The 71,336-nt window shown below is 43.5% G+C and overlaps 4 protein-coding genes and 2 pseudogenes across 4 annotated transcripts; 1 reads left to right on the top strand and 5 right to left on the bottom strand.

Moving 5' to 3' along the window:
- Positions 1–4,360: 4,360 nt before the first annotated feature.
- LOC133916965 (ankyrin repeat domain-containing protein, chloroplastic-like) lies at positions 4,361–7,615 on the bottom strand (annotated as a pseudogene).
- A 3,601-nt stretch (positions 7,616–11,216) lies between these two features.
- On the bottom strand, positions 11,217–13,044 carry LOC133916964 (transcription factor BHLH3-like). The gene is made up of 4 exons (XM_062360875.1): positions 12,268–13,044; positions 12,006–12,179; positions 11,714–11,884; positions 11,217–11,580 (listed from the first exon to the last, which is right to left on the bottom strand). The coding sequence occupies exons 1-4, from the start codon at positions 12,856–12,858 to the stop codon at positions 11,494–11,496; spliced, it is 1,023 nt and encodes a 340-aa protein (XP_062216859.1). The 5' UTR covers positions 12,859–13,044; the 3' UTR covers positions 11,217–11,493.
- A 19,647-nt stretch (positions 13,045–32,691) lies between these two features.
- On the top strand, positions 32,692–34,358 carry LOC133916963 (24-methylenesterol C-methyltransferase 2). The gene has a single exon (XM_062360874.1). The coding sequence runs from the start codon at positions 32,907–32,909 to the stop codon at positions 33,999–34,001; it is 1,095 nt and encodes a 364-aa protein (XP_062216858.1). The 5' UTR covers positions 32,692–32,906; the 3' UTR covers positions 34,002–34,358.
- Positions 34,359–39,635: 5,277 nt separating this feature from the next.
- Positions 39,636–42,397, bottom strand: LOC133916962 (pentatricopeptide repeat-containing protein At4g35130, chloroplastic-like). The gene has a single exon (XM_062360873.1). It carries the CDS (start codon positions 42,355–42,357, stop codon positions 39,988–39,990), a length of 2,370 nt encoding a protein of 789 aa, XP_062216857.1. The 5' UTR covers positions 42,358–42,397; the 3' UTR covers positions 39,636–39,987.
- A 1,592-nt stretch (positions 42,398–43,989) lies between these two features.
- LOC133914890 (uncharacterized) lies at positions 43,990–46,625 on the bottom strand (annotated as a pseudogene).
- Positions 46,626–50,280: 3,655 nt separating this feature from the next.
- LOC133916961 (aconitate hydratase, cytoplasmic-like) lies at positions 50,281–57,393 on the bottom strand. Its single transcript, XM_062360872.1, has 20 exons — positions 57,066–57,393; positions 56,847–56,954; positions 56,243–56,403; positions 55,641–55,733; positions 54,856–55,041; positions 54,621–54,782; positions 54,263–54,407; positions 53,979–54,121; positions 53,849–53,905; positions 53,683–53,762; positions 53,528–53,603; positions 53,105–53,290; positions 52,766–52,833; positions 52,573–52,691; positions 52,381–52,502; positions 51,960–52,058; positions 51,364–51,840; positions 51,162–51,260; positions 50,823–51,065; positions 50,281–50,545 (listed from the first exon to the last, which is right to left on the bottom strand). Exons 1-20 carry the CDS (start codon positions 57,337–57,339, stop codon positions 50,477–50,479), a joined length of 2,967 nt encoding a protein of 988 aa, XP_062216856.1. The 5' UTR covers positions 57,340–57,393; the 3' UTR covers positions 50,281–50,476.
- Positions 57,394–71,336: the final 13,943 nt, after the last annotated feature.

Genomic DNA, 71,336 nt, shown 5'->3' with positions numbered 1-71,336 from the left:
TTTACTTACTTTCATCTAACTTGATTGTGTAGTTATATTACTATTTATCTAGGCTAAGATTGCTTACTTATTCTAGAGTTCGGTAGAAGTATTTTTAATTAGAGCTAAATGTACTCTCCTCTTGGGCCATTTGATCCCTTCAATTGGTTGAATAAACCGATACATGTATGAGTTAATGCAGGATCTGAGCATTTTGTGATGTTTGGTTTGTCGAATCGCATCATTCCGTTCAGGATGAGATGTTTCAGATTCTTAGAATATATCAAGAATATGTTATACCGAGCCGTGCAGCAAAATCGGCTGAACAACCCCATGCAGGTTCTATCAACTCCGCAATCACTTGTGATTAGTGATGATTAGTGATTATCAATGGTTTTTAAGGATTTTTAGTTCAAAATTAGTTACAATTAGATATTATTAACCATAGCTAAATATTATTGTGGGTATTTAGTGATGATTATGCCAACTCAAATTATAATTAATTAGAATTAGTAATGATTAGTACTAATTAGTATAGTCTGTTGATAATAACAAATATAAAAATTATTATTTCTATAAAATAATTAAGTAACTAAACATGTTCTCGTATCATCTAATATATCCAATCAAAAACATTCTCAGCTATCTCCAACGGACTCCGCATCTGTACTTTTTTTAAGTGCTACAGTAAAATACCGGATGGTGACGCTCGGTTTTCGGCTCCAACGGAATCCGTATCGGGTAAACAGTGTTGCGGATGAGAGGTGGGTGGCAGCATTTTTGCGGATGGATACGAGAGCCTTTATCACTGTTTGTAGAGTATGCACGTGGGTCCGAGTGGAGAAGTAGAGTAATAAAAGGTAAGAAATATGGTAGCTGTAATAGTGTTAGGGATGTTATAATAGTGTTATAAAAGATAAATTTTTAAAATATCTGTTAGAGATAGCATTATATCAATATATATATCTAACTCTTGTATCACCTTATACAATATCATTTCATCCATCAAAAAAGATAACACTTTCTTTAACCAACCAAACTCGTCAGTACTGCGGTGCAGCTTCCAAGTTATACAGATTGTAAATGCTCCAGCTTATCTCCCCCTCTGCCTCTTTTTCAATCATGTCTTCCTGCTGTACTCTCCATTATCGAAATCGAAATTAAGTATGCACGCGTAGTAAAAGAGCAAGAAACGGGAGAGAGAACTGCTGCAGCTACTACAGTGGATCATCACGAGGTTCAGCTTGCTCTAACGTTCTTATGCTCAGAACAAATACAATAATGGTCACACAGACAGCAGTATTGTCTTGCTCCCTAGACATTTTTTTTTTGAAAGATCGAAATTGATCCAACTTGGACTGTTATTTTATTGACAATATAAAAGCAAATCTCACGAACAAATACAATAATGGTCAAAGCTGAGAACTGACTTGTACTCCATACCGTAGTGGCATGGAGATTGGAGAACATTTGTGAAGAGTAATAGCGAAGGAGACAAGAGACGTACCAAATCAAATGCTACCAAACACAATTTACAAACCATGATAACACCGTGGTGACCGATCATCATATTGGCCTCATCCAATCCAACAGGCATAGACGCACAGATATACTAGAGCAAGAACAATGTAAGAGTAGACACTGGTACATGGTACCTTGGCCGCATTCGCTAACAGTAAAGTAGACAGCCGAGCTATGCATGGCTGATCTAGGGTCATTTGTGACGAAGCCAAGCCAATTATGACTATCATTTTGCTCGTCTCGATTTTGCTCACGTTTTGGCTTGCAAGCAAGAGGTCTTGTCATGACCAAATTTTGGCATCAGAAATCAAGCCATACAAATTCCATAGGCATTATTGCCAAATTTTAGCTTGGCACGGTAACTAGTTCGTTACCTGCGTCATGCTACTTGCTTTCTTGCTCCGATATATATAATCAGAGAATTGACCGAAACAAATTCATCAGGTCTGCTCCGACCTACTTCCAACTACCACTGGCATTCTTCAGTAGGATGTTTCTTTTTTAAAAAAAAAAATATCAGTAGGATGGTTTTCTGAGAGATAGATGATGTCATTAGCTCGATCTTTTCCACGGGAACAATAACGATTAGCCGGTACTCCAGCGCAGGTCAACATAAATCAAGAGAGTAAAGTTCCCATGGGTAGTTGGGACTTGCAAAGGAGTAACTAGGGGAGTAATGAGACGAACATGAATGAGATGGCAGAGGAAAGCATCAAAGGAGACAACAGGTAGAGAATATGGGGCATTCACACGCATAGCATAGATGAGATGGAGGATGCACGGCGCCCAGACCCTCCATAGCGTCAGACAAAGATTCCCTCATTCACTTCTCCAATCGCCGCTCAGCCCAGCCCCATGCCATGCCATGCTATGCTAGCGCTGCCTTCCTGCCCTCGCTGTCACCTTCCTGCCCTCGTTATCACCAATTCACCATCACCCCGCGCGCCTTCTGTTCCCAGTGTTCTTCTCTTCCACCCTCCCAGTCCAGTTACCCACGCCAATTCAATATGCTCGAGCAGAGAGACAAGCGCCACTCCGCCACATGCATGGGGCGGGTGTTGCTGCTTGCTAGTCTGGTCGCCTTGCTGTGATTTGATCTGCCGCCGATTTCAGCTCGACAATTACCACGCAAATGTTGGAGAGCCCTGAGGCTGGAAAAGGCATGTCACCTGCATGGGCTGGTTTCAGCTTAAACGAGCTGCAGGTGTGTTGCTAGCATGCTTAAACGTGCTGCTACTACAAAGTCCGTACCCTGGGAATGTTGCAAGTGAAGTGCACCAGGAAAATCGCAGAAATATGTAGTAGCCGACACTCCGATTGCTGATATGTGGAGTGCCGACTAGTTCCTTGTCGACAACCAAATAACCAACATATAATTCTATCGACGATATATACAAATTTCTATCTATCGACGATATATACAATTTTTTTGCTAAACACTTTTCTATTTGAATCTGTTTATATGCCCAAAAGGGTTATAAGTTTTAGATATGAAAACAACTGGAATTTCTAGCCACTTTTTTGCATCAAAACTACATATTCAAATGGAAAAGTGTTAACATGAAAGTTGTAGATATCATTGATATATACAATTTTCATATAAAGATCATCATCATCTAAGATCATATAAAAAAATTATGATTTTTTTTAATATCATCTACGGGAACATAATATGTCAACAATTAGAGTGTCGAAAGGCCTCCACGTGTGTACCAAATGGGATGTCAACACTCTGATTGTCGATAGGTAGCTAGTTGGCAATTGAAGTGCCGACTGATATTTATTTTTACAAATTTCCAATTTTAATTTTTTTTTTTTTTGCAATTTTCTAATAAAATAATATTATTTCAAAAAAACCCGCCGATTAGGACTATGCAGTGTGGAGAAGGCAAAGGATGAGGGAAGGTTGTTGCAGGTACAGCAGTAAGGTCCTGGACATTGGTTGCTTAGAAGATCTGTACAAATGGAATTTAATCGATGCATGTAATTGCCCATAAAGGTTGAGATGGGTACACCCAGGGACCAAAAAACGGTCCAGGCACTCTTAAAAGATAACAGAACTGGCGTGGCTCTGTTTGCCAGATCTGATGGCAAAGAAGTTGCACCAGGCATATGAACATGAGTCCATGAAATCCATATCCTTGTTCTTTTGTGATCAAGGTTTGCAAACATATCTGAGCTGAGTCAGCTGATAAATATCAGGAAACATGCATTTCTGGAGGTATCTGAGGTGAAACTGTCAGCAACTAATAAATTAGTGGAATGAAACACATATGTATTTGTCTATGCTCCTCTACAAGCCCAGGGACGGTCGGTTGAACAGGCCCTGTTTCCAGGTGACAACTGACAAGTACCAAAAAACAACAATCTGCAAAACAGGAATAATACCTGAACGGTAAACAAAATCAAACAAAGAATGCCAACCACGAAACCAATGGATCCAATATTTGATAATAGAATTCCGTAATGCCTCATAGCAAATTATATATATAAAAAAGGATAAGTACACCTCTTGTTTCTTTGCATATCTGTGTAAGTAGTGAATAAATGTACTAAGAATCTGCACCTAAAGGAGAAAAACATGGAAAGCAACATGGCTTTCCCATGATATAATCATCTAAGATGCAGAATGTCACCTAACATTAATTCAATGGGCCAAAAAGAGAGAGAGTGCCATTCTAAAAACAAATGCGGATCTCATAACAATTATTTGGCATTCATCATCTTGAATTCGTCACAGTTTAGTACTGACCTAGGGAAAGGTTTAAAGTATGCTCGTCCCATTCTCATGGTTCAACTGCAAACTGGCTTCCTCAATGCTTCCAGTGTAAACTATCCTGCAACAAATTGGTACCAGTCAGAGCCAAAGAAATAGCATAAATGTTTTTAAAACAATGTAATTGACCTGTACCTGTCTACAACTCAAACCAATCCATGATGCACCAAAAAAGGTGGCCTCCCAGCAAGCCAATCTCTGCCATAAATTTCAGTGACTTTGACAGGGTCATACACCCTCCAAGTGCTGAACTAAGTCAAGCTGTTTTTGTCCTCCGAAGCTTTTTAAGTAGTTTGATAAGCTCATATGCCCGCACATGATGACCCAATCGGAGGCACAACTCCAAAGGGGTCAATCCATCCTGAAGTGAGTTCACAGACAAAATTGTTCCTCATTTAGCCGAGTCATTGTTTCAGAAGAATGCAGGAATTGCATCCGAAACTACTATGGAAAAATACAATGACAGGACTGAGGTGACAACATATGATATCATGCAAGGATTGAAGGAGTAGGCAATCCATGTAAACAACCATTAAGTAAATCATAAATGTGTTCTTACTGGATCATTTGAGAAATGTTAGAATATTCACTTTACTTACTTGGGTTTTCAAAGTTCTATCAGCACCCTTTATTAACAGTAGCTTCACAATGTCGGTTCTCTGTGTTTGTACAGCAAGATGCAAAGGTGTCCATCCATACTGCAAATTGCCCGAGCTGCACGGTTAGTCCAACCAACTGAAGAGAGTATAAAGCAAGGCACTTCCGGAACTTAACATACATCATCTGGACGATTGATGTCAACATTGTACAGCAAAAGAGTCTTTATGGTCTGACTGCATGCTGTTTGGACAGCATAATGCATTAGGGTTGCGCCATCCTGTATCACAAAAATTGCAAAGTTGGTGACATGTCACAAAGAAAAACCCCACATGGAAAATAAATAGCATATATAAGACTGCATGGAACCAGAGGGAATCCAGGAGCATGACAGTTTGTCAAACTAATTATTAACAGAGGCAAATGTAATAAACTTTAACATAAAAAGAATAGCCAATGCAAATACTCAAAGAGCAACATTGAGACCTAGGCACCAAGGAACCTAAACTAATCAAGACCGATTAAAAAAACACTACTTGTAATAGGCTTCATATAAACTGTTTCCAGACATGCTAAACAAAACATGTACCCACTTTATCTTGGATGAATGGATTTGCTGAATTCCTTAATAGATAGTTGACAATAGCAGCCTTCTTCGAAAGAATTGCTTTATGAATTGCTGGGAAACCATCCTGAGGAAACCAGAAAAAGGTCCAATGAATCATGACCTCAAAACCATAGAAACCTTGTAGGCATATAACTATTTTAAGATGAGAGCATGAGACTGTTCAGAAATTACAGTAGCAATTACCTTATCAAGCGCATTTATGTCCATGTTATGTTTTAGAAGACTATCCAATAGATAGAAATCCCCTGATGCAGCAATTGAGTGAAGCGGAAGCCATTTACTCTACAAGAACAGGTACAAGGTCACATTACACAGGAAACTAAACTTGAACTAACACCGATCCTCATAAACAGGCTAGGAGGCAGAAGATGCACACATGTTAGGTGGTTGGAGTATAAAAATCTCCATGACTCCCATGTAAAGTAGCTGCTACAACATGTTAGTAATGACTCAACAACAACTGAGTCGTTGAACACAGATCGCTTACAGAAGTAGCGGCTTCCAGATCAGGCACTCGCTTATTCAGAAGAATCTTCTCCTCATTTGTGAATAGCTTGCGGCGACCTGAAGTAAAAAGAAAAGGAGGATCATTCATATGTATAACAAAAAAAAAAAAAAATGATGATGCAAAAAAGAAAAAATAATTCACCCTGGTCTGGTACTGAGTGATAAGTGTATGAAACCAAACCACTACTTCATCCAACTGCCAAACATTCATGGCAAAGATACAGATTTCTCACAGCAGGCGATGTATTGTTTCAGAAATGCGGCATCATCTAACACTCAGTCAGTCCTATATAGCAGGAGATACTAACATGATTATACCAAATTTACCAAGGCAACAAAATTTATACCGTAAGATTGATAATGTCCATTTGAGCATACATTGCTGTATGATATGAGCATTTGGAGATACTAACATGGCAATAGGAGTCAAAATACACATATTCCACATTTCATTCTCACCGAGCGACCCATGATATCGGTGTTACATTCACCATAAGTTCATGAACTACTCTAATCTCTACCTATTGTAGTGCCATTCGTGGGTAAAATGACTTGATATTTGTATGATTGGTTAAACTTGCTTCAGTTTGATGTAAAATTTAAATATAAAAATGCTGTAATCACTATCCGTGGCTCCCACCTCTCATATGGAGCAAATCTCCAACACACATACCGACATGAGCAAACACCACTTCCGAACCATTTGAACGATCAACTCTATACACAATTCTAATGCAAAAACATTTCAGTATCGTAAAACAAAATCTATCAAACTCACTTTTCGGGGTCTTGCCGTCGTCCATCTCGCCCGGCACATACTCCTGATTGCTAAAAAACTCCGCAATGTCCTCAAGGCTGCCAACATCCATCCCCATTCTCGGATTCCTCGGCGCCACGCGTGTCCCCGGCTCCGGTGGCAGAGGCTCCTCCACCTTCTCCAGCGGCCCCGAGTATACACTTCGAACGTGCCCAATCTCTGCCTCCAACCTCCCCTCCCGGTACGCTCGGAGCTCGTCAGGGGCGGCCACGGCTGGGGGCGCCCGCCGCTCGAGGCGGCTACCGAAGCGCAGCCCGTGCGCGATGCGTCGCTTCTCCTTCTTCGTCATGTTGATCTCCTCCTCGGCGTCCCTCCACCTCTCCGGCACTAGGCTCTCCCCGTCGCTGGCATCCGCCGCCTTCCGGCCGGGGCGGGAGGTGCTCGGCGGCGGTGGGGACGACAGGAGGTCGAGGTCGGTGGCCTCGAAGGCGTCGTCCTCGAACACGAGGCAGTCCCCAATGACGGCATCCTCGTCGCCGTCGACGGCGGCGACCGCGAAGGCGGAGGAGACGAGTGGTCGCGGGTGCAGGGACACGCCAAGGGGTCTGGGAGGCGGGTGGAGGCGAGGAGAGGAGGCAGCGAATGGGTTTAGGGCTTGGATTGGGGTAGGGAAGGGAAGGAGGAGGCGGTGGTGATGGTGGAGAGAGATGGAAAGCGGCGTCATGTCGTCGTTCCGCGCCGTGCGGTGAGGCCGTGCCGCGCCGGAAGCGGAGAGGATAGCCCGGTGTATGCAACCGTTTATGTCTGGGCCGGGTATTCGGACCACGCACTACGGTTCTACCTGGGACATGATTTAAGGGCTGTTTGACACGGCCCAGCTCCATTTGCTCCATAAATCTACATATTTACAGTAAAATAGATCTACCTGTAAACTAATTCGGTGGGCTGTTTATTTTTCACGAAGATGATTTTATATTTAGAGTAATATTTTAACCGTTCCATATAATTGTACAGGAATATAGGGAGATCTATGGTTCAAGATGCTCTATAAAATTATAGAGTCACCCCGTTTAATAGAGTTTTACTTGGATTTATCGTGGATTTCAGATCTAAAGCCCTGCGAAACATCCTCTGGTTAGGCCGAAAAGAATCCTAGTGTTTTTATGTTCAGGAAGCAGGCAGCCCAAAGAATGACAGTTGCGCTCGAAAGCATCAATATGAATGAAAAATCTTTTTTAAAAAAGAAATGAAAATATAGAGCTATGGAATTATTAGAGACAATAAGCTAGCCATCCTATATCTATGCTCTCTCTACCTTAGTTTAGCACCATAAATTTAAATTTCTCTGTAGCCCAGTTTATTATGGTTAAACCTAATAATGTTACAGTACACGCATATTGTTGTGACATGTGTACAGTAATTATTGTTTTCTAAGAAAACAACAGTACAACATTTCCTCTACAACTTAGTCACAACACGTAAAGAAAAGAAAAGGAAGGCTCAATCTGGTGAATGCTCACTAGATATATCTAATGAACACCGTCCAAACATTTTTAAGAACTTAGCAACAATGTCTAAAGCCTAGTTTAACAATTTCAAAAAACCGAGTTGAACAATGAAAACCTGGCAGCGATTTCTGAACCTAGATCAACAATTTCTAGAAAAACTACTTCAACAATTTATCAAAACCTTGCAATAATTTTCTAATGAGTCACTTGATGAACATTCATTAGTTATTTAGTTATCAATCTCCAAAAGAGATCTGCAGAACCATCTAAACTAGTAATAATGTACACATACATGTATTGTATTTTATGCCAGCCATGGCCCGGCAACCCTGGGCCACTGCCCGGCTCTACCTCGGCTTACCATGGAGAACGGGCTGCTGCAGCGCACACCCACCAGCAATCCCCCTCCCACCACAAGTTGGCCAACTAAGCCATCAGCCCAGTGCCGTCGACCCCCAATGAGCAGGCCTTAATTACTTAGGTCTTTTCTTTTTCTTCTATACCGTCACTACCTCATAACGAGTTATCATGAATAGATGTTAAACTCTATCATAGATGATTTTAGACTTCATCCCTGTAAAGGTACATGTGATATCGAACTTGTCATAAACAAGTAAAACTGTTTGTAACATAGCTATACATAGACGGGTTTTGTTAAAAAAAACGTTTGTGCGTATAAAGTATCACAGACAATTTTTATTAAGAAATCATCTGTGATACTATTTTTAGAAAAATAAGATTTTGGATATAGGAAAAATAAAAAATACTTTTCACACCCTGCCCACGTTGTCACAAGTCATGTGATTTTTCACACGTGTATGATTTGTGGGCATCCAACCTACGACCTCTAGCCTAGTGCGTAGTTTTTTAACATCTCACATGATTTAAGGGCTGTTTGACACGGCCAGCTCCATTTGTTCTAAATCTACATATTCATAGTAAATTAGATCTACCTGTGAACTAATTTGGTGGGCTGTTTATTTTTCACGAAGGTGATTTTACATTTAGAGTAATATTTTAACCGTTCTACATAATTGTACAGGAATATAGGGAGATTTATGGATCAAGATGCTCTAAAAATTATAAATTCACCCTGTTTAATAGAGTTTTAATTAGATTTATTGTGGATTTCAGATCTGAAGTCCTGCAAAACATCCTCTGGTTAGGCCGAAAAGAGTCCTGGTGTTCAGTAAGCAGGCAAGCCCAAAGAATGACAGCTGCGCTCGGAAGCATCAATACGGATGAAAAATCTTTTTTTTAAAAAAATAAATGAAAATATAGAGCACTAGACAATTATTTGGACATCTAAATTACTTCAAATAAAAAAGTTAATAAAAACTGTAAAGTTGTAAATCTCGTTGAGAGCTACAATTTTCATATAATTTTTTCTTCATTTTACAACATTTGAAAATTCATAAAATATTTACTCTACAAACACATGCGGTTTTTCTTAATGTTTGTATGTATCTTATATCACATCATAGATAATTTTTCTTAATATCCGTCTATTGTTTGTCACAGACAGTTTTTTTAATGTCTATTTGTATTTTATAACACATCACAGACAATTTTTATTAATGTTTGTATGTGTCTTATCACATGCAGTTTTATCGAAAACCTTATGTGTTCTGGCACACCGAGACAGTCAATCATGTTACAGACAGATTTGTTTTAGCAATCGTCACTGGGCACTTTATCAGCGATGTGTCATAGGAAACCGTTTGTGTCACTCTGTCTATTTTTACTGTTTGTATGGTAGTATGCCTACGAAGCTTTGTACTTTTAATTTTCCTTGTTCTTTTTTAGATTTCGTTTGTTTTTTGCGTTCATTTATGTGTCACTACTGTTACAACACTTTTTAGAATATTTTGAAGTTAATGTTCCACCAATTCAAACGTAATGTTCCACTAGTTCCATAATATTGTTCTACCAGTTCAAAGCTAATGATCCACTACTTCAAATCTAACTTATTGGCAGGTCGATAATATTGTCACTTTTTTCTTTTTTCAAAATTTTAATATTTGGATGACGCTTTATAAATTAGAGCATATTTTTAGTACTAAATTATTTATTTATAAGTTTGTCTAGGCTGCCAAATTTTCTGGCTGCCACTGTATGCCATATGTCAGCATGCAGGGACGAAACTAGGATTAGACTACACCTCAGACTGGATTAGTGTGTTTTAGGCTAGACTCTTCAATTAATTATTTGGAATTTTCGTAGGGTTGCAGCCCTAGCAAGTGTAAGATCCGCCTCGGCCAGGGTCTCGATCTGCAAAAAGATTGAAGGAGGTTAAAACTAAGAACTGGCTATAAACTTCCGTAGTTCCTAAATAGGACATGAAAACGTTCAAGTACCAATTAACACGTACATATTGAAGGAATAATATGTAAGAACATGCTTAGAATTTCTGCAGTCCCCAGAAGCAACAAAAAAAGTACCCAGGTGCATCCGTGCATGCATGCTAGCTAGTAGGAAATTAAGATGTTATTAGTACGTACCCTGCGATATATTGGGACTTTGATATGTATTTCCATCATAGAGACTTCGCTCTTGTATATAGTAGCTAAATTGTATGTGTTCTTATTGATGCATGTATGTACGATGTATGGCTTCTAGCATTTAAAATAGGCCATAAAATAACGAATCATTCCATGTGTGTAGCAGTGTACGTACTAAAATGCAGATGTACAACTGTTCTTGCATGTCACTGAACTAACAGGGAACAGGATCGCCTATCAAGAAATCAGCGTCTTCCTTGTTCTTTACCCAGTATGCTAGTACGTACGTCGAAGGGCTTTCGTCTCGCACAGTTGTTGGCCCGCGATTAAAGGGAATAAACTTATCATACTACTGTTTTCTCATATGAGCATATGGTAGCTCAAGTACAAGAACTATATGAACCGTTTCCTGCCAGGAAAAGAACAAAAATCACAGCTAAACTTACAGAATAAACAATTGGAGTCTTGGCATTAACCCAAATCATGTCGCGCGATACATCACAATATGGATCCACATACAACCCATGATACAAAAAACACAACAGATGAACTTACAATACCTAAGCAAATCTTTAATTTGCTGGGATTCAGATAACTTGGTACACTCATAGATGAACACTAGCTCTATATTAATTCATGGGGCAAGGCCATGGAAAGCATCGATCAACAACGATGATGATGATCATGCAACTTATATTTGCTGGACGGATTTCAAGCTGCTAGAGACACCTCCCTCCGTAGCCTGCACTCCTAAACAATGTCTGCTTTATCTCGTCGGTGCTTATTACTTGCCTCTTCCCGTCCTCCTACCATAAATTGATAGACCCATTCATAACAGAATTTAGCTAATCAAACAACAAATCCTTGTAAAGAAAGATTCAGGCAGAGATTAAGGGCATTAAACAATATTCAGAATTAAACCCTTTAATCATCACTTACTTGTAAGCAAGAGGCCTGCATGCCAAAGTCACTGAAGCAGCTCACCACGCACTGTTCGATCTCCAGCCCCAGAGCCTCCAGCGCGCTTACCGTCGACAGCAGCACCCCGGGGTTCGCGGGGCAGCAGATCTCGATCCTCGTGCTCCCGTTGCCCCGCTTCTCGACGTCGAACTGTGCCGACCCACATGGATCAATCAAAATCAGTTCAGGTGTGTAAGAGAACACAGTCAATATTGATGTGCCCTACAAGGCACAAGCTAGAGAGCGTATGTGAATGTGCGCGCGTGCATACCTTGGTGGAATTCCTCACCATCATCTCGTTGTTACTGTTGGACGAATCTTTCAAAGTATTGAGAAGGTTCAGGTCCTCCGGCGAGGCGCCGATCTCCTCCTCAAGAACTTTGATCCGCTCCGTCAACTCCTTCACATAGTCAATGGTGTCCCCAAGAATGGATGTCCGGTCCATCTGAGCCATGATCCGTGCAAGCTAGTTACATATATGCGTACATGATCAAAACTATCTTAGGCTAGCTACGCTGCAAGACATGTCTCACCTTACTGATCTTGGGAACGATGGACCGGAGCATTGAGAGGCGGTCGTTGAGCCGCTTCCTCCGCCGCCTCTCAGCCATGAGGTTCTTTGACGGCGCGCCGTGGAGCTTGCTCCTGTGGTGGGCTCCTCCGACAGCCCTGATATTGGCCATCTCCGAGCTCTCGCCTGCGCCTCCTCCGAAGACGAACGTCGGCGGAGACCCCCCACCTCCATAGAGCCCCTTATCACCGCTTATCTCCTCCTCCAGCATGGTGGCGTCATTGAGAGGAGTGAGCGTCTGGCCGCCGGTTGCCTCCCCTGGGAGGGCGACGCAGCTCTTGTAAGGATTGCACACCTCGCTTAAGCAGTCGAAATTGAAGTCCTCGTGCGGGTGCGGAGGCGCGGCTGGCGGCATGGGTGCCAGCTCCTGGAACGGCGGCAGGTCCATGCCGCTCCTCGCGTCGGCGCCCTCGCCGCCGTAGAAGAGAAGGTCGCTCATCATCATGCTGCCGACGCCGGGGTAAGCTTGCCACGGCGCTGACGCCTCCCGCCGCAGCGACATGAGCTCGTCCAAGAACGTCTCCTCGTCAAGCTCCATGCCCAGCTCACTCATGCTCTCTCAGATGCTTCTACAGTTTCAGGTTCCTTTCCTCTAATGTTCTCCTCCCTTGCACAAACCCTCACGCTTTATAACAAACTGACACCAACGCGGTCTGCTGGTAGCACCACATGCCCAACTTGCAGCGAACAGTGAGGAACCGGGTATGCACTGAGGCAACCTGCGAATGACAACGCGGTGGGCCTGGGTGAGGGTGCCCTCCTGGGCAACCTGAGCGACAATTATTCCTTCTCAAAGACTTCAGTTTGGTGCGTGTTAAGGTATATCTATCGCCTATAGGTCTGTATGGCAGGTGCGTGTTAAGGTACATCGATCGGTCTGTATGGCATGGCCACGGCGCGCTCACACACTCGATCGCCAGCAGAGCAGCTGGGGCGGGCGGTCACTCTAGAGTCTGGAAGTAGCAAAGCATGGCAACGTAAGAATGGAATAGAATCTTTGCATTTGTTTAATCCCTTGGCGACATTCGGTTTCAATTACCGGCCATGTCGTATCCGCCTGAAATCTGCAATCTCGCGGCCAAAGGCTTTTTAAATGCCTCTTGCTGCTGGCAGCGTTCGAGGTCTGACGACCGCCCCGGCCTCCTCTCGGTGCAAATAGAATTTCGGCGCGTAGGCTTTATAGTTTATACTAATCCAATTTGAACGCCATTGTCTAATGGCAGATTCCTTGGCCGCTTGACGGTTGGTGACGATATATGGCGGATGGCGCCCGGCCGCCCGGCTCGATCGGCCCACGGTGAGCTAATATGCCTTGGGAGTACGTGCGCGCCAGTCTCTGGGGATGTGGAGACGTCGCGTGCGCGCCCGGCCATGGCCCGGCCATGTGGAGCGCGGCCGCGTCGCTGTCGCCGAGTCAGATCTGATCGGGGTTCGCCGCGCGGACGTGGTGATGGGCTGGCGACGCAGCGAGCGATTGGTACGACGCATACGAGTGCGAGTAATCGTGCATGTCGCTTGATTAGTTGCGTGCTTTGCGAGTGGCTCCGCGTACTAGGATGTGCGTTGCGCGTCCGGGAAGAATTTGCTGCTGGATTAGGGTCCGTTTGCTTTTAATCGTGATTCTAACCATTTAAATTATGATTCTCATAATCTTAAATCTACATTATATAATCTAAAATAAGCCTATAAAATTATTATAATCTTCATTTTCTCTTCCTCCCTTATAGACTCGCTCTCTATATAATACTATATTGTCGACACTCCGCCAACTCTGACCGGGTCCGCCGCTTCCCCACCTTATATCCACCGCCAAAATCTAACATCCCGCCGTTGACACTCCTCTGACTCCGACCGAGTCCGTTACTTCTCCACCTTGACGAGCCCAAGTGCAACTCGGGTCAACGGGAGCTCGAACCGGCAGGAGCTTAGGCCGACGGGAGCTCAAATCGGCATCAAGAGGGAGAGAGCGAAGGGAGAGAAAAAAGAAATGTTATGTTTGTAATAACAATGATGAGTAAATATGTGTCACAATTCACAATTTAGAAGCAGTCTTTCTCTGGATTATAGATTATGACATAATCTACCTCCAAATTATGAAATCTGGATTATGAAATCGGTTTGTTTGATTTCAATTCTAATTTTAAAATCAGAATTCTAGAATCATAATAAAAAATAAACAAATCCTTAATCGTGGGGCTAGTTGGCCGGGAGATTTGAGCGGGATTAATCCTAGTTAGGGATGGAAAATTTACCCATTTTACCCGTGACTAAATATTCTAATAGGATTGGGTTTGTTCCTTATTTGTTACCCACGAGTATGTTCGTGGACACAAATCACTACCTAACGAATATACAGATCCATATATAGATAAGACATACTTATACCTGTGAAATTCGTTTACCCGTCAATATATATGACACGCGGGCCCTACTTTTCCTAACCCTAATTACCAACTCCAACTCCAACCCCAACCACCCCACCCCGTCGGCACTCAACCCGCCTCCCTGCTGCCCACCGCCTTTGTGCGTTACCACGCAGCTCATCCGCCATCGGACACCACCACGCCATCCAAGCGTCGCCCAACCTCGCCCCAAGTTGCTTCGCCACCACCCAACCCCTCCCCACCTCGCGCCGCACTATTATCGTCAGTCCCGCGCCTCACTGCCACCAGCTTGCCTTGCGCCGCTACCCAACCCCTCCCCGCCCCTTGCCACGCCGCCGCCACCCATCACCTCTCCTCCCCATCTTGCGTTGCTACTGCTACCACCCTCCCTGCCACCCATGGGTACGGTATGCCCACAAGCAACGGATACCTGCAGGCACTCACAGGTATACCCGTGAACGGAGAAAAACTGGTGAATATAAATATAGATGAGCACTAACTGTATCCGCTACATTGATTATCATCCTAATCCTGGTTCGGATGAGCTATCAGATCTGATGGATGTGTGGATAAGACTAAAACAATGCGCATGGAACAAAAGCTAGCGCAGTGGATTGTTTATCTTCGGAGCTTAACAATCAGAATGGCACCACTGGTACGTCTACGCTGTCATTGGTTAGAGTTCGTACTAACAACGCGCAACCAGTTGTAGTATAGCACTAGCATTATTGTTGTGGGGATGTCAGCAGTCCACTTGACTGAGACGCGGAGAATTTCTCTTGTCATACACTACACGCAATATATGTTTTCGTCATAATCCGGGCGTGTATATGTGTTCAATTTTTTTTTTGGGTTTGGGCACGTATTAGTTTAAGCGGATATTTTCAAGCATGTCTTCTTCTCCTTCAAAGAAAAAAAGCATGTCTTCTTCTCCTTCAAAGAAAAAAAGCATGTCTTCTTCATAATCGATAACGCCGCGGGCCGGGCCGTCAGGCGTTCCCTGCACGGCTGCACAAACTAGAACAGTGCCGTGCTGCTCACCACATGCCGTGGTGGCACTGCCCGTGCAGCATCAAACAAGGCTCGCTTACGAACATATGTGCACGCCTATGCACCTGCCCGCAATCCACCAACACCTCGTGCCACGCTATAGGTGCGTACATGCACAGCAGCTAGCAGCTCAGGTCACAAGGCGCGCGCGAAAACAAAGGAGGGCGGGCGGCCGGTCGGTTCACGGGCGCGCGGCCGCCATCCGCGCGCGACAGTTTGAGGTGACAGGGGCTGGTCCGTGCCTTTCGTTCGTACGCGCGGAGTCGGCGCACGGCGTCCAGTCCGCCCGCCCGCCCGTCGCCTCCGCAAGCGTGCTGCATCACATTGTGTTTTGGCTCATTTATAAAAATCGCTAAAAAATCAACCTCAAATTACATCAAATACAACCACAAAGTGTGTAATACGAGTAGGGTACTCATGAAATATACAACAAAATAAATTTTCCAATTTTGACAACATCCACAAAATGGTTCAAGATGCATTTTGGAGTCTTTTTGTTTTTACTGGATTTTGTCTGATTGTTCAGATTTGAGTTTCAATTTCATTCAAATATGAACCCTTTCCTCTCCCTAGAAATTCATAAAATCAGATCAAAATCCAAAACACCAATAGGTTGAATCTTTTTCCCTCCCTGCCTCTTTCCTCAGTCCAGCGCATGACGATGTCACATCTTCCTTTTCTTTTTCTTCTTCCTGAACTGTGGCCGGGCATAAATCTCATAATAAGTCCCAAAAAATTCATATTAAACTTCAATGAACCATGTCACCTCTCTTTGTTTTTTTCTTCTTCTTAGACCGTGACCGCTAGAATTAGCCCAGCACCCAGCCCACCAAACCACACTACCCGCTCTGCGCTGCCCAGCCCACGTCACTGGCATGCGGGGTCGCCGCCTTATCTCCTCTCTCTCTCTCTCTCTCTCTCTCTCTCTCTCTTCGAAATCCAAGGTGCCCCCTATTTGACCCCGAAAAGCAGCTAGCGCCACTCTTGTCGACTACCTCCTTACGACACGAGAGCCATATCCCTCTCTACTCCCACTCCCATCCTCCCTTTGCCTTGTAGCCACTTCTAACTGGCGCCGCACATGTACACGAGCCACTATAGCCATGCCGAGCTCGTGTCACCGGCTGCCATTAAAGTCGGCATGATTTCCTCACAGAACCGACGTAACGCGCCTATAAAAGGCACGTTCGGTCCCCTCTCTCCGCACCGCCGTGCCACCATCGCCCCTCTCTCCATCCCTCTTTTCTTCTTGATGCTCCATTAGAGGAGCAAGGCCACCACCGCCATAGATCTATTAGCTCTGACCTCCTTGAGTGGCTGGTAAGCTCCACCAGCCCCTTCTTTAACTCCCGATGCCTTCTCTCCCTCTCCTTCGAGATGCACGTGCACTGCACCATGCTATCTTTTCTGTTGCTGCCTCCATTCGTCACCAGTCATCTCTGCTTACCTTTGGACAACCTAGACGACATCGCAGGCAAAGTCACAGTGCCACTCAACAACTCTCCAGTGCATTGCCTTCACCTTGAGAGCTCCCCTTGCGCAACTCACCTTGTGTCACAATGTTGCGTAACAACTCTCCAGTGCATCGCTCAGGCTTGTTGTTGGTGAAACCGCCCCCACCCCAAGCTTCAATACCACGTGTAGACCACCGGTACATGCTTCTTGACGAGGTTCACCATAGTTTGACCATCATCAACGAAGAATCCGGTGAAGTGCCATCGTCTTCTCCACTGTGTCAGCATCCATCCACCTTTGTTCTCTCTTCACCCTCTCCTTGTTTGACTGATGAGTGGCCCCTACCCGTGTTGAGTCGGCTGAGGCCACTGCCATATCAATGCCACGCAGCACATGGGCCCCACGAAAGCCCAATCAACACTACCATCTCGGCACCTTATCCACAAACCTGCCATATCAGCCTATGGTCCATGGACACCGGCTCACCGTGGGCCACTCTTTGAAGCCCCTTTGGTCCACAACCCTATACACCATGTTCATCAAGGAGTGCCATCTTATTGACTTGGGCCCCGTGTGTTAGCCTCTCACAATTTTTTTGATTTTCCAAAAATATTTAATAAATCCAATAAATTCAAAGAATATTCTCTCCTTTTTCTTTTTCTAGAATTATTCCTTCAGCAAGTGTCCCGAAAGCCATTTCTTCTCCATTTCAACTCCGAATTCAAGGATTATTCCACCAAATTTCAAAAATTTAAAATCTATCCATCTATGTCAAATTCATGATTTCTAGAGCTCATTTGATTTTTTGTTTGAGTTTATATTATTTTAGGTGTATTTTGCCATAAAGTTTGAAATAATCATGTTTTAAGCTTAAATGTAAATTTTGGTAAGACCGAATAGTATCATAATTAGTGTAGCCAATAAGTAAATGCCTGGTGACTACATGCTAGACAACCCTAAATTTGGAAGAGTGACCATGGAACATGTAAAATACTTTGTATATATGTATACATACTCACACACATATAAACGGAAGTATCGCACCTATTGGCACACACACCTATAGAAAGACCTAGTAGTCGTTTCACAACTAGTTAACCTGTAGAGTCACATTAGGGCATACAATTATAATGATTTGATTAGACTTTCTCTTACGATTATATGTAGCATAGAATAATAACTTGATATGGTTTTCACCAGATAACAAAACCTAATCATCACACTTTAGATCCACATAGTATTATATAACAAGAATGTCCACCACATAAGGAACCCTAGTAGCCTTTTTCCACAACCAGTTAACTAATAGAATCACATCAAGATAGATATAATGATTTGATCAGGCTTTCTCTCATATTCATATAACGAGTAATAACTTGATATGATTTTTTGTCATATAACCACACATAGTCTAAATACTTCAGGTTCATATAATAATGTGGAATAATAAAATTTATCTGGTTTTCGCCAGATAACCACACATAGTCTTCATACTTCAGTTCACATAATGGTGTAGAATAATAAACTTGATCCAGTTTTCACCAGACAACCACATGTAGTCTTGATACTTCAAATTCACAGAGTACTAGATAACAAGAGAGTCTACCCCCTCTAGATCAACCAAATTCGTTCTTATAAGTGTTCTTCCTTGCCTTGGAACTCTTTTTGTTTCGCCCTGTATTTGAATACAAGAGCATGAGCAAGAATACGAGAAAGGAACTAAAAAACAAGACATGTTTGAGAGGAACCCGTATTACCAGTAAAGACCGAGAAATGTCCCCGATGAAGGCAAGTGCTAACTCCTGATTATGTTGAACCTATATTTTATATAATTAAAATATTGAACATAAAACTTGATTAATATGCCTACATGCTATATTCATGAAATTAAAATATTGTGATCGTTACAACCTATTTTCATTAACTCATGCCTTGTCCATAAATACCTTATGAAACTTAGGATGATCTATCCTTTACTATAATAATGATAAGTAATGCCTTGATTCTAGTATACTTATGACTATTACTTTCTTCAGAGATGTATTACTCAAACAATCATGTTACATGATTTTATAAAACGTGTGTGTTGTTTTGTGATCGGTGGTGAGTGTGTGTGTGTGTGAGTAAAATGGGTGGTTTGGTGTTAATAGAAACAATGCATGCGTGCACTTTAGGTTGGTTCGCTTGTGTGGCATTCCTGTTTGCCTTAGTCATGTAGGGTTTGGTTCACCGTGACATCTTACCGAGTGTCAACCGTAGAAGCACATGTCCTATACATGGCAGAACTTGATTCAACCCCTCCGACTTAGCTTAGTACTCGCTCGTAGGCTGGTAGTGGCAACAGGGGTTAGGAGAATATTCAGGCATTCTATGTGACATCCCATGATTCGGCTATGAGACTCCAAGTGAGTCATGTTCTACATGAGCTCTTGGTTGTGTGTGTTGTGGCTGGATATTATGGTGATGTTGGGAGGGTGCGATGTCTCGTTATGTCGACTTAAACCATGATGGTGGTGAGAGGCTATGCATATCTTATGAGTAAAGTGTACAACATATGTAGAGTCTAAATCTATTCATATAGTTATGTCAACGGTCAAAGACATTGCTATAATTCGATCACAATGATTAGCTTGATAGTGTGAGTACTCCTTGATGTGTGAGTAGGTTGAGTGCCCGTGTATAAGGATGTGTGCCATTGCAGTGGGCTAAGTGCCTTGTTTTTTTACATACGCCGATGCAGAGCCATTGAACTGATCTCCTGTTGATTAACTTAAAACTTAGAAACTAGCAGGATGAATGATATCTCTCCCAAAGCAAGCAACTTTTATATTGATTGAACCTGACTCTTACGCAATACTTTCATAATGTAGTTAAATCCACTGTATATAAAATTAGCTTTCTACTTAAAACTAAAAGCCATATAGCTTTGTCATCTGTTTTACCTTTTCAGCATCTATAAAAAAAAGTACCTTTCGTACTTAAACTTGCTTATTTGATTCAGATGAGAAATTGAAGCATGACTTAAGTATGATGATGAAGAATACAATATTAAAATTGTGTCTTCACCCAAGTCGCGTATGACATAGGCTAGCGAGTATTTGATGTTGTGTTCTTCTTCTATTGCTTGGTCGGTTATGGATGTAAGGATTCCTAATCCACAATACTATTGTATGACTTAATTTAGATACTACATTTTATCCAACACACTATTATTCCGTTATAACTTGATCAGGGACTAATACAACCGTACGCACATTGGAACCCAGGAAACGAGTCGACACGCGCTGATCCGTACGGCCGCAAACCCGTTCCCGCGGCGTGCTGGAGCAACGGCTCGTGCCACCAAGGAGGCATAGCCGCATAGGCGCGGGTGGGCCGGCGTGCGCTGTCGCGTGCGGGGACTATTCTTTTCGACGCTTCCCTTTCGTTCCACTGTGCGTATATGGGCAATGCACTGGCCGACATAATGCACGATGCCATGACCTGTTTCACCTTACCGGCCGTTTTCACGTGTGTGGCGTCACCACGCTGCTGCGACGTGGCCCGCCTTGCGTCCGCGCGCGTCATCTCATCAGCGAGCGTCGCAGTTCGTCGTCCGGACACGGGACACCTGCCCGCGTCGGCCCGCCCGTGGGGCACGGTGTTCGGCCACTGTGGCATTTGAAATGGACCGTGTAGGCCGTCTGGGTCCCTCGCCTGAGTTGGGAACGCCATACGCGTGCTATCCGATAGGATATATACGACGTTCTGCGGCGCTGTTTCTATAATTGACTGCCATTATATTCTACCAAAAGGCATTGGCCCGTCTGTGGTTGCGTCAAGCCGTCAGAGGCCAAATGCAAACGATAAATTCAAATTTTTGTGCAAGCAATCGATCAGGTGCATCCGTTTATGGAAAAGCCCAGCTAGTTTTCTCGAGAATACAAACTTTTTTTTTAAGGAACTAGGTTGGTATTTCATAGATATAACATGAAAATTACAAACCACTCATTTCAAAGTCTAGAACTATGGTGTACTGTGTTTATACTCTCTCCATTCCGATTTATACTCTCTCCATTCCGATTTACCTGGTGTACTGTGTTTTTTGCAAAGACCTAGGAGGGGATATTTCGATTTAATCTTTCCAAACTTACCCCTAATTAAACGCATAAATCATTGTTAATTTGCATGCGCCTCATTAACCCATGCCAGCATGCGCCATCTGTTAGCGCCATGCAGGCCAAACACGTGCCTCGGTGAGATTCTTCAGCCAATCCTTCGCCACGGCTGGAGCGGCTGGATCCACGGTGTCTACCTGGTGCTCGCTGTCGTCGGTTTCGGCGGCGAAGCCGCTGTCCAAGATATCTTCCGCCGCCGACGCACGACACGCCAGCCCGCGCGCGCACACCACATCTTCAGCGTGCACGCCATGGCCGAGATCGCCGTCGCCCTCGTTGTTTATCCCGGCCGCCGTCTCTGTCCTCGCCATGGCACTCGTTCTCGCTGTTTGCCAGGGAATGGAGAAGAGGAAGGAGTAGCTGCAGGGATTCTTGTTGCATGCGAGGAGGAGATGAAGGAGGAGCTGCATGCAGAGATTACGGGATCGAGTACTATATTAATGACTCGATATTACGAGGGGACTACGTGATTAAATAAGAGAGGGGTGTTACTAGAAACTAATATCTACAAGTCTTGCATGCGCCATCTAATGTAGAATCTGCATGTAAAAATTATACGCCATGTAAACCGAACGGAGGGAGTATAATACACTAACCTAACCACCAAGATCGGGCCACCCTACTACTCCGATGCCAGAAGGTTGTCGACGGCGAGGGAACCGGCCAGAGGGAACCGGCCGAATTGCCTCTGAGTCGTCTCGTTCTACTGTAGCTGGGGTTCGAGAGGAGTCTGAACTGGCATTGTTTGGCCGAGCTTTAGAAATACTGTTATGGTATAGATCATGGTCGACATCGAACGCACTGGTACTGTTACACAAGAGCTCAATACAACCACCAATCAAGGTTAGCATCCGTTCGAAAGCCGCACACAGGAAAGGCAATGTAGCCACCCATCAGCGTCTATCGTCGCTGTTGCTTGACACACATCGCTTTTCACCAATGCCCTGCAGTGGGATGGATTCCAAAACTCGATAGTCATACAAGGTGCTGAAAATTGCTCTGCTAGGCCGCCGGGGTAGCTAGGAAGCCTACCAAGATACCGACATCGGAACAACTCAAAAGACTCTCGAAGCCCTTCTAGTCTGATTTCTGAAAGATTGAAGATTCTGTGAAGCCTTCTGCAGCGAACTCATTGCCTACACAAGAATTCAACCTCAAACTGTTCTAGTATAAGAAGCCTTCTGCAGCGAACTCATTGCCTACACAAGAATTCAACCTCAAACTGTCATAGTATAAGAATCTCCTCCAGCTATATATTCCTTTCTTTTGTTTTTTACATCATTGGATGCTGCAAAAGAACCAAATTTATGAATATTATAGTGGAGGACTTGACACTTTACCAAATACAGCATCTCATCTCTACACAAAACAAATAAGTGCATTGGTTATTTGATGCACAATAAAACTTTAGGTATCTATAACAATGGCTAAAACAAGCATACCACAGACACTACCGTACAAGTAATGGATTCAGAAAACAAAGGCCTAACTGCCTATGCTAGTCAAGAATCGGAGATGCAAACCATATAAGAAACATGCAGCACATCAGTTTTTTTAAGAAAAATAGAGCTCGTAACATATTATACAGGAAGACATGTATGCTGGGTCAACAAGCGCAATAGGACAGAAGCAGAGTTTAGCAACAATCCGAGCTGGTACTTCATGAGCAAAATGAAATGACAAATGCAATTGACCATGTTGCCATAAATTGTCGATATAGTTCAAAACCGTAATCATCAGGCAAATAAGTCATAATATGCTACCATGACATCGCAAAGCCAAACCGTCAAAGTAATCATCATGCACCAGTTCCCCTCTTGATGAATGAGGCTCTCCTGCCCATTCTCGAAAAAGGAATCATCATGCGCCAGATATTACCATCAAACAAATGAAAGCACGACATATATTACTGTGTATGACGATACACTTTCAACTTACAATGACGTGCCACAAGATTCAATCAAACACCCCTATCTTTTTCTCTGCAAACAAAGCCGATAAGCATGGAAGTCTGTCCTGAAAGAACAGAGCTACCGGTACCCAAAATACAAGTCGCTAGAGTGGTGATACAGGAAACCTGGAGAGTGGTTATTTAGACAGACAGCATGGAGCAATAATCATAACAGAAAAAGGTACCTTACCTTTTTTTGAGATATGGGCCTTCAGTTCCCTTCTATAACTCTATTTGACAAAGCAGTTACAACAAATCATGCAGAAAATTACAGGCTAAGAATGTCAAGCACGAAAGGAAGCGGAGGTAAAAAATGCATACCTTCCAGAACTATAAAACGTGGTCCTGGTCATGACGAAGGAGATCATGGCTGAGGATGACCACAATCTCTAGTTCTGTAAGGAGACTGCGAGCTTGTAGTTCTGGATCGATTACCGTAAACATTGATAGACCGGCTTAATCAACCAGTTTACAACAAATCCAGACCCTATGCTTTAGTGAATAAGATATAAATCATACTACGGTGCCTACAGCTAAGCCAAAAATGTTCTTTTGACTTGCTAGACGAATCTCAGCTGTTTGGTATGGTTCAAAACTTTTGGAGCAAGATAAATTTTGGCAAGGTTTGTTTGGGCACTAACCAAACACACATGGCATCTACAAGGCTGGACAACTCTAATGGGTAAAAATTCTTGCAAGAAAATTAGACCCAGATTAATTCCTAGGGGAAGTGGAAAATTCACATCACATTAGACATCAAAACTCAGAACTATTTCTGCTCTGACGTGATGTAATTAGTTCTAACTATCTGCTAATACTGAAAAGCAAGTTCTAGTGAACGAAACTTGGAATCAAACATCGTAAATAAAGAGCTTTGGATCAAAAGCTACACATCCAAGTGAACAACCTCACACTCATGGTAAAACTTTTTTTAAGAAGTATGGTCACCAGTCAGTGAAAATCCCATTAGAGACCCACAGCAACAAAATGATTTAAAGTCCATCACGATTCATATACTACTATAGAAAATACCAACAAGACACTGGCCTTATCCTACATTTCAAGAACCTCCCTCACATGCAGCATTAGGAAGAAAAATGCACATTCAAACTTCACCAGTTATCCGGTTTATGTGTGCTGTCTAAAATTTATGCTGTAAATTGATCTTGATTTATCATTTTTCTTAAAAAATCATTTACCTTTTCTAAGCATACACAAGAATATAATAGAATAAGCAGGAAACAATCATAACACTGATACACTAGGAAATTAGTGACGCTAGAGTCTACGAGACATCAAGTGATAAATGATACAAATATACAATGCTTCAGAGAGAATAATTTCATCTGATAAGACAAACTTCAACTCGTGATGGAAGGAAGAACAAAAAGGAGGTGCAAGAGAGCGACATGTGGTCCTACTCCATACAGGTGCATTTTTTCCCATCATACAAAAGCTTACCTCAAAAGAAGATATATATCATCTCAAACAAGAAAGAAAACAAATACAGGTAAAGGTAGACATATAACACAAGTAAATCCAAACTCTAACTTGAATGTTATTCACTACTTATAAAAATTGTCATATTTGCCATCTCATCACTATTGGTTCGTCAATTCATAAAAAATAGGTATTACTGCCGGTTGTAGAAAACAACTGTATCATTGCCAGCTACTATTAAAACCTGACAATAAAAGTATCACCGCCGGTTGCTAATTTGATCTGGCAGTGAATATGGGACCGGACCTGAATTTTGGATGAATCTGGTTTTGGCTCGTGGCCTCAGGTCCAGCTCTCTTATCTCTTCAAGCCAGCACCCACTCTGATTATCTAAGTCTAGCACCGGCCTCCTCCTCCCCCACTAGTAACTCCACCCCTTGCGAGATCCACGGCTGGATCTCGCTAGCGGTGATGGTGGTGGCTCCTTGGTGCGTGTAGCAGAGCCAGAGCAACGCGGGCGCGACCTCCAAGCGGTGGTCTTCGTGCCAGGGCGGCGGCAGCCTCAAGGAGAAGAAGCGGCGGTGGCAAGGCCCACACTGCTGAGAGAGTGTGTTTTGTGATGGCGGTCTTCATGTTGTCGTGTTTCTTGTGCAAGGCAGAGTAAGGATGAGCTGGAGTGGCAGCGGTGGCGAAGCGCGCCAGCGCGCTGTTTCCTAAATATATCAATACTGCTAGTGGACAACAACTGACAGTGATACCAATTTGACTATCACTACCTATTATGTAATGTCAGCAGTAAAAGGCTATTATGTAGTAGTGATTCCTTGTGAACTGATAAAGGATAATACTTGACCAAGTGTTGTGTATGAGCCTACATCATGTGTTTGACCAACATGCTTGCTAATCCACATATACAAAACTTGATCAGTTCGATCTCATATTAAGTAAATGTATCTGATTAAACTCTAACCTAGAACCAGCACGTAGACGTTCGTCAAGTACTGAGGATCAACTAGTATTCTCTTTGAACCAGTTACCTGTAAGTAGTAGTGTGATACAACTAAACATCACTTAACCTAAACTCTCGAGGTCTGTATTGATCATTTATTTTTCCAATGTGGGTGATTCTTGATGAAACAAGTTAATTAAAATAGTTGGCACAGCATGATTAAGAGGGAGTTAGTAGCTTGCTATTTGTAGTTCGCATCATACTTGTGTGTCGCACACAAAGAAAATGCCATACAACTGTGTACATTGTGTAACGATTTGGTCAAGAATAACAGAAGATCTGCATCGGCCCTCTAATGGTCGAAAAAATGCCGCACACCTTTGTACAGTGTACACAGAAGAAGATAAACTAAACTTGTAATCTCTTGAATAAACAGAACAGATCACTAAACCATGCGCATCCTTTTATTTTCATTAGCTACTCAGCTAAAGCACTTAGTCAGTTCTCAAGCAAAACACATCAATGCTAAACTGTCCCCAAATCTCTACTGTAATCGTGTAAGACAACTAATGATGATAGACAAGTTAAAAACATTAACATAATCACATTAATTAATCTGCAACATTCCCATGAAGCACACCAAAAAAATTCCTGATCTCCAATTCAAAAAGAAAATCCCAATCTTCAGTATTTAGTGCCATAATGAAACAGATCAGGCTCTACTCGCTCTGCTCGTAGAAAGACACATAAATCATATCCTCACGGTGTGCCAGAAGATCCACTGTCCTCCTCTGTGCTAATAAGCGGCGAGTGCACTAACATTACCCGAACAAATACAACATCAAAGAGAAACTACGGTTTTACCTGCAACGAGTCGTGTGCGTCGGCCATTATTCCAAAGTGCAAAGAATAATGGAATGGTTGATGCGGAGACCGCCTGAGCGACGGAAGACGATCGGAGAAGTGGATGGCGCCCGCGGCGCCGCGGCGGCGTGCTGCTCGCGAATTTATTTATTTATTTTTTATTTTTTAATATTTGTAAGGATATATATTTATTTTAAAATATTGCACATTTATATTACTATCTCTCGTCTGAAAGACGATAACAAGGTGTCGTGTATCTAACATGTGATATTTTATGGGGCTCACAACGTGAGAAATCAAGTGGAGAAGTGACTTGGTTTGCATGTGACAACAGTTGATATGTCTTGAAATTGTTTAGCATGTGTTTGTGGATGATTGTTCTTGTTCATGTCTAACTCGAGTTGGTGTTATTTGAAATTAGCGAATTTTTCTCTGTATGTAGAAAAATTACACATACCAGATGTTCCGATGTGAACATCGGATGTTTCGGTATTCACCGGAAGCTCCTGTGTGGGTAGTGAATACTCGCCAGACTATTTCCTGTAGAGAGCAATTTTTTGGACGAAATTAGAGATCAATGCATCGGAAGGTATGGTGAGTGTGGTGATTACACCGGAGGGTATCACCAGAGCTTTTCTTGCAAAGAAGAAATCTTTCGGAGAAAAATTGGAAATCTTCACATCAGAAGTTCCGGTGTATTATCTATGAACTGGACAGGATGTTCCGGTGGGTGGTGCTTCGGGTTGAGAACAGTGCACACACCATATGTTCCGGTGTTCAGACTGGAACATCTGGTGTTCAGAAAACTGATGCGATGTGCTCTGAATTGAATTGGATTTCAATTGAAGATTTTGATATTGAGATAACCTAAGATGATTTGAAGATGGTTTGGAAATGGTTTGGAGAAATATGTTTGCTTATCTTATGATGTGTAGGTGACGGATACAACTTGGCGGGTGATCAGGGCCAAATATAAGAACAACAGCTCTAATATCCCCTATTAGACTATCTATTAAATGGTTGGTTATGATAGATTTGTTCAGAGATAGGTCATGGGCTAGCAATTGATGAATTAAGTCATCAAATCTCTCTATCTAGTCCACAACTGTACTAGTTTGGCTAATGTGAAAGAATTGTCTAATTAACCGATTGCCCTGATCCGTCTCAAACCTTTGACACACAGCCGTACATAGATCATTCCAACTGAAATACATGCTCCTAGTTTCAATAGACTACAGCCAAAATGCCGGTGACCCAACAAAATGCATAGTAGCTAGTTTAACCCAGGAATTTGGCAGAACTTCATATAGTTCGAAGAAGGTTTCATACTTTTTAATCCATATTTTAGGATTTGAGCCATCAAATTGGGGAAACTCTAGTTGAGGCAAGATTGTAGCTACATTGGAGCTAAAATTAGCCGTGCTTCGGGCGCTCACGTCTCCAATCTTGAAGGGAATGGAAGCATAGGTATTAGGAGGATGCGCACCTATGACCAGAGGTGGTAAGAGAGTGGTGACCACTCCCGAACCAATCCCCCTATGCGGTAGAGTAGAACGGTGGTCGTTTGGCTCGAACGCAACCTTTGTCGAGGTAGCCCCCAGGTGAGTGGTGGCTGGTGTCCTCAGCAAGAATTCGATCTCCGCTCCTTGAGCTTGAGGTGGAACTCCTTCTCCTGACTTGTTGGTGAAGGATATGGGCTTTCTGGATGAACTTTGGAGCTAAAACTAGCCGTGCTTCGGGCGCTCACGTCTCCAATCTTGAAGGAAATGGAAGCATAGGTATTAGGATGATGCGCACCTGTGACCAGAGGTGGTAAGAGAGTGGTGACCACTCCCGAACCAGTCCCCTGGTGCGGTAGAGCAGAATGATGGTTGTTTGGCCCGAACGCCACCTTTGTCGAGGTAGCCCCCAGGTGAGCGGTGGCCGGCGTACTCAGCGAGAATTCAATCTCCGCTCCTTGAGCTTGAGGTGGAACTCCTTCTCTTGACTTGTTGGTGAAGGATCTAGGCTTCTGGATGAATTGCTCCACTTGCGCCTTCAGATCCGCCAGATCGGATTGCATATCCAACAGTCCATTCTCCACCTGTGGCTTCCAATGCTCCAATTCTCCCTTGGTGGTCTTCAATTCCTTAATTGCCACTCTCATCTCCGAGAACAACTGGTGATTTTGTGAGTGTTGATCCTTCAGCATTGTGACCAACTCCGCGTAATGCTCGTCGGTCTTCATCTTGATCTAGAGCCGGGTCCTGTGGTGGTGATGCACATACACACTTGATTTCACGGATAGATGGAGTAGATAACACATCGTCATGGCAACTCGTCGGACTTGTTCTTCGTCGAGTTCATCCGATTCTTCTTACTTGTCTCACAAGAACAAGAGTTCCTCTCCTTAATACTATTTGCCAACAGAAAGCTACTCGCTCAGCATCACATCTATCGGGCCAACTTTCCTTACGTTACATGGGCCGCCACGCTCACCGTACCCATTATGGTTCACTTATCCTCTTACTGATTTGTTTGGCACGCCTTGATGTCTCCCGCCTCTTTCCCGCCTCCTCACTTTTGATCTCCTTTGAGTTGTCACCCTCTTCAGTGGCTTCCCCAACAATATCCTCACAACCTGGGTTGGTGACATGCCAGCGTAGAGGCACGACGAGCTACGGAGCGGCTACGACCGGACGTCAAACACTTGGTGCGCGTGGCCGTTAGATGCTTAGTAGGATCCATGAGGATGGCGTCGAGCGTGAAGGAGGTGAGGATGGGGTCGAGGCACGGCACATTGCGCTCGGCGACGAAGGCGCTGATCTGGTCCCATGGGATGGCATCCGAGAAGGGCAGCATGACGCCGTTGACGATGATGATGATGCCGCCGAAGACGATGGCCTCCACCCTGCACGGGCTCCACGACGCCCACTCCAGCAGGCTCAGGCAGAGAATGGTGCGCGTCGGTGTGGGCGTGTCGTGCGGTGGCTGTGTCATCATTCCTCCGCTATTGCAGAACCCTCCTGCTTCGCTTGCAGGTGATGCAGCGCCCAGAAGGCCAGATCGGTGATGAAGGACGGAGGCAGTGAGGGCTCTCGGGGTGAAATCGAGCGGTGTGGGCTCCTTCATCGTCATCTTCAACTGGTTCACAGACTCGAACAGCTTGTCAGTGAGCGACACTGCTCAGCTATTTTCTCCCGTAACACAGCAAATCGATCATCGATCAACTTCTCCATAGCACCAATTCCACAGATCGAATGACTATGATACAAATTGTCATGTTCCCAGTGAGTCAAGCACTCAAATCAACACACAAACACCTCAAATCACCTCAATCTCAGATAGATATATTGCCAACCGAGAAAATCACAATTCAAAGATACAAGTTGGGAGAAATAGAGGCATAGAATGGGGAGGAACAATCTAGACCAGGTAGAAGAGATTGGGCTGGGAACAGAGAAGAAGCACGGAGGGAGGATCCAAGCGGGAGGTAGAAGAAGGTGACTTGTCTCATATTCTTCGATGCCTTCCTGGTGAAGCCTAGCAAACGCACACTGTTTACACATATCACATACATTATACGCACACATGCATACATGTCCATACACATGTTAAAATAAAATAGGAGGCTCAAGATCTCCAATACGGGAAAACATATAATACCATTGAACGCACACAATGTATACCTTACCTATCCTAACCTAAACTCAACTCGAGCACAAATGAGCACCTTCATCGCTCACATGCCGACTTACCAAACGAGCTACGGCTTGTTCTCCTCGCTTCTTTGTATTAGGTTCTGTTTGGTACAACTTCTGTTTAAATTTTAGAGGATTCCACAGAAGCTATGTTAAACAGTAGGATTCTATAGTAGATTATCAATAAACAGATTCTGAGAATAAACTGTACAATCCGAAAAAATAGAATCTGTTTTTTCAGACTTCTGAAAAAACAGATGGTGTAGAAGCACAAACTATATCAAGCAAGACCTTAGCCCACTTTCCTGCCGCTTGGGCCACGACTAGCCCATTGGCTTAGCCCAGCTCTGCTCCACGGTCCACGTACGTGGACAGTTCAGTAGGGAACTCTTTTGTTAGCACGAGCACGACCCCTACTGGCTACTATTACACCACTCAGTCTTCGCTACTAAAGCACTTTTGCTTAGCTTTACTCGTTTCGGCAATGGTTTATCTACTTTTAAAAAAACAGCACAGCGCAAAGCAGCTTTCAGGAAAAGGATGAAATAACGGAAAGGCAGTGGGGCTTGATCTGTTGCCGAAAGAAGCCCGTGGGCCGCCGTTGTCTAAAGTTGAAATGCTCCGGGGTATCAAGTCGAGCATAAAAAACTTTCGCCCGATCTTCCGCAGAAATCGCGAAGGAAAAACAAATACCCTCTGCGCAAGTTAGATCATCATCAACTTGTGGTTTAGATCACAATCCAATAGTAAAGGAGGCCTCAATTTTAGGCTCTCCCATGAAAATCGCTTTCGGTGATCAAGTTGAGATTTTGTGGCTCAAAAGCTACGTTTCGTTCTGAGCAGAAATTTTCTCGTGGCTCACCGCAAGACCTGATCTTGTGCTCTTCCTTCAACTGCAAAAGTAAAGGTCTCACAGAAACACTTGGTCATCACAGGGAGGAAACATAGCAGATTATCAATACGATTTTTCACTCACAAAAATGTCGATGACTCTCTAAAAAAATTGTCAAAAGTCAGTTTACCCAATATGTTTTGCTTCAAACTATTTAGCCCCTATTTCTTTATAAATGAATGTTTTTATTCCGGTTTCTTGTGTGCACAAGGTATACACTTAACTATCCATTATTATAAAGTTTGGCCACATGTAGTGAAATGGGTGTCAACATATAGTGCAAATTCATACAAGCAAAGTGATTTGTAAAGACAATCGAGCACAAAGTCTATTAATAAACATCTACTCATGCATCGTGAATATCTTCATAACGATTGTCTCTAGTATGCACATACCCACTCCATCTTCTCACTTGCTACCTCTTTTTTAGCAAGGCCTAGAAGTGAATCTAATGGTTTCTCTGGATATAACATGTATATAAGAGCTTAGTTTTACCTTATCCAACACAATATCATTCTTGCTTAATCATATAATCCAACATAATGCGTTTTCCCTAACCAAAACTTGAGGTCTAAGAGTTGAGTCTAAAATATATAGCCAATTTTCAAATAAATGTGCTACAGACTTTGGTGATTGTAAACCAAATGATATTTGAACGGATCTCCGAATGAAGTTAGCGAACTGGTATTCAACAAACATGTGTTGTATAGTTTCATTGTTATTACAAAACAGCCTTGCCATCGACATATTGCTATGTTAATACCAAATACCCACAGAGATTTCCCTCTTCTTCATAAAATACTCGCAGGGGTTTCCCTCCTCTTCATGGAACACACTCGCAGGTTGTCCCTCCCCGCTTGAGATCGGCCCTGATTGATACTAATTAATACCAAGTACTCCTTCACCTCGTTTATTAATTCACATCCCCTTAAGATATTTTTAATGGTGAGAGCTAGCTGCTAACTCTAATTATTAGAACATATTTTTAAAATTTATGTGATGTGTGCTCTATCTTAATACATCTCTCCTTTGTGAGGGGATCCATATAAATATTAAGATTTGTATTTTAATAGTTAGAGCTAGCTGTAAGCCTGTAGCTATTAGAACAATGGTGGTGAACAAAGCTACTTCCATTCCATCCAGTCAGATCAGACCACCGGCATAACGATCATCATCCTTTTGCAAAGAAACATTTCTGAAGCGACAGGACGAAGAGATGCTAGTAGTATATACCACTGCGATTCTGCAAGCGCCAGCCAGCGGTGAAAGGCCTGAACACATCACCGCACACAACACATGGCAGTACGGCAGGATGTCCGTGCCAACCGGCCACTCCTTTCGCATCTCCATCCGTGGCAGCACCAGCGCGCCCCACCTCGTGCCCCTGCCTGGTGCCAAAAACAATTTGGCTGGCTGGTCTCCGCTCTCCGCTGGACGGGTGCGTGGAGGCCACCACCGACCCTTTCCTCCACCAGCGCCTCCACGCGCGCGCACGGCGCGGCTCGGCGCTCCCCCCAAAAAATCACGGCCCTTTCCATAAAAAACTCGGCAGCCGCAGCTAACCGCGCCAGCCGTCCGATCAGATCGCGGCACAGCGCCGCAGGGGCACCGCGACGTGCGGCGCGAGCCAGCCCACACGCGCTCCACTCAAAATCCCCTCCTCCGCACGCTTATATCCCTAAGCCCACCCAAATCCCCCGCTGCTTCTGTTCATTTCATCCTCTTCCTCCTCGCCGCTCGTCAGGAGTCGAAGAGGGCCCTCACTTGTGTGCGGGCGGGATGGAGGCGGCGACGATGGCGTGGACGGCGGCGGTGGTGGGGGTGGGGCTGGTCTACTGGTTCGTGTGGGTGATGGGCGCGGCGGAGGTGAAGGGCAAGCGGGCGGTGGATCTCAAGATGGGATCTATCACGAACGACAAGGTGAAGGACAAGTACACGCAGTACTGGTCCTTCTTCCGCCGCCCCAAGGAGACGGCCACCACCGCGGCCTCGGCGGAGAAGGTGCCCGCCTTCGTCGACACCTTCTACAACCTCGTCACCGACATCTACGAGTGGGGCTGGGGCCAGTCCTTCCACTTCTCCCCCTCCCTCCCCGGCCGCTCCCATCGCGACGCCACGCGCATCCATGAGGAGCGCGTCCCCGACCTCCTCGGCGCCAAGCCGGGCCACCGCCTCCTCGACGTCGGCTGCGGCGTCGGCGGGCCCATGCGCGCCATCGCTGCTCACTCGGGGTCCAACGTCGTCGGCATCACCATCAACGAGTACCAGGTCAACCGCGCCCGCGCGCACAACCGCAAGGCCGGCCTCGAATCCCGCTGCGAGGTCGTCTGCGGCAATTTCCTTGAAATGCCCTTCCCCGACGCTTCCTTCGACGGCGCCTACTCCATCGAGGCCACCTGCCACGCGCCCAGGCTGCAGGACGTCTACGGCGAGGTCTACCGCGTGCTCAAGCCGGGCGGCCTCTACGTCTCCTACGAGTGGGTCACCACCTCGCTCTACCGCACCGAGGACCCGGAGCACGTCGAGTGCATCCACGGCATCGAGCGCGGCGACGCGCTCCCCGGGCTGCGCCGCCAGGACGAGATCGCGTCCATCGCCAAGGAGGTCGGCTTCGAGGTGCTCAAGGAGCAGGACCTGGCGCTGGCCCCCGCGCTGCCGTGGTGGACGCGGCTCAAGATGGGGCGCCTCGCCTACTGGCGCAACTCCCTGGTCGTCCGCGTGCTCACCATGCTCCGGATAGCCCCCAAGGGCGTGGCCGAGGTGCACGAGATGCTCTACGAGACCGCGCAGCACCTCACCCGCGGCGGCGAGACCGGCATCTTCACGCCCATGCACATGGTGCTCCTCCGCAAGCCCGCCGAGGAGGCGAAATAGTGTAAGACGACGTCGCCTTCATTTACCCACCCACCGCAAGGGGAAGAAGAAGAAGAAAAATAATCTCGCAGAGCAGCAGAGGTATGAAGAGCATGCTACTTGGAGAGCTTCAGGAGCCCGTAAATCAAATTTGATCTTTTAGAGGAGAATAGGAACCATGCTTCGTGTTACTCTTGTCTTGTTCGTAGCTTCCGGTTTAACTTATTTTGTTGGAGGATTTCGGGTTGGAGAGAGACGTGGTTGGGATTTCAATTTGTTTTCTCGCTCGATCGATGGATCCATCTATCTGTCATCATCATCATCAGCCATGTTTTGTCTGGAACAATAGATTGGAATTGGATTCTCTAATTGTTACAACTGCTGGTAGTGTGATTGTTTGGTTAGATTTGCACAGGCACGCGCTGCTCGGATCATCCTTGTACAGTAGTTCATACACTCGCCCCGCTGCGTAGGGCTCGTGTTGCGTTGCGTTGTGCGGTGCCGCGCACGCCGGCCGGCCGGCCAGGGCGCGGTGAAAAAGGTTAGAAACGACAAACATTCCGGCTCTTCGCGTTTACCTTATTTTACCCGGCCGCGACCACGAGCCAGATGGCCCCAAGGTTGCGTCGGATTTACTCTCTCGAAGCATGCTGCGAGCACCAAGCGGAGCGACGACGACGATCACGTCCTCTCGTCCTATGGCAAGTGGGGCCAGAGATCGGATCTGGAATTTTGTTTAAGCGATCCATCTGCAGGAAGTAAAAAAACAGGCCTGGGAATGGGGACAAGACGAGCACGTGAGCGCGTCACGGAGGCCGATGTTTGCCTTAGCTTTCGCCTTCTTCTTTTTTTTTGAAAAAAGTCTATTTTAATTAACTATTGTCTCAATCCGATTTTGCTCCTCAATCAGAAAATCAGTTACACATGCTCCTTTAACAATTAAAATATTTATTTTCCTCCCTAAACAGGTTTAGATAATGATTTTATTCGACGTGGATCATACGTGGCAATGGGTTTCACATGTCATATAACATCTCATCACACGTGGCAAGGGAGGTGCCATGGGCCCGTGCAGCGGCTCGAACAGGGGAGGCTATGTGGGGCAGGGTGCGGCTGGAGAGGGATGGCGGCATGCGTGCGGGCTCGCACGTAAGGTAGAGAGGGAGGCGGTTCTACATTGAAGCTAGGGGAGAAGGCGCGGAGGTCAATGCAGTGGCCCTCGGTGAGTTTGGTCACGTGCGATAGCGGGTACCAGAGGGGATGACTGCATGAAGCTGCTGCGGGGCAATGTCGGCGAGACAGCACGGCGAGCTCACATGCTTGCGCGACTATTCGTGGGCGGCGTGCTCGGCTGCACGGTGAGGTGCGACGGAGGGAGCACGCTAGAGACGGGCGAAGTCGAGATCGAGCTAACAACTTACTGGATAGACTCGAGCGGTGTCGAGGTGACTCAGCGGCAACGATCTCCTCTTGCTGAAGGAGGGAAGGCCGCTAAGGACAGCTCTCCACAGCATGTCGCAGGGCAGCCAGTGGTTCGAGCGAATTCCTGTGACCTCTAGGATGGTGTCAGCGCAAGCAATCAAGCGACAGTGGCCTCTAGCGGCATAACGACAACATGCGGCATCAAAGAAGTAGGTGCAACGATGCCAGCTTCTCTCGATGCATCGCAACAACAACCAATGCTCAGAGGAGCTCCGTGGTGTCTTGGGCCGTGACTATGCTATGGACGCGCGGTCGGGGTTAGGAAGCATCAGGTCGATCTCATGATGCTTTTCCGCCATGCATCCTTGTCGTCACCCACCGTCATAATCCGGCCGTTGTCGAGGTGTTGTGCTTTAGGTTCCTGGTGCTCTTGTGATGATGTAGATGTGTTTATTGCTTTGTCTAGTGGCATGTTGCTTGTTTCCATTTGGCGCCGTCGTCGGGTCCAAATCTGGCGAGCTCCTGTGCCTGCTTCACCACGAGTACGACATTGAGATTTCCCTAGCTAGGTTCACCTTGTTGAGTAGAAACCATAGGGTGCATTTCATCGTCATTCGTGCAACCCTGCTGGAGATCAATCCAATTCCAACGAGTCACTGTTGTTTGAAAGCTCAGCCTAGGGATTTTTCCTTGGGAGCCATAGTCCTTACCCGTCGAAAGACCAAGTGGGCCTTCATGTCCCACCTGCCAGCAACGGTAAAAGGGCTAGCTCACCATCTAAGTTGTCCTTATGTAAGATAAAATTACTATCAAAACTAGTTAAATAGGTAAATTATATCAGTTTAAATAGTTAGAGGAGATGATATATCTGATTTTACCGTTCGGAGTGAAAACATATTCCAACAATAGTTGAAGAGACATTATAGTTTTTTTTTTTTTTTTTTTTTTTTGCAGAGGCGGAAAGCTGACCCCTGTCCGGCCTTTGCTTTATCCGCGCGGGCGTGGCCCCTCATGCGCGCGCCAGTGGTCCGGGCCGGGAGCCGAGCGAAAATATCCGTTGGAGCATGCCAATGGCAGGTGGGGCCACCTCTCGTGTCAGCAGCGTGCAGGATCGGTCGCTGTCAGAGATGGATCACCTCTGTCTCTGCGGTGGCATGAGGTGTTTCAGACGAAAAACATGTCGTTTTCAGACGAGTCGTGCTTGTAAAACTTCAGATTTTCGAATTAGATACTAGTACCCTCATTGGTGCACTTGACCCTAGATTAAGCAAAGAGCAGGTAACAATTGTAATAGGCGATCTGGATCTCAGTCCTGCCCTGTTACGCCATCCGTACCAAGCATGAGTACCAGCTGTGCAGCAAGTCTGCTGAATCGAACTCCAGAAAGATTAGCCTAGAGGCAGATTGCAAATGGCAGCCATACATCTATTTTATCCGACTCTTTCGAAAAAAACATAAAGAAAAGAAGTTGGTAAGCTACAAGCAGGAGCAAGCAAAAGCGAGGCAGTTTCGTGCGTCGAATCAGAACTGCCAAGGAGTTACCGGGATCTTGATCTGCCCGGCTGTGACTCACATGCCTGCCTGCCTGTTGGGACTGGACTGGGCTGGAGGCTGTGAGGGAATATCTGCTGGCTTCGCAATGGCATATTACGTATCTAATGATGTCCCGATTTGGATTTGCAGTCGCCTCATACGAGTACACCACGAACCAAATGGTCCAGCGAGCTGCAGTGCTGTGCCGGCTTCCAATATTTTACTGCGCTCAGATTAAGTATCGCCAATTAGAGATTTCAACTAGCTGGCACCCAATCATCTTTATGGCAGCTTTCATTCGATCGTGAGCAGATGCCGTTTTTCTGATCAGATGCTTACAACTGTATCGGCTTTGGGTCACTGTCTGTCTGTCTGTCTTGCGTGAGATATGTTTTTCCCTGAAACAGTGGCACGCTACCATCTATACCATCTATTAAAGAAGAACATAGGTATTTACATTAACCGAACAAATACCGAGTGAAATCAGCAGAGAACAATAGCTAAAAAGAGAACAACGAAATACCGACAAACAAGAAGAAAAAAATAACACGTCACAGTGTGAGCTGATATCTGACCTAAGATTTGTTTAACATAACTCCCAAACCAGCTCCCAAGTAGAATCAGGGAGAGCCGAGGAGTTTTACCAAATGAAAATTTACAGTTTTCAGCTCACGAAGTGATTCCCTGATTCACTTTCTCTATAAAAAACACTTCTCTATAGAGTTTAATTTAGAGAATCACTTTTAACTATAAAAATATTTTTCTCAAAAAATCATTTTAAAATAATTTAAATCAGAAAAACTCTACCAACTTAGGTTCCCTGGAGCTGAGTCACAATAATAAACCATAGATGGCAAGATAACAAACCTAATGATCCAGGCTGTGGCTTCGCACATGGTTTGAAGGGGTTGTACGTGAAAAAAAAAGTATCTCCAGTTTTGGAGCTCTCTGGTGTTCCTACCGCTTTTGGAGCGTTGGCGACAGCTGACAAAGGAGATGGCCTCTTGTAACGAACGCTTGGCATTATTGTTTGACTTGTTGTGGTCGTCTAGCTGGCGTTTCGGATCGTCACTTCATGCAGGCTAATTTTGCATTATGCAGATACTCTTGAGGCTGAGCTAGTTGCATGCAAGGAGGACATCAAGTTAGCACTTTAGTATACATCATCGCCGATAATTGTAGAGACTGACTGTTACTGTTATTTGGCTAGTCACATTTCAAGAAAATGACTGTTTAACCATTGCCCATATGGTTAGAGATGTGAAACGACCATTCACCCATCAAAGGATATTGGCGGTAAAAAAAAAAGTTGACCAAAGCAAATATATAGCTAGCTATGAATTAACGAATCATGTCCGTATCTATTGTACTAATAGTACTTGGATAGAACACGAGGAGAGTGTTGTAGACGATTGTATTGCTTCTTGCTTTGGTTAATATATCCTTTTTCCATGAAAAAAAATCTAAAGACAAGGTCGAGAGGGCAGCCCGAGTCATGCTCATGTGCCACTGAGATGTCGGATGCCAGTAGTGTCTCTTGCGTTTTTTTTTTTTTTTTTGACCAAGTGCGCCTGTAATGCATATCGGTTTTAAGAAGATGGGAGTGCCAATGAACGGCTGGGACACGGCGCCAACAATTCTGAACTACTGATGCTTCAACAGACGCAGCTTTCATGGTGCAGTGTGATTCGAGTTCGTACTCTGTGTTTTCTGATCGCAGGCATGTGACACGTTTGCTGTTCATTTCCCTGTCGTCTGTGCTGTAAGCAGGAACAGGGTGCTCTGTTCAGGAAGGAAATACTGCTCTGAATGGAACCACTCGCTCGCGGCTAGTGTCGTTGGCGAGAAAATTAGTCGTCGGAAATTCAGCCAAAAGCAGGATTACGGGGTTCACAGGCTCATTACTAGGTAATAGTAGTATTAATCAGCGTGCAGAGCGGTCAGTAAGTAAGCAAGATGGTACGTTATGGTTCAGAGAAACCTCTGTGACATGGATGTACCTGAACTTGCCTGAAAGGAACCCGGCTGCTCAGGGATAGACTCCAGCAGTTTAGAAAGGGCAATGAAAATGTGTAGGTTCATTTGAGTTGCATCGCATCAATGGGGAACTAGGGGTGTGTTTGGCTATAGACCCTAAAAACCTGACCAAAATTTGGCCATGGTCAATGACTGCATCTTCTGAATTCCGACCCAACCCAAACACATACTCGAGCCATCCGGAGTCCAGCCCAACCCAATCGCATTCAGCTCAAGTACCAATCGCAGCACACGACCATGGCCGTAGCCGGACGCACCCGCGCCTCCGCCCTCCGCTGCGCCGAGGAAGCCGCCCACGCGATCCATCCACGAGGGGCCCGACACAATCGACGAGCTCCTTGACTGCCACCTCGCCAAGAAGCCCTCCACGTCCGCGGTGCTCCTCGGCGACGACGCAGCGGAGGCCGAGGCGCGGTGGCGGATGATGAGCTCGCGGCGGGAGGCGCTGGGCCTGTACCGGGACATCCTCGGCGCGACACGACTATTCACAAATCCAAGCATCCTGTACTTTTTGTTTAATCTTGTTGTATGCTGTCTATACACTTGATATGAAATGGTTCAAAGGATTGAGCCATCTCAAGCAACACTCCTCAACATGTTTAATTCTCCTAGCAAGAATTTGTAAGAGTAAAACAACTTTTCTCTAGCATTTTGATCGGTGTATGATGTTATCGTATAAAGAGTTACTTGTATTTCAGATTCACTTAAAAAGAATCGACTTTGTACATCATGCTACTTTCAATTGCTACAAAAGATGATGCTTACTTCGTGTCCAATGTCCAATGTGTGTAATCAGTAGTGAGTCACTTTTTTCCTGTCGCAGTTTCAAAGAGGGGCAAAAACTGTTCCCTCCAGCCACTGCTACCACTACTTAGGATTCCATTAATGCAAGTAGTAGCTTACCATCATACCTTGTGTCAATTTTCTGAAATGCCGGGTGTTTTGCATCCCAGGCGTTCTGTTGTTGTTGCCGAAATTCATTCGGGCAATGCATCAACCGTAGGTAGGTAACAATTCACCAGTAGTCACCACAGCAACAAGAGCCATCTGAAAATACGTGATAGATTTTTGTGTCGCCAACGACAATCTTCCGTCTCGAATATTTTGATATCAACTTGAGTGCATAATGACAGTTGTTGCATACACGCACATTCTTCTTAACAAGAATAGGGGTTCCAACCTTAGATGATATCAAACCAAAAGCAACAGCCAGCCTTACACTATGCTTATTAGGCATTACTGTTCTCCCTGGTGCATAAGGAACCGAATCACGGTGATTAATTGGGTCATCTAAAGTTTCTCCAATCTTTCTTGATAGAATATCAGACAATTCATGAATTGTCTCGCTCTGAGGGTGAGACATGTCCCCATTGACAAAACTGCACTCCTTGCCATGAAGCTCAACAAGGCTTCTTGCTTCCGTTCTTTGCAACCCCTTCTCCTTCATCAGAGATCTTATCCTCTCCACATCCTCCCACCTCCCAGCATCAGCATACATGGTGGACAGAACAACATAGCAGCCAGTGTTGTCATGTTCCAGTTGGAATATCTTCTCCGCTGCATATTCTGCTACATCTATATCATTCCTGTTCCTGCTTGCAGTTAGTAAGGAACCCCAAATCCTGGATGTTGGAGCTACTGGCATGTTTTCAATAAACTGCAACACCTCTCTAAGGTCACCTGCCCGACCCAGAAGATCAGTCATGCATCCATAGTGCTCAATCTGTGGAATCATACCATACTCTTGTTGCATTAAGTTGAACTGCAACCAGCCTTCTGTTGCCAAGCCTGAAACACTGCAAGCAGTCAACACAGAGACAAAGGTACTCTCATTTGGTTCTAAACCATTACATTTCATCTCATTGAACATTTCCAGTGCAGCCTTTCCCTGTCCGTGAATTGCATATCCTATAATCATCGTGTTCCAGGAGATTACATCCTTGCCTGACATTTTGTCAAAGATCTCCCTTGAGGCCACAACATCGCCACACCTTGCATACATATGCATAACTGCGTTCATAATGAGAGTGTTATCTCCATAGCCTAACCTGATAATGCAGCTGTGCATTTGCCTGCATTGTCTCAGTGACCCCAGCAAGACAAATGCTGGTACTACTGTCGACATGGTGAAATAATCAGGATAGAGAGGTTGATTGAGTAACTCCAGGAACAATGTGATGGCTTCCCTATACATTTCCTTGTACATGTAGGCAGCAATCATATTATTCCATGATACAAGAGTTTTGTCTGTTATCTGACCAAAAATCTTTTCAGATGACTCCACTTTGCCATCTTTGCCATACATCTCTAGAAGAGCAGTCTCAAGCACCACGTGAGGAAGAAACAGTCTTCGAATTACATAACCATGAACGCTCCTTCCATACAGTGAGCTTTCAGTTTGAGCACAGGCGGCCAAAAAATTGATAGCGGTGACCACTTCCACCTGGAAGCCCTCGGCTTTCATTTGCATGAAGCAATGAAATGCATCTGCAGGCCGTTCATTCAGCGCATACCCACCTATCATACAATTCCATGTCACCACGGTCCTCAATGGCATTGTTGCAAACACATTCTCGGCAGACGTAACTTCACCACATTTGCAATACATGTCAAGAAGAGAAGTCCCCACCTTGACATCCTGCTCCAGCCCGTGTCTGATGACATATCCATGGATCTCCCGCCCCTGCATCAATGCTGACTCCAAGCAGCAAGCCGCAAGAGCAGCTAATATCCCAATACTGTCATGCTGCACTTGTAGCGCATCGTTCATCTCCTGGAAGCATGCCAGTGCCAATTCCCCCATTCCGTTCGACACGTAACCATCCACCATCGTGTTCCACGAGACGATGTCACGCACTGGCATTCCGTCGAACACACTCTCGGCGTCCCCGACGAGGCCGAGTTTGTCATAGAACGCGACGAGCGAGTTGCCCGTGTACACGTCGTCCCCCAGACCGAGTTTGATCACCGCGGCGTGCACCGCGCGGCCCTCGTCGAGGCCGCCGACGCGCGCGCAGCACTTGACGACGATGGGAAAGGTGAAGCGGTCGGGGCGCGCGCCGGCCGCCAGCATGGCGCGGTAGGCCGCGAGCGCGTCACCCGGGAGGCCCGCGTCGGCGAAGCCGCGGATCATGACGTTGTGAAGGAAAGCGTCGGGGCTCCTGACGGCCGTGAAGGCGTCCACGGCCTCGTCCATGCGGCCCGCCGCGGCGTGGGAGAGGACAAGGGACTTGGGGCCGAGGCAGGGGATCCCTTCCCAGCTGCGCTTGCGCCCGAGCCGGGACGGGGGCGGAGGCTCCTTGGAGGTGGCCGCGGTGAGGTGTTGGGAGGCGCAGGTGTTGGAAGCATGGGCGGCGCGGGACGGGAGAAGGAGCGGCGTGGCCATGGGTGGGGGCGGGGCGGAGGGAAGTGAACCGAAGCGGATATTTGCGTGTTGGGGTTTTTCTAAGGGGAGAAAAATCTCGATTTATATTAAAAGCTAAATATGAGTTTTGAAAATCAGATATAAACGATTAAAAGAAAAGTTGAGGACGCCAGTTATCCTGACAAGTTTAGAAGAACCACTTAGACAACAAACGAAAGAAAATAAATTTAGAAGCTCAACTATCCAATTATATAGAGAAAGTTAAAGACCTTAGATCTCGTAAATATAAGACAGTAGCCCCTCAACCGAAGTAAAAAGACGCATTCACTCCGTGACCTCTAGTGTGACGTTGTCCACCTTGATCTTGTCATCTTCTTTGAGGATGATACTCCAATTCTGCACGAATAATATAGCAATGTGTAAGACTTCGTGCGGTTTGTATAGAAACTTTCTCTCGATCGCCATTTTATTCCTGTATCTCTACAAGACCCACACCAATCATACAAAAAGAAATAAGCCTAAAGAATACCCGGGAGCTAACTTGCGCATAAGTCAGCTACCGAGCAAGGGAAGCTGTTCCATCCAAAAACCTCTTGCACAACGCTTCAGATGCATTGAACGATCACACATCCAAAGAAAGTATGGTCGATCATCTCTGATTTACCACACAGAGCACATCTTTCACTCCATTTTCACCCCTTTTTAAGAGAAGTGGCAATAGGGAGCCTATCATGTAGCATTTGCAAAAAAATATTTTAATCATAAAGGGGAGTTTATAACGCTAGATCCTCTGAGCTCAAAACCCACTCAAAAATGAGGAATCTATATATAGATTTGGTGATAAATCATCTTGATTTATCTAAGACCCATAGGACATCATCCTCACCCTCATTGAAATGAACCTATTGCAATCTGCTAGACAAATCCTCCCACTATGAAATGTCACTTTCATTCAAGCTCCTATTAAATTGAATGTCTCAGCTCCCATCATCCTAGCATTCAGCCACCACAGCATTTTGATTAGCACACATACAGAAAAGGTCAGTGTATTGGGTTTTTAAGGGGTATCTCCTAGCCAAATGTCCTTCCAAAAAAAAGTTTTCATGCTATTGTTGATTTTGTAACAGGCCTCCAATGGAATAAAAGTTTGACTTTGTGCAGTCGTTGTCAAAACTAAGAAGTGTCTTTGTACTTAGAGGTGAAGAAATTTTCCATTTAGCATGTATTTGGCACTGAGTAGCTGGCACCAAGTTTCTTTTAATCCTTTGCCATTCATAACTTCCTCTAGAAAAACCCACTTAACCTTATCATATACTTTTTTAAAATCAATTTTAACTAGCACACTCTTTTGCTTGGTCCTTCTCAGCTCATGTGTTGGGTTTTTGCTTTCGCGGTTTATCCAATCAGGGAAGGGAGAAGAGGGAAGGAACGTGTGGAGGGGAAGGTGTTATCTGCGTTACTGCAATTCAAATGTCCTAAATACTTTGTGTTTTAGAGCGATATATATCTATTTCCATCTCATAGAGAAAAAAGTATAGAAATTAGCTTTCCAATACATAATTTCTACGAGCCATAAATACTTTGTGTCATGGTCATTAAACGTCTAAGACGATGTTGCCCATTGTGGAGCACTAGTAGGAGTGGCCTAAGTACACAGTTAAGAATTGAGATTACAAACATTTCAGACATACATGGTACAGTTTGTGCATTGACAAAACTTATCTCGGTCGTTGCAATGATTCACAGAAAATTATCAGCGACAAAACTCCAAACTGAACAAACGTGTTCAGATTTCTGTAACTTGGTTACCCCAGCAATTCTGAGGTGTTGTGTGACAAGAGATGTCATATATAAGTACCAACACATGTTTCAGAAAGAAGCAATTAGCCACATTGTTTCCTTTTCTGGGCCTGCAAAATCAACAAACCATCTATTAGTCCCAAGTATTCAACACATTCTATGTTACAGACTTTATCACGTAACGCAAGTACAAAACTACCAAGATCTAAAATGTATCCTTTGTTGTCCACCAACTGAAACACAAAACAGACAAGAGTGTGAGTCATATTTAATTACTACTAATTACCTCTTTAAGTTTCCGGAATACCGATGCTTCCAAATCATTAAATCCAGTTCCATCGATGTTGACTGTCCTCGATTCATGTGTTTGAGTTGACCTTGCTGGTAACCCACCCGATTCTTGAACAGGAGCAACAGTTTATGGAAACAGAGAAAAATGGTTCTGCATCGCTAATAGCTGTCAAAAGAGCAACAAATATTCGTTAGAGCTATTGCACAATGCAGAGTAATATAAAATTCCAAGACAGGAAATACAGTTCAGTAATGATCCCAAAGATTTATATTTTTTAAAACTGAAACAGGAGGGGAGGCTCCTACTGTGATTTTATAAATAAAAAGAGAGTTTATGTACAAGCAGGGAAAAAGAGAATGTACAACAACAAGAATCTATGATGTGCTCGTCATCTACCGAGTCTTAGATGATTTTGTCGATCTCCCTAGGGACGCTACTGCCTCTGTCTGTAGTCTGTAGGTCTAGATGTGTGTAGATGTGTGCGTAGGGTGTGTGAGTAGGTATGCATGTGTGAGGATTAGGTGTGCGTTTGCGCATGTTTAGATACTACAAGCTGTACCTAAATGAGAGCCAAAAAAAAAAAGAACCTACAACAGACTACTCGACCAATGTTGCATGGTAACTTTCAAGAATTGCTTTGCTCTCTGGATAACCAGTGCAAACTCATCCTTGTCTTCTCCAAGCCATAAGGATAAAGATGTAGAATTATTAACTACTGAAACATACAAACCACGCATAATTATATATGGGTTTGTGCACTTTGTAAAAACTGGGCTCATTCTCCTATCTTGCTGTGAATTAAAATGGCAAGTCACTATCCTAGGCTAGTATAAGATGCACATTTGCCCCTACCACCCGATGTAAAAATTCGGATCAAAGTAACACTAACGCATAAACATAAGTCTGGTAATTGATCAATGCAAGTCAGAAACTATTCTTCAAAGCCAAATGTGGAATGTAAAGAAACAGGACTTACTGCAGCTTCTCTGGTCCCCATAAATACAATTGCTGAGCCCCTACTCCTTGATGTCCTTGTCTTGATCACAATGTCTTCAACTCTGCCGAACCTCTGGAAGAACACCTCCAACTTTGTTGCAGTATAAGAATCCGCTCTCGCGTCCCATGAAACCTTCAAGGTCTGGCCCTTGTCTGTTTTCACCCCGTCTTGTGAGGCTCCACCCTTCTTATCTCCATGCGCCTGAACATATAACCAAGTTGTGGTCATTATCGAAATGTAATTATTAATCAATAAAAATCTATGACTGTTGAACCAGCCTCTTGCACAGCTTTAGCATGGACTCGATATGTACAACTGCAAGCATTGTCCCCTCTGATCACACTACTCACCAATAATCTTGAAGAAATGTGATGCTTAAGGTAAATAATAATTATAATTGTATATTGCATCCAAAGTAAGACATGAATCATAATTCACAAAAATCCGAACACCCAGGATCCCACATCGTAAAAGTTTCTAATCTAATTAAATGCAAAAACAATAGCATGACACAACGATATGCATCCCACCCAATTCAACAAACTATTGTAATTGAATCGATTTCCTAGAGCACAGAAACGTCAGACTTAAAGCGTTCCAGTTCCAGACCCTTACCGAAGTGGACGCGGCGCCTGAGGCGGCAGCCTGCTTGGCGGCGCGGAACTCGTCGACCTCGCATTGAATGTCGGCGGCCTTCCGCTTGGAATCACGCCTGGCAGCCTCGACGGGGTCGGCGGGCTGGCCCGCGGCGGCGGCTCGCTCGCGCTCCTCGGAGGGACTCGCCGGGGAGGAGCTTGTAGGAGCTCGAGAGGCGCTGGAAGTCGGCGGTGGCGTTGGGATCGTCGGGGTGCTTTTCGGGGTGGCGCAGCTGCGACTGCGTCCGGTAGGCCTTCTCGATCTGGTCGATGGTCAGCACCGCTCCTTCCTACCTCGATGGGAGGCAGAGTACCTCGTAGTGGTCGATGTCGTCCTCCTGCCCCGTCGCCACTATGGACCCGCAGCCTCAACCGCCGAGGTGGTACCCGATGAGTTGCCGAGGCGTTGCCCGAGGCGCGCCCTGCTCACCTTCGCCTCCACCTCGCGGATGGCGAGCGTCGCGGTGAGCAACGTGAGGTAGGCGACGGGGCCGCCAAGTGGCGGAGCCACGATAATAGGAGAGCCCAAACATTGCCAAATGGGACATTCGGGCCAGCCCGGCATGGATCCGGCTTGGCACGGTCCGAACGGCCTATCTACTGTAGCGGGCCGTACTGTGTCGGCCTGCGGGCCTCTTTCTCGGCCTACGGCACGGTCTGTCGGTGACCGTGTCGTGCCGGGTCGGCCTGGGCACGATTTCGGCCCGGCGATCCAGTCGACCCGATGGACCGAAATAGATAAAAAATATATAGAAAATAGATAAAAATATAAAAAATAGCTATAAAATTAAATATATATATAAAAAGAAAATAATCGGGTATTTGCGTGCCGGCCCGGATCGTGCCGGGCTATGCCGTCCTAGGCTGGGCCGTGCCCGTGCCAGCCCAACTCGGCCGGGCCGTGCCGTGCCAGCCCGGCCCGTCTCGACTCGGACACGGCACTGTAGGCACGGCCTATTTAGACGTCTTTAGGAGAACCTAAGCAAACTTTTAAGCAATAAATTATTAATAAAAAATATGATCTAGTTAATAAATCAACATTCAAATATTAAATTTTCAATAGAAGGAAAATATGTTCACAAATAGATACTCAATGTTCAAATTTCGAACTAATGCTTGATTTGCCTTTAATTGAATTTATTTCAATTGACATCTATTTTAATTGGAATTGGTATCTCTTATGGGTATGCAATTGATATTTTTAAAATTTTAATTGATATTCTTACTATTGCATAAATTTTAATTAGTATTTCTTTTCGAAATCTCATTTGGCATATCTTTGAACCCCTTTGACCTATTGTATATCATAATCTCCTCACATGAGTCATGTTTGGATAACTGCATTTGAGTTCACTCAAATGATGCGAAATGCATATATCATGAGGAGTTTACACTATATATGGTCATGCACTAGCTTTTAATAATTCTTTTTATTGGATAGGGCTAATGTGTTTTGAAGAGAATTTCTTCTTTTAGCAAGTCCTTCTAAATTCTTACCAATTTGATGTTAATTGGAGGAGAATTAGTTTCGATGATTTCATTTTGACATTGATGTAAATTGGAGAAGAATTTGGACTAGATGTTATATTTTGTAAGAGAGTTTGCTTACGAGAAAAATTTATAATCTCTTATGTTTGTAAAGAGGATGTCATTTTGGGGAGCTTCAAAAGTAAAACCATGCAAACCTTTTTTTTTTAAAGCTTTTGCTTTGCTTGAACATATTTATTTTCATACATACTTTGCCTTGCTTTCTTTATATGTATACTAAAAACTCCACTAAAATTTGATATAGACAATATATACAATGATATTCAAGATTCACTCACGCATCCATAGATTGTGGGGAAATTTACCATATGTATATTGATTTTTACTAACATCAAAACCTTTTGTGGTGTTTGATGCTAGTAAAACTAATTTTGGTAATTTCAAATATCTTTGTGATGTTTGATGTTTTCAAATCTTGTTCTTTGTATACATTCGTCTTCGGATTACATGTATACTTAGAATTTTTTTTAAAATCAAATATAACCATCCAGTGAGACTATCATTAATTACCAAAATAGGGGAGATTGAAAGTACATCTAGCCCTTATATATGATTTTAGTAATTAATGATAATACTTATAGACTAACAATATTGTTGAGAATTGTTAGTATGTTGTTTCATAAGTTCTCAACAGAGATGTAAAAAACTCTAGTGGATGTGTCTAAACTTTAAAAAATAAATAACGTGACTCATCTCTTGTTTCTTGTTCTTGAGTTCTTGCTCTTTATTTATACATATTACTCGATCTACTTTTTATAAAGTTTTAGCTACAGGTATTTGGTGAAATAGGTTGGAATAAATATATTGGTGTTGGGTAATTTATGGATTTCATCTATGTTATATTGCATAGATATCTCTTGAGTTTTTCCTGAAATCTCTAGAGTATCCGTAGATTTCTACGAAATGTTCGCATTTTTGCGGAGATTCCAGAAAAATTTACGGATTGTCCGCATATTACTAATCCGTTACATTTAGTTTATAAATTTTTTTAGAATATGTCTATTCACCTCCCCTTTATACGATATTGTTATCCTTTCAAAAATATAGTTTCAACAAAACGATTTTAAGATAGCACCATTCAACCTGATCATAGGCCTTTGTCATGTCAACTTTCAGAGCAAAGAAAGGGGTCTGGGAGCGTTGCTTTCAAATGGAATGCAAGCACTCATAAGCAATTAGCACATTATCGGTGATGAGCCTTTCAGGTACAAAAGCACTCTATTCTTCCAACACTATCTCCGACCAGATCAGTTTTAGTATGTTGGATAGCACTTCAGAAGCAATCTTGTATAGCATTTTTCATTACTATTACGATGTCTTTTTTTTTAATTCTAACCGTTACTTTATTTACTGTCTTTTATTATTATTTTTATACATAACCATCCGAAAGACAGAATACCTCAAATTTAAGTTTCTCATCCTATCCGTAACACTATAGCTACAGTGTACAACCCCTGCTATAAATAGATCCGGAATAGCAGAGACGGCATCCGTGTCTAAACAGTGATGCGGCTGTCGTTTGATAGCATGCACACGCGTCTACCTATCTTGTGTGTCCTCGTTTAGCGTCTTAGGTCATCTCTAGTAGCTATCTTAAATTTTTATCTTAAAAATACTATTACAACATTCCCTATTACTATTACAGTATCCCTTATTTTTTTATCTCCAGCAGTCACCCTATTTCCTACCTTCTACTACTCCTTTTCTCTCTCTGATACTGCTGTCGGCCTCTGTGAACAGTACCGCTACAGTGCCCTCCGGACCCACTGACATCATTGTAGACAGCACTGCTATAGCGATGCGTCTGCTACAGTAACCCACAAAAAGCAGACCAACCCTCACCCTCCGCAACACTGTAGTGGTACTGTGCGTCACTGTGGCGTGTATCTGCTGCAGATTGATTCCCAGTTCTACAGTACCCTCAAGTACTGTAGCACTGAATAACCCTACTGCTGCTGGAGTTGGCCTTACATGCTGTCTGCACGTCTGCCTATCGCCGCAGGAAGCACCGCTTTGGCACTCTGCCGGTTACAGGAGCTGGCAATCCGGGATTGTCGCTCATCGGTGGGACTCAAGGTAAGAAAATTCTCATCTCACGCACCATGCACGAACCTATTCTTGTCTTCTTGTTCTCAATCGATGCAACTTGCAAGCGAAGTAGAAAACAGCCAAATAACTCTTTTACGCACGAACCTGTTCTTTCATATTTAATCTGTAAGATTTGCAATTTTGCAATAAATTGTAAAGCGTCAATTGAGAGCATGGGTTAGGGTCTTGAATTATTGTAAGTTCCACACCATTATATCTGCAATTTAGCTAATGGATGAGTGTACATGTGATGGGGCACACACACTTGAAATGCAAAAGATTATATATTCTTATTGCAACAATCCAACAAAAAACTACATATTCTGTCCTTGCGAACGATCATATGCTCGTAGTATTTTTTATTACAACAATATATATTTATATTGAACACAAAACCTGCATTGTACCAACCATACGGTTTTCACAACAATTTTTTCATTACAATTGTAATCCAATTTATATTCAACTAAGGATTGTTGAAGTAGCAATGTATACATAAATTTTTTTAAAATAGTTTGGAGATGACAAGGGATTAGAATTGTTATGCTCTATAGCAAAGTAAAGAAATATGTAGAACATAGATATTTTGCAAAGTTGCAACATTATTAACGTGTCTTAAAGAAGACAAATGGTCAGTAGCTTACAAAATTTTTGACATAAAGTTCTCTGCGAGTATCTCAGAGGTTATTATTACAAGTACTCTTCAAAAATGGGGTGTGCTAAACAAACCATTTACACCAATTACGAGTCACAACATCGGAATCGTCTCAATAGTACAATCTACTGTTCCACCATCTTTCTGATGACATATGGTAGAATGCCACCATTGTCGTAATATGCAAGCTCCACCTGAACAGAGATAACAAGGCAACATCAGCAACCAACCAGTATGGTTAATCACCATCAGCATGCGAACGCGCTCCCAGCGCGTTGGTAGCGCTCGAGGTGGCGGGAGGCTGGGTCGGGGATTCGACCCCTGCCTTTCGCATCGAGTGGTACGAGCGCTACCCGCCCGCGGTTCAGGTTTTAGGGAACCACGGGTGCGTATCAGGGGGCGTGTATAGCGTGCGTTTTAATCTAAAAAAATCACCATCAGCACGTAATGCATGGGAAAGAACAATCATACCTCAGTGTCGAATCTGAGTGTGCAAGTGAATGACTTCCCATCATCAGTTGTCACACTAACATCTTGGCCAGGCTTGATGTCACTTACATTGGCCGGAAGGTGGATCGTGTAGCGCTCACGGCCTGTTAACCCAAGGGTGTCTGCATCCTCCCCTGCCTTGAAACATAGAGGGATGATTCCCATGCCAGCAAGATTGCTACGGTGAATCCTCTCAAAGCTCTTTGCTATCACAGCCTTTACTCCCTGCAGTCGCCAAATGAAGGTACCCAATCCCATTAGTAAGAAGAAAGAGGTTAGTTAATGGCCTAGCTGAAGAAACTACTGCAGAAGCAACGTTACCTGCAGCATTGGACCCTTTGCAGCCCAATCCCGAGAGCTTCCACTGCCATACTCGGCACCAGCCAGGATTATAGTATCATGCCCTTCATTCTTGTATTTCTGTAGAAGCACCCAAAAAAAATTGAATGGAAATCAAATTTGTATGCTGCTAGTACATAGATTGTATCACTGGACAGCAAAATATGGATTAGGAGTATATTACCATAGCAGCATCAAAAACAGCAAGCTTCTCTCCAGATGGAATGTGGATTGTTTTCGGTCCAACCTCACCCTTCAAGAATTTATTCACAAGGCGAATGTTGGCAAAAGTTCCCCTAGCCATGATCTCATCATTTCCTCGTCGGCTACCATATGAGTTGAAGTCCTTTTCAACACCACGTTCCTTTAGATATTTTGCAGCTGGGCTGTCTGGGTGGATGTTTCCGGCAGGGGAGATGTGATCAGTTGTGATACTGTCGCCAAAATTCAGAAGGCAATATGCATCCTTCACAGGCCGTGGGCCAGGAGGGGTCATTGTCATATCCTTGAAATAAGGAGGTTCATGTATGTACGTGGATGACGGATCCCAAGGGTACAAAGTGCTTGTTGAGACTGACAGCTCATTCCACATAGGATTTCCTTTGGTGATCGCCTCATATGTGCTCTTGAACATGTCAGGGAGTACACTTGACTTGACAACCTAGCAGAATTAAAAGCACAAGCATGAAACATGTTCTGACTCTTAAAAGGTGTCACAAAGCAAGTAAAAAAGAGTTCAGGAAAAGAAATACAGTCAAAGTTGCAGTGCTGGGTGCTGACCTCAGCTATCTCTTCCGTGGAAGGCCAAATGTCCCTGAAGTAAACCTCTTTCCCATCTTTCGAGGTGCCGATTGGTTCTTTCTCAAAATCAATATTAACCTGAGCAAATGTAACTGTTTAGTGAATGAAAAACGTAAACGACAAAGAAATAACATGGAAGGTACTCATAATCCCTGCTTTTTGATTTGCTTCCGAGACTGCGGCTTTAAGAGTTCCACTGATTAGTCTGTTTCAGCTAAATAAATCGTATTGCTCATTGTATTATACCAGCATTTGTGATGATCAGTAAGGACGGTCTTCCCTTAAAATGGGCAGGATAGTCAGAAACTAGGAACAGAATGCAAGAGTTGGTAAGCAACATTTTTTTTACTGAAACTACATAAAGGACAGTAGCACACTAGAAACAGGTCCTCCCACTTACTGTGCCAGCCAAGGCATAAGCCACTACTAGTGGAGGCGAAGCAAGGTAATTTGCTCTGGTTAATGGATGCACACGTCCTTCAAAATTCCTGTTTCCGGACAATACAGCAGCAGCAACAATATCTGAAAAAAGAAGAGGGAAGATAAGCAATGTGCTCTATTCACAACTTGTATCCAATGATGTTAAAATCACCATTTTCAGAAATTGCAGCAGACACAGATTCATCAAGTTCTCCGGAATTTCCAATGCAGGTTGTGCAACCATAGCCAACAATATGGAAGCCGAGTTGGTCGAGATATTTCTGCAAACCACTGCCAGAAAAACAAAGAGTTACAAAGCCTGACAGTACAAGATAAGAATTCGAGTTCATTGAAGCAAGACTCACCTCTTATCCAAGTACTTCTTCACAACTCCAGAACCAGGTGCAAGGCTTGTCTTAATCCATGGCTTTACCTGATTGACACGAACCAGTGTTAAACTAAAGGATGGTTTTCATAGCATACATAGACCAAATGCAGCATTGAATTTTAAATTTCCAATAATAATAACAGAAAACTGAAATGATTTATCTGGGACAATAGCCAAAAAATTTAGCCTGGAACCAGGTATAAACCAAACCAACAGAGTTCTTTTGTTTTGAAGCAGTGCATCAATATTGAGCCAAGTTAGCCAAGGTAAAATAAGTAGAAAAAAACAAGCTGGAAGATGAAGTCAAGAACCAAACCTCCAGGCCTAATTCACAAGCCTTTTTGGCAACCAAAGCAGCTCCCAGCATTACATTAGGATTTGATGTGTTAGTGCAACTAGTTATTGCCGCAATTACAACATCACCATGCTTCATCTTTGCAGGAGTCCCATGGAACGAAAATTCTGCAACTTTGCCCTGTGATTCTTTGGGGACAGCAAAACCCTGCAATATGGTTGCAGTGAGCATAGGAACAAGGAAATGGGAAACAAAGTACAGAACAATATCAATTATAAATGGTTTGTATCTGTATCCTACTATTCTGTGCAATGTTAGAAATATGGAACAGCTCCAGTCATTTATTTGATATAATTGATAAGCTTGCAAGACGGTGATCAGTGGAATATACACAATAAGCATAGTTGGGAGTGATATTGCGATCCATACAGAGGGAATCCTTACCTTGAACCCTACATCGGTGTCCAAGCAAGAAAGCCAATCTGACTTCATGTTCTTCAATGTCACACGATCATGAGGCCTGTTGAGAAGGTCCATCAAATTCATTACTGAATGAGGATAAAGATATGCGAATAGCATGACTAAATCAAGTACGTTACCGTTTTGGTCCTGACAGACATGGTTCCACCTCTTCCAGGTTAAGTTCTAGATAAGATGAATATACTCTTTCAGCTTCAACCTACATTCAGGACAAAGTCAGTAAAACAATAGGCATGTACCGAAGTACCAGCATCTGCTTCTGCTCAACAGATGACAGACACTGACCTGGTTGTAGTCAACGAACATCTTATTGGCACGCAGGTAGGACTCTACCATGGCCACCTAAAATATACAACAACCAACATTAGAAACAAGTGCATAGGACACAGATAGACTACTGCCGCTAAAAGCTTACTGTATCATCACTTCTGCCAGTCAACTTTAAGTAGTCCAATGTCTTTCCATCAACTGGGAAGAAACCCATAGTTGCACCATATTCTGGTGACATGTTTGCAATAGTGGCCCGATCAGCAAGTGACAATTCGCTCATACCTTGCCCTGAGTTTTAGAAGTTCAGATACATAGAATTAGAGAAGCTCTTAATAAAAGGAAATTTAGAAGTTCAGAACTTCAGATATATAGCATTAGAGAAGCTCTTAAAAAAAGGCATTGATTAAAAAACAAAGGCACTATGATTACCATAAAACTCAACAAATTTCCCAACAACACCATGTTTCCGAAGCATTTGAGTTACTGTTAGAACCAAATCTGTGGCTGTAACTCCATTCCTCAGCTTGCCTGATAACTTGAAGCCGACAACACCTGGCAAGACCATGCTCATTGGCTGCACAAAGAGCCACATTCAATACAGAAGCTGTCGAAGCAGATGGTCAACCAAAAAATGATACGTAATAAAGAGAAAAGGTATGTGTACATAATATTACCCAGGCTCAAAGTTTTGAACTAAAGGCTCAAAGTTTGCAATTGTCACACCATTAAATAAAGAGAGAATGAATATCAGAACCGCAGACTTTTTAGATATTGACATTTACTTCACCTGACCAAGCATTGCAGCTTCCGCCTCTATACCACCAACTCCCCACCCAGCAACACCGAGACCATCTATCATAGTCGTGTGAGAGTCAGTCCCTACAACGCTGTCAGGGTAAAGGATCCCACCATTGTTAAACACAACCCTGGCCAGATATTCAAGATTCACCTAAAAAATGAAATGGGTGTTAAGAGTTTTGAAATGGTAAAATCAACTCTGGTGGAATATTAATTATATCTACCTGGTGGACAATGCCAGATCCAGGTGGAACGACAAGCATGTTGCGGAATGCAGAGGATCCCCATTTCAAGAACCCAAACCGCTCCTTGTTACGATGGAACTCTAGCTCCATATTTGCCTGAACAGCGTTTTGTGATCTTGCCACATCGACTTGTACTGAATGGTCAATAACAAGGTCTACAGGTACCTGTAAACAAAATACATGTCATATAGTACATTCAGCTATATCAGCAAAAATAAACAGGCACAAGCATCAATTTGCAATATCTATATGCATGCTAGCTACATTATGGGGATGTGTGGGGAAAAGCAACATTAGAGGATAAAAATTAACTGGAGGGGAAAGGACTTCACAGAATTACTTTCAAAACTCCATTCAATCAACCCAACATCCAGAACATGGCCTCATCCGATTCAAAGGAAAATCGAACTAGAGAAGACAGTTCCAAGAAAGACTGGCCAATAGCGTACATGCATTAGAAATTAAATCACAAGCATGATGTACATCATTCTATTAAAGAAGGTAACACCTATTGTTGTTAATTGTAATAATAATGATAGAATTTCTTAAATAACACAAAATCGTTCATATACAGGCAAGATTCCTAGCAGTTCATACAACCGTAAAGGTTCATTGCAGTTCATAAAACATAGATGCATCGCATTCTAATTGATGGCATACTGAAGGATAAGTTGTAGAGCACATCAGCCACACGTTGCAATAAAAAAAATGACAGAACACCAAGAAGAGAAGATTATAATATCAGCATTGCGCTATTAACTCACCAGAGGATTAATTTTGTTTGGGTCGCTGCCAAGTTTGCTCATAGCATCCCTCATGCATGCAAGATCAACAACAGCCGGGACACCAGTAAAATCCTATCATTCAGACAACAGGTAAAAGTGAGCAGACTGAGTCATCAGTGAACTAGCCTCAACAACAAAATCATAACATTTCGGAAAGCAGAACATAGAATCACATCAACTACACCTCATCGAAGTAATATCAGACTTAGATAAGCAATATATCTAGCTTTAGCTAGCACTTGCCAGATTAGAATAGAACGGTGTTGACCTTTAACCACTGTTATAACTTATGAGAACAGGAATACAATATGGAAATGCAATGCCACCTACACCTTCTGATGTTGGCGTCTATCATCAAACAACCCAACAGACAGTACCAATCAAACACCCCACCGATTGGCTCATCGGCAAAAGATAAACCATGGGGAACTCCACTTTCTCGATAGGATAGAAAAGTGGAGCTACAATTGCAAGATTCCTTCCATGAAAAGCTATTGACAGGAATATTTCCAGCTCATAATCATTCTATCCACAGAACTTGGAATAAAAGGGAAATTTGAGAGATGTTGCAAGATCAGTACCTGGAGGAGGACACGGGCTGGCTTGAACGGGATTTCAACTTGCTTTGGTGCACTGTTCTCCCAGTCCAAGATCTTCTCAACATCCTTCCCAGTGACCTGAAAGTCATCGCAGTTTCTGATTGCCGACTCGAGAAGAATCCTTATAGAGTAGGGGAGCCGATCTGACAGGAAGAACCAAATACATGGATCAAATCATAAATATTTTCAGATAACTCAGCCATAGAAACGGATAGAAACCTACAAAACTACATGGGGAAAAACCAAAAAACAATAACGCGTCCAACAGATATGTCAACATCATCATCACAGACAATTCGCACATCAAAAACACATCAAGCCTTCCATGTTTCACCTCCAGCATTACGCAGAACACACCATTAGAGTAGATCAGAGACTCTGAACCTCCGAATATGACCCACCAATTCATCCACCAAACACGTTACACACAATTGACCCACGGAAACAGATCGAAGCGTACAAGCCTCGTGAATTCTCAATTCACCCACCACAAACTTAGGATCAAACCACATCATTACCACAATTGAACAAAATTGCATCAAAATAGAGTACCAGAGCATCCAAAAATCCTCTGCAACAAACTCACCAATCCGCGGATCGGAGAGCGCAGGCAGGCTGTAGTACTTCCCGAACTCCTCCCCGCTTCCCGGCCTCCTGAGGTCCGTCAGGATTTCATCGTACGAGTTCCTGGTCGCTGGAGAGGAAAAAACACACAAGCCGAGACAGAGACTCAATCAGAGAGGGAGCGACCCAAACCCGATGCAATATTTTGACCCAGTCTGCCCATCCAAGTCGCAATTCATACCCGCGGAGGCGAACCGGCGCTCGAAGACGGCGGCCGCGGACGAGACGGAGCGGGCGGCGGCGCGGTGGCCACCGAAGAGGCGGCCTGCGAGGCCGGACGCAAAGGGCGACGCCAGGTTGGGCCGCGGGCTTGTGATTGGGCGGGAGGGAGGAGACGAGGACGACGGGGCGGCGTCCGAGGTGGGCCTGGAGATCGCTGCTGCTGCGGCAGCGGAGATGCGGGTTGAGGAGCTGGTGGTGGAGCGGGAGAGGAGGGAGCTCGTGATGGGAGGCATGGCTGCGACCCAGCCTAGAGTGGAGGAGAGGGAGGGGTGACAATCTGGCAAGTGGTGGGGGACGGGTTTATATAGACGACCGCGAATTTTGGGAGAAAAAAAAGGAATCGCGTGGTGGGCAGGCGCGGGGCGAGCGGCCGGTAGCGTTGCCGCGGTGGGTTTCGTTTTGGACTCGCGGGTTGTAAAGGGTAATATTGGCTGTCCTCATGGTCTTGCTACAATCTTTGGTTTTATAAAATATCGGTCGGCATTGTAGTACAAGTGGGAATATGTTCCGCAAACTATCTATGTGGAGAAAAACAAAGCATATCAGTGTATTGCCTTTGCAACAATAGAAAAGTACAGTCATCTGATCGAATGTTTTATTTGTGCTTCATGATAGGCCTTTTTCAATTCGTGGTAGACATGAATAATACTATGTGCTTAAAAAAGAAAAAAAATGTTAAACATATATATATATATATTGTAATTTTTAATGTAAATAAAGATTATAAGTACTTAAATAAGATTAATTATTTTTAAAGTAAACACTTCATCCTCTATCTAATCACATATGTCAGTGCCCATAAACACATCCTCTAAACACCAATTATACATTCTCTTATAAATCCAAAATATTTTTATCACGAAAAGATTTCTGCATTATTTGTTGCAAATATTTTTATCACGAAATGATTCCTGCATTATTTGTTGGTGCAGGTGGAAGACAAACGGCACTTCACTTGAGAAAGATGCGTTATCTGATAAGTTCAGATTGCATAAGAAAACAGAGGAGAACAAAGCTCGTTTCGCTTCCTCGACGTCCCAATTTTATGGCAAGTATACTCTGTCTCTAACATTCGAGTTGGAAAAGTCAACGATGAGTTGCAAGCTCGAATGGAGTTCCATAAACAAGTGTCTCATCTTTTTTGTTGCTGAAACTGGAAATGGTGACACAGATATCGAGTTAGGATTATTTTTTTTTCAATTTGGAGTTTTTTTGGGAATCTTTTTTCAATTTGGAGTTGCACACACTCTTTTGGCATCTTTAAGATTGCTACCCGTAGTCATCACTTTTGAATGGTGGAACTCGCTGTCTCTATCGTTAAACCTAGCCATCATCTTAGTAAAAAGTATTAGGAAGCCTGGATTTTGCAATCAAATGTAGATCTATCTTTGATTTTTTGAAAGATATATACGGATATAATTTTTTATTGTAAATATAGATAAATAAAGAATAAGTATTTTTCTTTATATTATGTTTCCTTTGTAATTGTTCTGTCGAGGGCTCGCTAGACTACACTCGGTAGCAGTGGTTTCTCAATAAATTGTCAGCATGAAGGTCTGTTGGAGACCAAGCTAGGGAATCGAATTGTCTCCCTTCGCAAGAATTGAAATGTACGATTGATTCGATATGTTTTCTAGCTACGGTTGTTTTTACTTCATAACTGTATATATGTGTGAATAGCATGAACAGTACCAGTAGCGTGAATAGTATGAATAGTAACATCGGTGGCTGATCTGGTGGGGGCTGCAGTTGCCACCACGCCATTGCCCGGGAACCGATGGGTGCCTATCTGCACATATCAGAAAAAAAGGAAGAGGCACGGCACCTCGTCGGCATGGAAGTTGGTGGCCTCCCAAACCAGTTCTAGGTGCACCACTAATCATCGACGCTGCCCAAACCTTGGCAACCGTCCTCTGCACCGAACATGGTGACTCGAAGACCATTGCCACAGATCAAAAGAATAACAACAAAAAAAGGTGGGTGGAGGGGACACTGCCGGCATGGAAGCCGACGACCTCCTCGCTTCGCCATGTCGCGGGCCATCTCCTCCCTCGTCTGGCCGCCGAAGAAGCTGCCGCCTACACTGTTGTGCGTCGTCGCTCGAAGCCGGCCGCCAATCACCGCTGCAGCTAGCTTGAAGGCATTGCTTCGGTATTCACTGTCTAGTCACCGGAATATTCGATGACTTCATCTCTACAAGAACACACTATTTCAATCCCTCTGAAAAAATAGTTTGTTGATTAGTTCGATGTTCAATCCTGCATATACCGGACCTTCCAGTGGGTAACATTGTACTCCCTCCATTTCTCAATGTTTGTCCATGTCCTCGGGAGTATCTATCTCAAATTATTTATCCATTGCGGTAACCAAGGATGCTTTATGGTCTATTTTCCTATTATGACATTGAGTGCATGCATACATTTACTCCAAAGTTGATGAGTTACTTACTCTCATCCTTGCATTGATTAGGGGTAGCATGGTCATCTCACTGCATTTTTTACTCGATTTCAGTATTTCTTGGTTTATACGTAATGGTGGGCGTGGACAAACATTGCGAAACGGAGGTAGTACTAGACTTCGTAATTTCACCCTCTGTAAGAAAATCTCTGGTATACTCTTTGGTGCTTACACAGCTTATCACCGAACTGTTCGGTGAATACCACTCAGCAGAATTTAGTTTGCATCCTTCTCTGTTGGAAATAGTCTGGTGTACATAGTTAGCTAAAATTGGACCATTCGGTGCTGATTTTAAATTTTGCCGTTAAATTGAAAAACTCCGGCGTCAATATCAGCACAGCATTAGATCATTCGATAAAACTAATTTCCTAGGCACTTGATAATCTGGTGAGAATAAATCACCTGGATTTAGAGAAAATCGTTTTAATTTCATTTTACTTCAACTCAAGTTAGTAAAAAAAATCAATAAACACATATCAATGACTTATCATATATATCAGCCATGAAAATTATCCACTTAATTTCCGAAGATTCCTCCTATGCTGTTTTAGTGGCGCAAAACATATTGAGTTGATTTTTCAAAAAATCTTTTGCATTTTAGTTTCTACGTCAGTGATATGGGTCATACGGCGCGCTGGCCCGTTATTTTTCTAGTTCTCTGTGGAAACTCAGTGTTCTTTCCGGGCCGGGCGTAAGGCTGGTGACATGTTTTGAATTGGGCCGGGAGTGGAGTAGCTGTGCGTGCAGGCCTGCGACCTGGAGCTTCCACAGCCTGCTCTTCTTCAGCTCTTCCCTTCTGCTCCACCAATGGAATCAAGTACGCAGCTCATCTGTCCAGGCCACAGACTCAAACGTGTGACATGGCCCATGTTGAGTGCTGCCATCTCTTTTCTTTTCATTGTTACTTCTTGTGTGTCCCAAAAGGAAAAATCTTGTGTCTCCTTCGCTTCTGCTTCGTCCAAACCGCTGCAGAGAACCACTTGCTATTTTCCACACCCTTGCCGGTCCAAACCGCTGCATAAAACTAGTCGAACAAGGTCCAAAGCAGAAACCACATTCTCATCCGACTACTGTTCAGCTGCAGACCATTGACCCCTGGAGTCCTGGCTGCCACCAATCAGTTCAAATCCAGTCGTCACCTGGTGCAGGGGCATGCAGTGAAGCGATCATGTGGCACCACTTCCACCGTCTGAGCTCTGAAATTATCAAACTTATACTGCTCAGTCGCGAGCTTGTCAGAAAATCTCGCTCCTACCATCAGCTTATCACCATCATATGACAGGCAGCAGCAACTCATGAACTCGACCTCCCCCGCACTGCTCGCTTATATACACTATACTATTAGGCGCTGGCCAGCTTCGTTACTCCATGTGAGTTGACATGGATGGACAGACAAGACCAGTCAATCGATCAGATGAGCCGAGCCTGCACTGCAGGAGGAAGGAGACGATGGGAACCTCTTTGATATATAATTGTTTGATGCGAGGCAGGCAGGCTGGCTCTCGAAGTGTGCAGGCAGGGGAGCCGGTCTTCGATTCCGGAGATGTGTAATGGGGAATGTTGGACCATGTGTTTAATATATGTATAAGAGTCGGTTACAAACAGATTTAATTGTAGTTGGAGAGATTAGGAATATGGTTATACTTAGTTTTCTATTTTCAGGTCTATAAATATTAAACAGTCTTTATAACTGTAGACCAATGAAAACAGTTTGTAGTCATGCTCAAATAATATAGACTGGCTTAAAAAACATCTATCTCATGTGTTGATTTTGTGTTTGGGTTGTTGATGCTGGTGACCAGGTGTTCAGGTGATGCTTCCGCTAAAATTATTGGCGCCTGTGCTTAGAAAACTCGCGGGGCGACGCACGCGGTGGCGCAGCACGGGGCAGCAGCGGCGATGCTTCCTGCCTGACTTGCTCCACCACGGATGCATGCATGGCCACTTGTGTTTCGGCCGGGCATGATTGGTCGGCAGGGGATGGGGCCGAGCCGCCCGGCCTCTCGTCCGCTCGCTTGGCCAGATTCGCGGTGGGTTGCAGTAGAAAACTAGGCGGCGTTTTTTTATACAGAGCATGATAAAAAAAATCTTAAAAAATTAGGTTTACTAATTTTGGACATCTCAATATTTATATTTAACATATTCATTTAATTATAAGGAAAGAATTAGTACTTTCATGTATGTATATGATTTTAATACGTAGACGACGGTACTACGAATTTAACAAAATTTGTTATATATTTTTTAAGTTTTAGATATTTTTCTTTGTATTTTAGATTATTTCAGTCGATTTATCAATATAACTAATATTTATTTTGACATTTTCAAGAATGTTCTGAAAATGAAAATTATATTATATATATGCATATATATATTTATATATACATGTATATATGTGGGACCTAAATGGATAGTAACTACATTAACTTGACATGTTGGACTCCGATTCGTAGCCCTTTAATGTGGGACCTAAATGAATAGTAACTAAAGTAACTTGACATGTTGGACTAGGATTCGTGGCCCTTTAATATATCTAATAGATTAGCTTGGCTGGCTCGTCATGGTCCAAGAATTAGTACTCCCTGGACTACCTACCGGAGTTTGGCTACGGCAATTGACGATCTGACGCAGGTAATACTGCACCTGATATTTACTCCTGGGCTACTTAGACGACAGGTAGTCTGCTCTCTGCATATCGAAATGGAGTGGTCAAATGTGGCATGCGGCAAAATAATGCGAGCTAGTAAGCTGATGTGAAAGGGAGTTACGTCTCGAGCTTTAGATGGCTCGTTCGGGGAAGCTGGCGACTGCTGAGTGCAGACAGCAGACCTCGTGGCACCTTTCATTGGTACGATGGAGAATCAGAGAGATGTTTCAAACTTTCAAGGCCTATATTTTGCCATCGCTAGCTCATGAAATCGATGGAGTTGGTTGAGATCTTGAAATACTACTATATGTCAGAAGCCTGCTTCCCGATTCATTTACTTGATTGCCACCCGCTAGTGCTATACATTCGTTATGATCAATCGTTTCAAGTGTAGAAAACTTGGAATGTGATGTTGCATGCCTGCCGGTTTGAAACGTGGAAACGGTACGAACTGTGTCATTTTCTGGCCCATGCATGGGACAGGGCAGGATGATGATGAAGCGGCAGTTGTACCAAAGGGCTGAAATTAAGCTGAATTGCCTGGGACAGCACATGTACGTGCCGGGAAGTCGGCAGATGCGCTCTTCTATAGCCCGTAACGCAAACAGTAGTCGTGAGAAACTGTTCTAGTAAATGAAATGGCGCGTGAAACTGGATGATACCCTATGACATCCCAATTTATACATACATACATACATACATAAGTGTGTGTATGTGTGCACGCAGTAGGTGAAAAAGAAAAGGGGAGACATGGCTAAGATGGCTTGTCATACTGATACCCTGCCCATCCATCAACTGACGCTGCTTTTGGCCGTGTGGCTGGCGCCTACGTGGCTTTTAATACAGTAAGTTGATTTGGCTCATCTCTGACAGGTGATCGACGAGAGTGGACGGACGCCAAAATACAAAACGATCGCAACAGCCGTGCCAGCCTTAGCTGTACGCTGCCCACCTCTGGACAACAGAAGAGCACTGACCGCTGGACGCGGGGACACGGCCGATCGATCGATCGAGCACATCGATCGTTGCTCCGGCAGCTGGGGCGACTTCGATCGGATTAATTGGCTGGACCTGCAAAACATTGGCCCTCTCTGGCCATTAAAGAAATAACGAAGGTCGGATCGCCCACTTGAACGAGAAAATTATACTCTTCACTGATTACGATTACAGCGGATCCTTTCGCAAGGAGAACAAGCGCTTAGCGTTACGTCCTTGTCCGATTCTGTTTGCAAGCTGGATCCTGGAGGCCGGAGGCATGCAGCACACGTACGTACCAGAGCGCTGCGTTCCTGCCGGGGAGCATGCAGTAGCCAGCACAGCAGCTGGGCTGGGCAGCCTATCCCTCTGGAGGTCTTCTCCAGCCTGTACCAAGGCCGACCGCACGCAACATCGACCGTGACTACACTCTGCTGCCGGGAGAGAACGAGCGGAGAAGATTCCCATGCTACTATTGTATGCACAAGCACAACAGTAGCAGCTAAATTTTGGTCCTGCAGGTTGGTATCGATCAAATCATCGCCCTCCTGCCGTCCCGGATTGGCTCGTGTCGTCATATACCTCAGTATTATATGCTCTGTAGAACTCGCAGCTGCCTTACACGGATTGTGTGTAGTTTTGTATCCTGTACACGATAAATCGTACAATTCTGCGCATGCTGCAGCCGAGCTCCTCCTACTAGGTCACCGATCCAACTCCTCTCCTTCCACGGGCGCAAGCTCCGAGTCATCTTCTTTGGGCTCAGGCTCCTATTCCTCGTATTGTACGGGTTCAAGCTCCTCCGTAGAGTCCGAGTACTCCTCGGTGTCAAGCTCCTCATCATTGGTCGAAGGCAGCTCTTCCTCATCATAGCCGAGCTCGGCAAAAAGAGCATCCGCCCAATTGTCAGCCACTTCATCATCGTCGGAGGACAACGCGGGAGAAGGAAGAGGAGGCGGCCATGGTGTGAATCTTTGGAGAGCGAAGTTAGAGAGAGAAAGACTAAAGTGAGAGTGAAAACCTAATAGTTGGATCTCCTGCACAAATATGAAGTGTCTATGTCACCCGCTTAACTATCATACTCTACGTATTTTAGACAGTTCAAAATGACAACCGACTACGATAACTACTACATTGCAGATAGCTTCTTAGTAATTATGTCTGTAATTATATCAGAGATATTCTCATATACAAAACTATCTGCCATGGTTGATGATATTACATACAGCTATTTAATAAAATTGTTTGGGATAATATTCTAAATAGTTATTGTTTGGAGCGGTATGTAATGTTACTTTATCTGAGAGAGTAGGTAAACCATCAAACTTTCTCTATAGTACATGTGTTTTTTAAATCAGTCGTGTCAGATGTGTGGCACTCCAAGAGACCAGTATCCCATCCTCCATCCTTGCTCATCGTCAAAATGAGCTACTCCCTTCAATTACAAATGTAGGTCGTTTTAGACATGTGTATAAGGATTAAGAAAGTAGATCAAATAATCTTGTTGCCCTTTATTTATTATGCATTAGAAAAGATAACTCATCAATTTATGAGAGTGTTAGTATTCATTGAATAAGGGCAAGAAATGAATAAAAGAGAAAAAAAATGCATAAAAGTTTGAGAATAACTTATATTTAAAGAATAATTGAGGAGGCTAAAATAACCTATATTTACAATTAAAGAAAATATTTTTCATCTCCAAAAGAACCTCCAACGTAAACGCTAAATTGATGGGCTCGCCAACCGCCTCCTCCCGCACGCCAAATTTGACATGCCTCCCTCCCACGCCATCCTCCTTATTCCTCTTTCTTCTCCCCGAGCTACGCCTCCTCTCCGAGCTGGGCCGTTATAGGCAGGATCGTCCCTCCTCTCCCACTCGGCTACGCCTTACTTTTGACCGAGGTGACGGAGTTTGCTATCATCGTCTTCATTGTGGAGCCGAAGCTCATCGCCGCCTTCCTCATCACATCATCGCCATCATTGCTCCATCGTCGATAAGACTTACACCGTCACTAGAGTGCTCAGTGTGAAGTCACGATTCTGTTTTGCTACTTCGTCAATGCCACCACGTTGCCGTTCGCCAGCGAGCCACCGGAGCAGAGCAGCCGTCGACCCTCTGAGGAGGCTTGTAATGTGAATTAAGCATGAACAGTAGAATTTGTGAATTTCGTATCTTTAAATCCGTTCACCAGAAAAATGCAATTACAGTTTCTAAAATCTTAGAATAATCTCTCTATCCAACATTTTCAAAAGTGTATTTTTCTTCCCTTTTGAAATGAAGAAGTAGACTGATAGTATTGATAACATGATACTTTCTTGTACAACTACAATCATACACGAAAAGTTCAGAATTGATTTTGGCTACGGCTAAGTACAGCTCAAAATTTGTATCTATTCTTGTTGTGTGAACTATACTTGTGTGAACTATTTGATGTAGGAGCTATTTACTGTAGGAACTATAAGTAATGTCAAAAGAATATGATACATTAATTTAGAAAAAAAAAACTGTATATATCATCATATATAATTTGAAAATATTACACCTCTCTATAAGGAAAACAATACTTGAGAATTTGCTTGACAATATTGCGACATCTTATTGCGATGTTGGAGAGGAAATAAAGATATATGGGAAAGGATAGAGAGAGAGAGCTGGGAGAGAAGACATAGCTTAGTAATGACAAATATACTTGCATATATAGATAAAAAAAATAACTGTTAAAAAATAGCTATTAAAAAAATATCAATTGAAAAATATCCGTTAGAAATATAGCTGTTATAAAAATATAGTTGTTACGAATATATTGTTAGTTATAAAATATTATTAAGAAATGAAAGAGAAAATATGAAGAGTGAAATATAGATATGTTGTTGAAGTGATAGAGTGATAGGGAGATAAAATCTTTATAGATATCAATTTATATAAGAATATAAAAATTAAAATATGAATATACTATTAGAGTTACTCTACCTATCAGTTGGGGCTGACCTCTGGTGAAACGTGGCAATTCACCATGGGAACGTCATGCTCCTTTCTGGTAGGTTAATGTCGTAGGGCAGTACCTGCACTGTCATTGTTTACCCACACATCCGTCTCCGCCGTGCCGGGATGCCGGTGCATGCGTAGAAAAATGTTCAGAGCAGTGCTCTCACCGGCCGTGACGGTCTCATTCCTAGATTTCTATGGCGGGTACTAGATAGGAGTGCATCAGAATAAAGAAGAATTCAACAAGCCTAGACGTACCTGGATCGAGTACGTATTACCATATATATCATTCCCACACGTGAATGAAGAATTTCGTCGCCCAAAGTACTGCAGAATGGGCAAGAGATGACGGTGGCTATCAGTACTTACTGTGTTTGTACGAGCACGTGAACAGAATCAGGATGAGAGAGAGAAACACAGCAGCAAGTTGCAAACTTGCAGCGCTAGTGAATTCCAGCAATATATAGGGACAGATCCGACGGCTCAGATCACCGGTGGACCTAACGTTTGTGACGGATCGGATGGCCGGCCAAACTGTCCGTAGGGGATTAGGGCCTAGGGACCAGCAGCATGGAGGCGATTCTTTTTTTTGGAAACCCTGAGCAGGAGCACTACTCTTTGAAGAAGAAGAAGAGGCGGTTCGTTTTCGTAGAGGGCTTTTGGCTCAATTATTGAACTGCGTGCTCGTTTCTCTGCAACGTCCAGCCTTGCAGCCTGCTTGGACCGATCGATATATAGCACGGCGAGGTGAATGTAGTACACCTGTTGGCAACAAGTAACAGCGAAGCCAACCAAGAGTGGTCGCGGATGCGTGCAAACCGGCCGGTCTGTGGGGATCGTAGGGCCGATCCATCATCCGCGAGCGGAAAACAGCACGCCCTCTGCCGTGTCGTGTCCAGCGCACGTTTTACATGGATCGAGCAGGGATTCTACGGCTGATCGACGAACGAAGCGACGGAGCCGTCTTGGCCACTCGCGACGCGCTCCGGCTGGCAGGCTGGCTGGGTGGCGGCCTGGTAGCGGTAGAGCATCCGCGGCATCCAGCGGCCGCAACACCGTCCGATTGCTCGGTCCCCCGTGCGGCCATGCCATGCCATGCCATGCAATGATGCAACGCGACGCGAGCGGAAAGCGGAGATTGTGTTAGAAATAATATGATATAAGCCTGATAACTATAGTACAGTTGCTACATATCCCTTGATTGAGTAGATGTCTCTTCGGAGGAGTGTTTCGCGAACGGATACCTCTTAACATGTATATATATCAATTATCAATTAATGAAAGAGATAGTTCGAATTATTTATTCATTTGCCTACTTTGCAATCCAATCAACTTACAATACATTATCACATATTAGAATCTCCATTGAGTGATCATCGAAGAAGCACAGGAGGCGTGAAGGCCTTCATCATCCATCAACCAATCGACTTCTATAGGAGTCAATCCGATGAAGAAGGAAATGTGTCTTGTATACACTTACACCATAAATTCTATATTTAAAGAAATAAAATATTTTCAAACTCTTACTAAGAGACCAGGAAATATTTTGACAATCGCTAGACGCGATGCAATAATTGTTGGCTCATGTCGTGCCATAATTACACTTCTTATGTGTACTCAAGTTATATTCGATGATGCTTGATTGTATTCTGATTCAATTCGTATCTTACTAAGTTATAGAGATATTTGTCAGAATGGTTTCTATATTAAAACCCATAATAACAACAATGTCTTCTCTTTAAAAAAAAACAACGGATATGACAAACAAGTACTTCAAAAAATTCCCTATTTAACATTCGGATTGTACTACACACATATCAAACCCGTAGCAAATATTACGTACAAGATAATTTTTTAGAATGTCAATGCATTCCAAACTTGGCATGATTGTTTTGGTCATCCTGACATAGAGATGATGCGAAAAATTATCAATAATTTCATTGGTCATGATTTAAGTGATGCTAAATTCCCTCAATCTTCGAATTTTATGTGCATTTCATGTGTCATATGGAAGCTAATTTTAAAGCTATCTTACTTTAAAATTCAAATAGAAACACTCAAATTCCTTGAAAGTATTTAAAACGATATATATGGTCATATCCAACTATTAACCGGACCATTTAGGTATTTCATGGTTCTAATAGATGCATCTACACGATGGTCTCACGTGTGTCTCTTGTCCACACGAAACCATGCATTTGCCAAAATAATAGCTCAAATTATTAAATTACGAGCACATTATCCTGAACATCGAATTCAATCAATTCGAATGGATAATGCTGCAGAATTCTCCTCATGTGACTTCAATGACTATTGCATGACCCTAGGAATCCAAGTTCAGCATTATGTTTCATATATCCATACTCAAAATGGTTTGGCAAAATCCCTTATTAAAAGAATTAAACTCATTGCACGACCCTTATTACAGAATTGTAATTTACCAACTTCGTGTTGGGGCCATGCAGTTTTACATGCTGCTGACTTAATTCAATTGCGATCTACTGCATATCATAATACTTCCCCTCTACAATTAGTATGTGAAAATCCACAAAGTATTTCCTATCTGTGTAAATTCGATTGCGCTACATACGTACCAATCTCACCACCGCAGCGTATATCCATGGGCCCGCACAGAAAATTAGAGATCTACGTGAGGTATCAATCTCCGTCGATCATTAAATACCTCGAGCCCTTCACAGGGGACCTATTCACATCCCGGTATGCTAATTGCATATTCAATGAGGACCATTTCCCGGCATTAGGTGAGATTTCAAGTACCAGAAAGAATGCCAGGAAACTAATTGGAATGTCCAAGGTATTTCCGCCTCAGATACACGTACTCAAGAATCTGAACTCTAAGTTTAGAAAGTCATCAATTTACAATATATTGCAAATAACCTGCGAGATGCATTTACTGACTACAAAGGTGTCACAAAATCTTATAATCTTGCCAAAAATGTACCGGAAAGAGTGAAGTTACCAATAAAAACCACTCAACTCCATGTTCAAAATAAGAGTGGGAGAAGTACGGCCACAAAGGAAGATACAGCTTCTTACAAGTGCTAAAGGAAACAGAGGAAGGAACCCTCTGAAACAGTAAGTGTAAGTCAACATCAAGTTGACAGACACCCAATGGTTAGTATACACCCAGTGGAAGGGCAACATCCATAACCCAGCTCAAAATTGCACTCAATTAATGATATTGGGACATTGAAATACCCTGACTCAATCGTATTGAAAAATCACGAACAATCACTAAGGGTACAAGAAATTTCCACCAACCATCTAGATTATGGAGAATCATATGATTGAAAGACTACAATTATCGACACATACTTCTCCACTATGATTACAAACAACCTCCAAAATGATCCAGATTCCAAAACCATGGCGGAGTGTAAACAACACTCGGACTGGATTCAATGGAAGAATGCAATCCAAGCAGAGATTGCCTCACTCACAAAAAGAGAGGTATTCACAAAAGTAATACATACACCTCTAAATATCTTCCCTATGGGATTTAAATGGGTTTTCATTCGGAAATTGAATGAGAATAACGAGGTGGTGAGATACAAAGCAAGGCTAATAGAATAAAGGTTCACACAGAGACCCAACATTGATTTCAATGAAACCTATTCTCTAGTCATGAGTGGAATCACATTCCGATATTTTATCTCATTGGCAATATAAAATCATCTATCTATGCAGTTGATAGATATAGTGATTGCATATCTATATGGGTCATTTGATTTGGACATATACATGCAGGTTCTTGATGGAATCCAAATTATGAATCCAAACACAGACCGCAACATATATTGTACAACCAACTTAATGAGTTTCTTCTGCAGAAAGGTTACTGCAACAATGATGATTGTCCATGCGCGTTCATCAAGAAATCCTCGACAAGATTTTGTATTATCTCACTGTATGTTGATGATCTAAATATTATTGGCAACGCACAAGATATCAATAAAGTACGTAATCATCTAAAGACGGAATTTGAGATGAAGGATTAAAAAAAAACCAAATTTTGCTTAGGTTTACAACTCAAGCACCTTCCCTTAGGGATTATAGTACACTAAGCAGCCTATATCCAGAAAATATTGGAGAAATTCAATATGAACAAATCATATCCATCTAAAACCCCCATGGTTGTTCGATCTTTAGACATGGAGAAAGATCTATTTAGACCATGGGAAGATGGAGAAGAGATACTGGGACCCGATGTTTAATATCTCAGTGCCATTGAAGCACTTATGTATTTTGCAAATTGCACCAGGCTTGATATCCCATTTGCAGTGAACTAAACGTTATTGGACGGGGGTCAAGAATATCTTTCGATATCTCCAAGGCACCAAAAATCTTGGTCTATTCTTTCAATTTCAAAGAAACTAAGATTTAAATATGATAAGATACACTGATGCTGGCTACTTATCAGATCCCCACAATACCAGATCATAGACAGGCTTTGTGTTCCTATATGGTGGGACATCCATTTCATGGAAGTCTTCCAAACAGACTTTAGTGGCTACATCCACCGATCATTCTAAAATAAATTGCATTATATGAGGCATCACGTGAATGCGTGTGGCTTCGCAGAATGATAAACCACATACAAATATCATGTAATATTAGTTCCATTGAATCACTTACCATTATCTATAAAGATAATATTGTTTGTGTTGCTCAGATACAAATATGTTATATAAAGAGCAATATCACTAAGCATATTACCCTTAAATTATTTTATCCTCATGAGTTACAACAAAGTGGAGAGATAAATTTCTTCCAAATTAAATCTTGTGATAATCTCGCAGATTTATTCACAAAGTTCTTACAAACTTCGACATTTCAAAAGTATGTTTATGGTATTGGTATGCGATGGTTTCGAGATTTGCAAGAATCAGGAGAAGTCTCCTCCTGAATTTAACATGTTCATATATCATATTGTACTATTTTTCCTTTATGAGTTTTACTCATAAAGTTTCTCATAAATAATTTTTAATGAGACGATATCTACACAAAATTATATGTCATATCTCTTATTTTCCCTATAAGAGTTTTTAAAGGAGGTATACAAGATTTATCTATTGTTTTCTAAACTCGATTATGGATTTTTCATTTTACAAAATTTTTCTTATATGAGTTAACAAAGAGACAAC

Source organism: Phragmites australis, chromosome 4 (assembly GCF_958298935.1).
Source record: "Phragmites australis chromosome 4, lpPhrAust1.1, whole genome shotgun sequence".
Lineage (NCBI taxonomy): Eukaryota > Viridiplantae > Streptophyta > Magnoliopsida > Poales > Poaceae > Phragmites > Phragmites australis.
This window is presented reverse-complemented; position numbering and strand designations above follow the sequence as displayed.

Bases quoted from the DNA above. Each gene is read 5' to 3' on its own strand.
- LOC133916964 (XM_062360875.1), bottom strand. From the start codon at position 12,858: ATGAGTGAGCTGGGCATGGAGCTTGACGAGGAGACGTTCTTGGACGAG. The intron at 11,885-12,005 runs GTATGCACGCGC...GGGTCGGCACAG, and splicing joins TGGTGAGGAATTCCACCAAG to TTCGACGTCGAGAAGCGGGG. The intron at 11,581-11,713 runs GTAAGTGATGAT...AATTTATGGTAG, and splicing joins TGCAGGCCTCTTGCTTACAA to GAGGACGGGAAGAGGCAAGT.
- LOC133916963 (XM_062360874.1), top strand. From the start codon at position 32,907: ATGGAGGCGGCGACGATGGCGTGGACGGCGGCGGTGGTGGGGGTGGGG.
- LOC133916962 (XM_062360873.1), bottom strand. From the start codon at position 42,357: ATGGCCACGCCGCTCCTTCTCCCGTCCCGCGCCGCCCATGCTTCCAAC.
- LOC133916961 (XM_062360872.1), bottom strand. From the start codon at position 57,339: ATGCCTCCCATCACGAGCTCCCTCCTCTCCCGCTCCACCACCAGCTCC. The intron at 53,763-53,848 runs GTCAGTGTCTGT...TCCTGAATGTAG, and splicing joins TGTTCGTTGACTACAACCAG to GTTGAAGCTGAAAGAGTATA. The intron at 52,692-52,765 runs GTGAGTCTTGCT...TTTTTCTGGCAG, and splicing joins AAGAAGTACTTGGATAAGAG to TGGTTTGCAGAAATATCTCG.